The sequence below is a fragment of the Erinaceus europaeus genome, chromosome 19, assembly GCF_950295315.1.
Source record: "Erinaceus europaeus chromosome 19, mEriEur2.1, whole genome shotgun sequence".
Lineage (NCBI taxonomy): Eukaryota > Metazoa > Chordata > Mammalia > Eulipotyphla > Erinaceidae > Erinaceus > Erinaceus europaeus.
In genome coordinates, this window is record NC_080180.1 from 31,997,774 (window position 1) to 32,069,862 (window position 72,089).

At 41.1% G+C, this 72,089-nt stretch overlaps 1 protein-coding gene across 1 annotated transcript; it reads right to left on the reverse strand.

The window, feature by feature from the left end:
• Positions 1–2,580: 2,580 nt before the first annotated feature.
• On the reverse strand, positions 2,581–27,874 carry LOC132534774 (tripartite motif-containing protein 60-like). The gene is made up of 4 exons (XM_060179206.1): positions 26,845–27,874; positions 26,658–26,690; positions 8,559–8,564; positions 2,581–2,780 (listed from the first exon to the last, which is right to left on the reverse strand). The coding sequence occupies exons 1-4, from the start codon at positions 27,872–27,874 to the stop codon at positions 2,581–2,583; spliced, it is 1,269 nt and encodes a 422-aa protein (XP_060035189.1).
• Between the last annotated feature and the right edge of the window lie 44,215 nt (positions 27,875–72,089).

The following is a 72,089-nucleotide window of genomic DNA, read 5'->3' on the forward strand; positions in this document are numbered from 1 at the left end:
GGAGCTCCAGGCAAGCCCCACCCTGCCTTAGATGGAGACAGTCAAGAGTCACTCAAGGATGTGTCTCAAATCTCCACCCACTTAGTGGATATAAGCAGCCTGCTCACACCACAGCACACATTTTGGTTCCAGACTGGCTGCAAGCACTGTTTGTGGTACTAACAGAAGGACCAGCCCCTTGGAGCCACTGAAAGACCTGCCTTGAAAAGAGCAGACTTGCCAGCAGAGGTAAGAAAGCAATGGAGATTTTGTGGGACCATTCCTTCCAACAGGACCCATGGTTAGTGTGACCATGGGAGACATCATTCAGCTCTGGGGATCTTTTCCAAGTCTCATAAATTTTCCTTAGGTCTAGTAACATCTGTGATGTAGTTGTTGGTAGAACTGGCTTGTGAAGAAAATTGAGGTTTTTTACTAATTGGCTCAGGTAAGAGTGAGCAGCGTCTACGTAAAACCACTGAAATTTTTACCACTGTGTGAATTTATGCTATTCCTCAGGTGGAGTGGGCACTGTGGATTCCTGAGTGCCTTCAACCAGAATTCTGAGCTGATTGTCACACAATCCAGGCAATTTAAGGCAGCAGACTCATTTAAATTGAACTGTAGGTGTCCAGCAGAATCCTTGACAGCAACCTCTGCCACTTTCAGGGGCTGTCTTTGTTCCAGAGATACTCAGCACAAACAGAGTCCTTAGATTGTGTCTTCTCTCTGGAGAGAAAACTAGAGCCAAAGATCCCGAGGAAACCCAAGCAAGTTCCAGCCTTTTTTTCCCCAGCTCAAATGGAGGTATCAGGAGTCTTGGAGGCAATGCAGGCAGATACAAAATGTGCCCTATGCTTGGACTACATCAGAGAGCCTGCCACCATTGAGTGTGGGCATAACTTCTGCCATCCCTGCCTCCAACAGTACTGGCATGAAGATCTGGACAAATTCACTTGCCCTGTCTGCAGACACACTTGTCAACAGAGGCACTGGATTGCCAACAGCCAGCTAGCAAGGATCATTGAAATCACCCAGCTCCTCCCCAGCAGGAGTGAGGAAGTGCAGCAGCAGGAGACAAGGTTGTGTGAGAGGCACAAGCAGGTGCTGAGCCTCTTCTGTGAGGAGGACCTGGAGGTTCTGTGTCCTGGCTGTGTTCAGCCCCCGACCCCCAGCACCACCACGTGAGGTCCATGGAGGAGGCTGCTTCTCACTACAGACAGATGATCAATGTTCACACCAGCACCCTGATAAGCTGTTCAGAATTCCAGCAAGATACAGACAGACGAATCAAAAAACTCCAGAAAAAGAATGATTGGCTAAGCAAACAGAGGTTAAAGTTGATCAATGAACTAATAATAATTCAGGAGGTTACAGAGAGGGAGAAAGAAGCAGCTCTCTGTGGTAGAAAAAAGAAAAAAAAAAAAGAAGCAGCTTTCTGCAGGTTATCTGAGAAGGGGAGAATCTTTAAGCACAAAATCAACATCAACACCGAAACTTGTTTTCATCATTTCTTCACCATTAATAAAATGCACCAGCAGGTTGCAGACAGGCGTATGATGGCAGACCTGCATATGCTGACTGGGGTTGGAAAGGTCTATGGCAGAGGTGAGAGTCTGGAGATCCCAACTGTGTGCTCCGTTGAGCTAAACAGGGAGGAATGGAGTCTCCCTGCAGGTGATGAGACACATATTCAGAGCAGATGTGACTCTGGATCCACACACCGCACACCCTCATCTCCATGTGGCCAAGAGCAAGAGATCTGTGACCTACATGGAGGAAACTGATGAAGATCTCCAAAGACAGCAGGGAATTCTTGATCTTGAAGTCCTGGGATCTGAAGAATTCCATGGTGGCCGCCACTATTGGTAGGTACAGGTAGAGGACAAGCCTATCTGGGCCATAGAGGTGTGTAGCCACTCCCTTTCTGGCAGGTTGCAGCAGCTCCCCCTCTTTCAGAACAGGTGCTGGACCATTCAACTGCAGGATGGAGACTATTGTGGCAGGAAGGACATATCCTGTTCCTCTGGCTTTGAAGGCCAAACCCAGTGGGACTGGAGTTTACCTGGATTATAAACTGGGTCACATTTCCTTCTATAGTTTGAATGACTTGTCCCACATCCATTATTTCCGTGAGACATTTTCTCATTACTGAAGTCCTATTTCTGTTTGGGAAAAGATTCTAAACCTCTTAGAATCTCTGCTTTAGGGTGGGTGTGAAGGGTGAACTGGGACTTGGATTCATATCCTGCTTGTCCTGGAATGGCAATAATTAGAAGAACTTCTTCTTACTGTATTAGATCAACTTTATAAAGGAAGACATCTGGGCTGCGGAGACAAATGTTTTTCCTCCTGAAGCTCTAAGGTCCAAGGTTAAACTCCCATAACCTACTATCCAGACTTCAGATGTACTCTTATTAAAAAGACACCACTAAGCAGAATAAACAAATTTGTCATAAAAACTTGATGACTGCTTTTTCTCAGTTTTTGTTTGTTTGTTTGTTTTTAATATGCTTGAAATTTCTTTAAAACTTCTGGTTGTTTTTTGTGTACAAATAACCAATGGATTGGTCAGGGGAGGTATTTACTTGTAGAGCACAGTCAGGCCTGTGCAAATTGTCCAGTATGAAAGTAGCTCATATTGGAGTCTCCACAATCTGGTGCCCTTGGGAGGGATAGTGGGAACTGAGAATAAGCTGGCCTCAGAAGACATTGCAGCTTCTCTTCAGAACTATCCCAAGGCTGCTTGACTTTGGATTCATAATTGTTTGAGGCTTTAAGAGTGATATCTATTGTACTAACTATGGGATTTTGATGTGACATTCTCTTAGAAATTTTCCAGTTCTAGGGACAAGGATGGGCACAGCAACCTTTGTGATGGCCTGATGACTTTTCAAGAGAAAGATGCCACATGTGGCTCACTGAGGTTTATGACATCAGATAAGGACAGGCACATCAACTGGTTGGGACTCTTCTTGTGGTCTATCTCCTGTTTTTTTTTGTTTGTTTGTTTTTGTTTTTGCTTTTTGTTTTTTGCCTCCAGGATTATCTCTGGGGCTTGGTGACTGCTCTTTTATCCACTGCTCCTGACCCTTTTCTTCTATTATTTAGTCTTTTGTTTGATAGAAGAGAGAACAATTGAGAAAGAAAGGGGAAATAGGTAGAGAGAAACTCACAACACATCTTCACAGTCATTACACTAGCCACCTGCAGATGGGTACCTGTACTTATGGTAAACAATTAAACTTTCCAATAAAAAATAAATTAATAAAGTAGTTATACATCATGTGTGGAGACTCTCTTTTTCCACTGATAATGTGTTCATAGCAATATCTAAAATTTTCACTCATTTATATCTGTAAATGTAACACACATATATATATATATATATATATATACATATACATTTTAATATCCACTATAGATATCATTAAGATGTGGTGTTTGCATGGAAAAATCCAACACTTCTTATACAGCTATTAAGAACAATGATGTTGTTCAATGGGCTGGGGGGAGTCAAGATGGTGGCTTGGAGACAATTCGTGGTGTGAGTTCTGCAAGGAAGCTGATTTCAACCTGGGAATCCCAGGTGAGAGTAGGATCTTTCAGCCAGTGGTAGAGGGGGAGAACAGAGGGTGCTCAGGGTGACACCAAAGAAGACACCTATAACCTACTCTTGGGCTGGCAAACAGAGATCAAGAAGACAAATAGGGAGTCAGGCAGTCTCACAGCAGGTTAAGCACACGTGGTGCAATGTGCAAGGACCCTTAAAGATCCCTGGAGCCCTGACACCCTACCTGCAGGGGAGTCGCTGCAAAAGTGGTGAAGCAGGTCTACAGGTGTCTTTCTCTCCCCCTCTCTGTCTTCCCCTCCTCTCTCCATTTCTGTCTTATCCAACAATGACATCAATAACAATAATAGTGATAACCACAACAATGTTAAACAACAAGGGCAACAAAAGGGAAAATAAATAAGTAAATAAATAAAGGACAAAGAAAACAGGGATTTTTGGTCTGGCTATACCTTCACTCACACTCCATCCACCCCACCCCACCCCCCAAAAAAAAATCAGCTGGTTGGCCGCTCCTGACAGGCTTCCTGTAGACCTAATTTCTTCATCTAGATTCTTGGCTCAGCAGGGTTTTCATTCAAGGAAGAAAAATATCACCCAATACAAAGACTTTTTTTTTCTTTTTGAAGGGGGATGGAGCTCTATCTGAGTGACAGAATACCTGACCAATCAGGGCTCAGCCTTGCCTGAGAAGGATCAGCTATCTCCCTGGATTTACTTCTGGAGTTTGTTTTGTAGTTACTTGTTGTAAATGTTTGTCTTTGCTTGGTTTAGAAAGGGGACCAGACTGTGTGCAACCAATCTGGGGCAGGCTAAGCTGCAGACTGATAATGATTTTTTCCCCTTTATTGGAGTATTAATATTTTAAATTTGACAGTGAAAACAATAGTGTGTACATAGATAACATTTACCATTTTTCAGCATAACAATACAACCTCCACTAGGTTGTATTGTCATCCTTTTCCATAACCTATATTCCTCTGTCATCCTTTTCCATAACCTATATTCTCCTCCCAACTCACCACAGATTTTTTTACTTTGATGCAATATACCAGCTTCAGTTCAGGTTCTACTTGAGTTTTCTCTTCTGATCTTGTTTTTCAACTTCTGCCTGAGAGTGAGATCATCCCATTTTCATCCTTATATTTCTGACTTATTTCACTTAACATGATTTATTTGAGCTCTATTCAAGATGTGATGAAAACGGTGAAGTCACTATTTTTAATAGTTGAGTAGTATTCCATTGTGTATATTACCACAAGTTGCTCAGCCACTCATCTGTTGTTGAACACCTGGGTTGCTTACAGGTTTTGGCTATCAGAAATTGTGCTGCTATGAACATAGGTATACACAAATCTTGTTGGATGGGTGTGTTGGGTTCCTTAGGATATATTCCTAGGAGAGAAATTGCAGGATCATAGGGTAGGTCCATTTCTAGCCTTCTGAGAGTTCTCCAGAACTATTCAACAAAGAGGACCAATTTACATTCCCACCAGCAGTGCAGGAGGGCCCCATTGACCCCCAACCGATCCAGCATTTGTTTCTGATACCTTTTATGATGTATGGCATCCTCATAAGAGGTGAAGTGATATCCCATTGTTGTCTTTATTTGCATTTCTCTAACAATCAGATGCTGGGAAATTGTACAGATGCAGTCACATCTGCCATGTTGTCCCCTCAGGCTATTGTTAGTTCCCACAAGAGTTGGGACATTCTCGGAGTGCCTGTAGCTGGAGTGCTTTGGTTACTCCTCCCCCTTCCCATTCTCACAAGAGCTATTCCCATAAAAGCCCTTCTTCTTCTGCCCCTCACTCTCTTGCCAGCCTTTCCCTTCGGTGATTAGATGCAGGGAAGGTTGCTGCGTGAGGCGGCCATTTTTGCTACCTCCACGTGGCCTAAACTACTGCTCTCTCACCCAACACTGAGGTGTCAGTGCAAATAAAGGATTGTGTTCCCTTTCTGCTCCAAACCTCCTTTTTCTGCGTTCTGCCGCCGCCGCAAGCGACAATCAAAGACTTGGAGCATTTTTTCATGTGTTTCTCAGTCTCTTGGATTTCTTCTGTGGTGAATATTCTGTCCATGTCCTCTCCCCATTTTTGGATGGGGTCATTTGTTTTCTCGTTGTTGAGTTTGGGAATCTCTTTATGTATTTTGGTTATTATCCTCTTGTCTGATGTATGGCATGTAAAAGCCTCTTTTGTGCTTTTTCTTCCCTGCAGGCTATGGCTTTTAAACTATAAGTAGGCGGAATTATACCCCTCTTATTCTATGGTTTTGTTAATGTCTCCTTTCTTAAATTAAATAAATAAATAAATAAAAAAGACCAAAAAAAGTAGGCTTCTTAGCTTAATCACTGACTCCTGACCAAGAGATAAAGCAGGGTGTGGCAGAGATAATGCAGTGGTTATGCAAAGAGACTTTCACAGCCCCACTGCTAAACCACCGAGGTATAGGTCTTCTCCTGAGTTTCCTGGTTAGATCTCTGTCCCCTGGTGTCCCTTCCTGCCGCTGCACCAGCTTCTGAGGCAGTAGCGATGGAGACTCAGAGTTGCACTTGGTGAGTCTCCAGGGAGTCCTCTCCTCCTTTCAGCCGTCCCCTTGTTGGTGGAACAGACTGGGGGTGGTGTCTCTGATAAACTTCCAGACTGTTACCAGCCACTTAATCTCTCCCTAGGCTCCTTTCTGTCCACAAGCCACACATTTTTGCACTCACTGGTGATTTGGCGGGTTCCTGAAGTCATTCTAGTCCTGTCTTGCTTTGGTCCCAGGTGGTCTTCTTTGGTATTCCTAGTTGGTCCAGGAGAGAAGAGGAGAGGAGAGGAGAGGAAAGGAGAGGAGAGGAGAGGAGAGGAGAGGAGGAGGGGAGGGGAGGGGAGGGGAGGGGAGGAGAGGAGGAGAGGAGGGGAGGGGAGGGGAGGGGAGGAGAGGAGAGGAGAGGAGAGGAGAGGAGGGGAGGGGAGGGGAGGGGAGGAGAGGAGAGGAGAGGAGGGGAGGGGAGGGGAGGAGAGGAGAGGAGAGGAGAGGAGAGGAGGGGAGGGGAGGAGAGGAGAGGAGAGGAGAGGAGGAGAGGAGAGGAGAGGAGAGGAGAGGAGAGGAGAGGAGAGGAGAGGAGAGGAAAGAAACAGATCTGCTGCTGCTCATAGGCCCCGACTCATAATTTTCATTATACAAGTCTTTCACTTCTTTGGTTAGGTTTATCCCTAGATATTTTATTGTTTTTGTTGCTATAGTAAAAGGAATTGATTTCTGGATTTCATCTTCTCCTAACTTAGTGTTTGCACAAAGGAATGCCACTGACTTTTAATGTTAATTTTGTAACCTGACACCTTACTGTATTACCTGATGATTTAAAAAATCTTCTTGCTGAATTCTTTAGGTTTTTCTATGTATACTATCATGTCATCTGAAAATAGGGAGAGTTTGACTTCTTCTCTTCCAATCTGTATCCCTTGAATTCCTTCCTTCTGCCTGATTACTGTGGCAAGAACTTCCAACACTATGTTCTTCAAGTTTTATCCAAGATGTGCTGAAAACGGTAGTCATCATTTTTAATAGCTGAGTAGTATTCCATTGTGTATATTACCACAAATTGCTCAGCCACTCCTCTGTTGTTGGACATCTGCGTTGCTTCCAGGTTTTGGCTATCAGAAATTGTGCTGCTTTGAACATAGGTATAAACAAATCTTTTTGGATGGGTGTGTTGGGTTCCTTAAGATATATCCCCAGGAGAGGAATTGCATGATCATAGGTTAGGTCCATTTGTAGCCTTTTGAGAGTTCGACAGACTGTTCTCCACAGAGGTTGGACCACTTGACATTCCCACCAGCAGTGCAGGAGGGTTCCTCTGACCCCACAACCTCTCCAACATTTGCTACCTTTTCTGATGTATGACATTCTCACAAGAGTGAGGTGGTATATCATTGTTGTCTTGATTTGCATTTCTCTAACAATCAAAGACTTGGAACATTTTTTCCTGTGTTTCTCAGCCACTTGGATCTCTTCTGTGGTGAATATTGTGTCCATGTCTCTCCCAATTTTTGGATGGGGTCATTTGTTTGCTTGTTGTGGAGTTTGGCAATCTCTTTATATAAACTACTGCAAAATATATACCTGAAAGCAGAAGTACACTAGAGTTTGCATTGAGTATCCCCCTAACACTTCCTCTCCACTATTCCAAGCTTTGGGTCCATGATTGCTCAACAACTTGTTTGGCTTTGTATGTTAACTCTCTTTTCAGTCACCAGGTTACAGATGCCATCAGGATGCTGTCCAGGCTTCCCTGGACTGAAGACCCCACCAATGTGTCCTGGAGCTCTGCTTCCCCAGAGACCCACCCTACTAGGGAAAGAGAGAGGCAGACTGGGACTATGGACTGACCAGTCAACGCCCTTGTTCAGCAGGGAAGCAATTACAGAAGCCAGACCTTCCACCTTCTACAACCCACAACGATCCTGCTCCCAGAGGGATAGAGAGTGGGAAAGCTATCAGGGGAGGGGGTGGGATATGGAGACTGGGTGGTGGGAATTGTGTGGAGTTGTACCCCTCCTACTCTATGGTTTTGTTAATTTATCCTTTCTTAAATAAAAAATTAATTAATTAATTTAATTAAATTAAAAAAAGAGATACTGAAAACCACAAAAGAGACCTATGGGATGACTTCAAAAGAAATAATATGGGAGTTTGGCGGTAGCACAATGGGTTAAGCGTACTTGGCACAAAGCTCAAGGATAGGCATGAGGATCCCAGTTCGAGCCCCCAGCTCCCTACCTGAAGGAGAATCACTTCATAGGCAGTGAAGCACTACTGCCTTACCAAAGGAAGAAAGAGAGGTATGGGAAGAAATCATTCTTCAGGAAATAATAGTTGAAAATTTCTCTCATTCACACAATAACAAAAGACATAAAGATTCAAGAAGCCCAGAGGGCCCAAAACAAAATTAACCAAGACTTAAAGACACCAAGGCATATCACAATTAGAATGAAAAGGAATAAGAATAATGAAAGGATACCGAAGGCTGCAAGAGAAAAACAAAGGGTCACCTATAGAGGAAAATCCATAAGATTAATAGCAGACTTCTCCACACAAACACTACAGGACATAAGAAAATGGCATGATATCTATCAAGTGCTCAGTGAGAAAGGCTTTCAACCAAGATTACTGTATCCTGCTAGACTGTCATTCCAACTAGATGGAGGCATCAAAACCTTCTCACACAAGCAACAGTTGAAAGAATCAACTATCACCAAGCTTCCTTGAAACAAGTTCTAAAAGGTCTCCTATGAACAGTCAGACCACCATAAATATGCCATTTGTCAAAACACTCTAAAAATCTACAAGAATGGCAATAAAATATCTTCAATCTTTTATATCAATAAATGTCAATGGCCTGAACTGACCTATTAAATGCACAGAATTGGAAAGTGGATCAGAAAATACAGCCCAACAATTTGCTATCTACAGGAAACCAACCTAACTCACCAAGACAAAGACTCTAAGTAAAAGGATGGAAAATTATCATACAAGATAATGGCCCACAACAAAGGGCAGGAACAGCTATTTTCATATCTGACATGACAGACTTTAAAATAAATAAAATTTAAAAAGATAGGGAAGGACATTACTTAATGCTCAGAGGACTTAACAATTATTAACATCTATGTACCCAGTGAGAAGCCACCTAATTACATCAAACATCTACTGAAAGAACTACAGCAATATCTTAACAGCAACACAGTAATAGTAGGGGACAACACCCCACTCTCTTCGTGATCATGGTATCTCCCCTGCCAGGTAAGTATAACACACCCCACTCTCTTAACTTGACAGATCATCCAGGTCAATTTTTAAAATGTAAAGTCTTTTAAAATAAAGTTTGATGTAAACACCGAATATTTTCACTGTACTTATGGATCTAACATGCTTCCCCTTTTCATACATTTTCCTGATTTATAATTGCTTTGATCTTTCTTTTTAAGTAATTTATTTATTTTTGATAAAGACAGAGACACTAGGGAGGGAAGCTGCCAGGAAAGATACAGAGAGACACCAGCAACACTGCTTCACCACTTGTGAACCCTGCAGGTGGGGACTGAAGCTTGTACTCAGGTCCTTGATCATGGTAATATGTGCTGTCAACCAGACAGCCCACCACCTGCCCCAGTACTTTCAATCTTCCAGGTGGAAGCAGTTTCAAACACAGCTCTCATAGGGCCACTTCTGCACAAGTTAAGCAAGAGCCACACAACTCCACAAACTCGTAGTTCAAATGTGTATTGGGCACAACCTTGGATATGTGCAGTAGTGTCATGCAGGCTACCTGCATTTTTTGTTTGCTCATGGATATGTCAGCTAAGAACATTTCCAAAGACCTGCCTGTCAGGTTCCTTCCAGTGATGGAGGATTTGTGTGCAGACTACTTACACTTGGTCTCTCAATAGCCTTAACTTAACGTCATCATGTTAAATAACTGGGTTCAATAAATAAATAAATAAATCAGTTCCATTTAAGATAATTGGACACATATACCTGATATACAAGTTGATCAGTCTGTTATTTTCTTTCCTTTATTTATTACTTTTCAATAATTTTCATTTATCTTTGCCACCAGCTTTTTCTAGATAATTTTGCTTTTTACTAGGTAGTAAGAGAATCTTTAAATTGCCTTAATTTCATGCACCACTTACATATGCAAATTGTATTTTAATCCCTCAATATACTTTATAGCGTAAAATACAAGTGATTATTGTTTTGTGCAGTTAGTCTTCATTTCCATATACTCCTTTTCCAGTATTCTGTGTAGTTCCTTCCTTCCTTCCTTCCTTCCTTCCTTCCTTCCTTCCTTCCTTTCTTTCTTTCCTTCTTTCTTTTCTTATTTCCTTATTAAGGGGTTAGTGCTTTAAATTTGATAGTAAAATTCAATAATTTTTTAAAAATTTATTTTATTTATTCATTCCCTTTTGTTGCCCTTATTGTTTTATTGTTGTAGTTATTATTGATGTCGTTGTTGTTGGATAGGACAGAGAGAAATGGAGAGAGGAGGGGAAGACAGAGAGGGGGAGAGAAAGACAGACACCTGCAGACCTGCTTCACCGCCTGTGAAGGGACCTGCCTGCAGGTGGGGAGCCGGGGGCTCGAACCGGGATCCTGACGCCGGTCCTTGATCTTAGGGCCACCTGCGCTTAACCCGCTGTGCTACAGTCTGACTCCCCCAAAATTCAATAATTTGTACACTGTGCTGTTTCTTACACATCTGAGCTTCCATCTGCGGTCATTATCCTTCTGTGGCATCTTTCTGGGTTTGCTCTGTTTTTACCTTCTCTAAAAATACTTCTGTACACCTTGATCCTTGGAGGAAATTCTTGATGCTTACAGAGTCTGAGTGTTTCAGTGTTCTCTCGGTGCTTGTGAAGAATTCTTTTTTTAAAAAATTTTTATTTATAAAATGGAAGCACAGACAAGACCATAGAATAAGAGGGGTACAATTCCTACCACTGGAACTCCATATCCCCTCCTCTGATAGCTTTCCTATTCTATAACCCTCTGGGAGTTGGACCCAAGGTCATTATGGGGTGCAGAAGATGGAAGGTCTGGCTTCTGTAATTGCTTCCCCACTGAACTTGGGCTACAACCCTGAATTTTTATTGTAGTTAAAAATACTTATTAGCAGGAGAAAATATCAGTCTGGCATAGGTGATACTAGGGATTGAACTCAAACTTGTGTGCATGGAGACCATCTTTCTGACCTTTTATTTTTTTCCTTTCTTTCTCTTTTTTTTTCTTCCAGGTTTATTGTTGGGGTTCAGGGATTGTCCTGTGAAGCTACTGCTCCTGGAAGCCACTTTTTGTTGCCCTTGTTGAATAGGACAGAAAGAAATGGAGAGATGAGGTGAAGACAGAGAGGAGGAAAGATAGACACCTGTAAACCTCTTTCATCAGTTGTGAAGCAACCCTCCTGAAGGTGGAGAACTGGGGGCTCTGAGATCCACATGCAGGTGCTCGTCCTTCATGCTATGGGCGCTTAAACCGCTGCACCATCAACCAGGCCCCCCTTATTCTTACTCTTCTAGTAGCTGCAAATACATCTCTCTCTCTCCTTCTTCCTCTACCTCTCCCTCTCCTGCTCTCTCTCACTCTCTTTCTCTCTCTGTGTGTGTGTGAGTGTGTGTTAGTACTTATTCAACTATGTCCTTGTAAGTATCCATTGTACTATCAATGGTATGAGAAGCAATAAATAAACTAGATAAAACCAGAGTGGAGTAGTATATTTTATATGAATGAACTAGACACATTTGTAACATATTTAGGTCTAAAAGTATTACATGAAATAATTACCTGTCACATAAAATGTTAGATATAAAATAATCAGAAGGAAAAAAGTATCCTAATACATGTATCTGCATGTTCTTATACTTTTATCTACCCCCTCTGAAACATGCATACATTATGTTACCAAGGACAAAACCCAGCAAGAATCTATTGTGTTTTCACATAGCATGTGAAGGTGCTCAACACAGAGCTCCCCAAGTTCCAAAGTGCTCTCAACATGCTCCTCTTTGGAAACACTACACCTTAAGCTAGGGAACCTACAGACTAAATTCACCTAAGGAGCCATCATTCTCCCAGATTATCAAAGAAGCAGCATTTTGCAAACACATCACTTCTTTTCTCTCTTCAACTCTTGAGAGCAATGTTAAAAAAAAAAAAAAAAAGAACAAGAAAAGAAAGCAATAAAGAAACATGAATTATTTTTGTTGACACCAGGGTTATTCCTGGGGCTTGGTGCCTTCATGAAGATTCCACTATTCTTAGCAGCCATTTCACACCCTTTCTCCTTTATTGTACAGACAGAAATTGAGACAGGACAGAGAGATAGAACTTCAGAGAAAGATCTGTTTCACAGCTTCTGAAGCTGCACCCTCCTCAACTTCCACACTCAAGCAAGAAATTCAAATGTTCCTGTAAACAAATGAAAATGAAGACACAATTTATCAAAATATGTGGGACACAGCTAAAGCAGTATTGAGAGGGAATCTCATAGCCACACATTCTCTCCTATTCACTGATGCAGCAAAATCAATAAAATTCCTAGGAATAAACCTGGCCAAAGACTTGTATACTGAAAACTATGAGTCACTATTCAAGGAAATGGAAAACGATACCAAGAAATGGAAAGACATCCCATGTTCATATATTGAAAGAATAAATATCATCAAATGAATATTCTCCCCATAGACATATACAAACTTAATGCAATTTCCATCAAAGTTCCACCTGCAATCATTTATCTGGAACCAGAAAAAGGCTAGAATTGCCATAGAAATCTTGTGGAAAATAAACAGAAATGGAGGCATCACACTCTGAGATCTCAAATTATATTAAAAGGCCATCATCATCAAAACAGCAGAGTACTGGAACAAAAATAGGTACACAGATCAGTGGAACAGAATTGAAATCCCAGAACTAAACCCCCACACTTAAGGACATCTAAACTTTTATAAGGGATCCCAAAGAATTAAATGGAGGAAGGAGGTTCTCTTCAATAAATGGTACTGGGAAAACTGGGTCGAAACATGCAATGAAACTCTATTTCACCAAACACAAAAGTAAATTCCAAATGGATCAAAGACTTGGAGGTTAGACCAGGCACTATCAAACACTTAGAGGAAAATACTGGCTGAATTCTTTTCCACATAAATTTTAAAGACATGTTGGATGAAACGAATCCATTTACAAAAAAGACTAAGGCAAGGATAAACCTATGGGACTACATCAAATTAAAAAGCTTCTGCACAGCAAAAGAAATCACTACCCAAACCAAGAGACCCCTCACAGAATGGGAGAAGATCTTTACATGCCATACATCAGACAAGAGTTTAATAACCAACATATATAAAGAGATTGCCAAACACAAGAACAAGAAAACAAATAACCCCATCCAAAAATGGGGAGAGGACATGGGCAGAATATTCACCACAGAAGAGATCCAAAGGGCCGAGAAACACATGAAAAAATACTCCAAGTCTCTGATTGTCAGAGAAATGCAAATAAAGATAGCATTGTGATGCCACTTCACTTCTGTGAGAAAGTCATACATCAGAAATGGTAACAGCAGCAAATGCTGGAGAGGTTGTGAGGTCAAAGGAACTCTCCTGCACTGCTGTTGGGAATGTACATTGGTTCAACCTCTGTGGAGAAAAGTCTGGAGAACTCTCAGAAGGTTAGAAATGGACCTACCCTATGATCTTGCAGTTCCTCTCCTGGGGATATATCCTAAGGAACCCAACACACCCATCCAAAAAGATCTGTGTACACATATGTTCTTAGTAGCACAATTTGTAATAGCCAAAACCTGGAAGCAACCCAGGTGTCCAACAACAGATGAATGGCTGAGCACCTTATGGTATATATACACAATGGAATACTAATCAGCTATAAAAAAATGGTGACTTCACTATTTTCAGCCGATCTTGGATGGACCTTGAAAAATTCATGTTAAGTGAAGTAAGTCAGAAAAAGAAGGATGAATATGGGATAATCTCACTCTCAGACAGAAGTTGAAAAACAAGATCAGAAGAGAAAACACAAGTAGAACCTGAACTTGAATTAGCATATTGCACCAAAGTAAAAGACTCTGGGGCTTGTGGGGGTGGGGGAGAATACAGGTCCAAATAGGATGATAAAGGACCTAGTGGGGGTTGTATTGTTATATGGAAAACTGGCAAATGTTATGCATGTAAAAATATTGCATTTACCGTTGAATGTAAAACATTAGTTCCCCAATAAAGAAATTAAAAAAATAAACAAATATTTAACAAAATTCTTTGTTGGGGGAATTAATGATTTACATCAACAGTAAAAGACAATAGTTTGTACATACGTAACATTTCCACATAAAAATACAACCCCCCACCTACTTGCAGGGGAGTCACTTCACAGGTGGTGAATCAGGTCTGCAGGTGTCTATCTTTCCCCCTCTCTGTGCTCTCCTTCTCTCTCCACTTCTCTCTGTCTTATCCAACAATGACTACAACAATAAAAAAGGGCAACAAAAGGGAATAAATATATTGGGAGCCGGGTGGTAGCACAGAGGTTAAGCGCAGATGGCGCAAAGCCCAAGGACCTGCATAAGGATTCTGGTTCAAGCCCCCAGCTCCCCACCTGCAGGGGAGTTTCTTCACCAGAGGTAAAGCAGGTCTGCAGGTGTCTATCTTTCTCTCCTCCTCTTCGTCTCCCCCTCCTCTATCCATTTCTGTCTCATCTGACAACAATACCAACAACACTAATAACTACAACAATAAAACAACAAGGCAACAAAAAGGGAAAATGAATAAATATATATTTTAAAAAAATAAAATAAAAAATACAACCCCCAAGTAGGTCCTCCTCTGCCATCATGTTTCAGGACCTGAACCCTCACCCCCCAACCATGGATACCTTTACTTTGGTGCAATACACAAACTCCAGTCCAAGTTCTGATTAGAGTTTTCCTTTATGATTTTGTTTTTCAACTTCTGTCTATGAGTCAGATCATCCGTATTCATCCTTTTGTTTCTGACTTATCTCACTTATCACGATATCTTTGAGCTTCATCTAAAATGGGGTAAAGAAGGTGAATTTACCCTGAACCTGAGACTTTGGAGCCTCAGGAATAAGAGTCTCCCTGCAAAGCCACCATGCCATCCACCACTGTTCACATTTCTCAACTTTCCACATAACAATTCAGTGCCCTTCTTGGTCCTCCTCTGCCATCATGTTCTAGGAACTGAGTCTCCCCCCCCCCCCGCCCCCACCCAGTGTCTTTTACTTTGGTGCAGTACACCAACCCAGTCCAAGTTCTGCTCTGTGTTTATTGTTGAACTTTTTTTTTTTTTGTAATTGGATTCATTTCATTGATGATCCCTTTCAAATTTAGATGGAAAAGAGTTCTGCCAATAATTTCCTCTAAGTATTTGGAAGCTTCTGGTCTAACATCTGAGGAGTTTTGAAATCCCCTACTATTACTGTGTTGCTTTTAATATATTGCTGTAGCTCTTTCAGTAGATGTTTGATGTATATAGATGACCTCTCCTTGGGTGCATAGATGTCAATAATCAGTAAGACCTCTTGATTGACTTTTCCTCTGAGCATTAAGTAATGCCCATCACTATCTTTTTAAAATAGTGTTTATTTTAAGGTCTATCATATTAGACTGAGAATAGGTATGTTTTTTTTTTTTTTTCTGGTCCACTGGCTTGTATGGTAGTTTTCCATACTTTTACTTTGAGTCTGTGTTTGACTTGTTGAGTTAGGTGGGATTCCTGAAGACAACATATGGTTGGATTATTTTTTCTGATCCATCTTACTACTCTGTGCCTTTTAATAGATAAATTCAGGCCATTTTCATTTATTGATATTATAAAGATATTGATATTAAGGTATTTTAATGCCATCCTTGTAGATTCTTAGAGTGCTCTGATAAATGGCATGTTAATGGTGATCGATTATTCATAGGAGAGCTTTCAAAATTTCTTTCAAGGAAGGCTTGGTGGTAGTTGTTCTTTCAACTGTTGTTTGGCTGAGAAGGTTTTTATGCCTCCATCTAGTCTGAATGACAATATAGCAGGATACAGTAGTCTTGGCTGGAAGCTTTTCTCAATTGAGCACTCGACAGGTATCTTGCCATTCTCTTCTGCCCTGTAGTGTTTTTGTGGAGAAATCTGCTGCTAATCTTATGGGTTTTTCCTCTGTAAGTGACTCTTTGTTTTTCTCTTACAGCCTTTGGGATCCTTTATCCATATTCCTTTTCATTCTAAATATGATGTGTCTTGGTATTTTTAAGTCTAGGTTGATTCTGTTTGGGACCCTCTGGGCTTCTTCAACCTTTATGTCTCTTATCTTGTCTAGACTAGGGAAGTTCATTGTGTAGTGAGTTCGTTCTTCTTCAGAAAAGTCTGACTAGAACAAGTTACTTCTCACAGTTTGAACTCTGCAGAGTCAGCTAGAAGTCTTTCAACTACCATCTTGTTCCTGAAAAAATATCTCCAGGTTTGAGCCTGCCTCCTCACTTCCAGGTACATTTTGGTTTCTTTTTTCTCTTTTTGTAAATTTGAGGGGATAGTGAAAGTTGGTGGGGTAGGGTCAGTGAAGTAAAGAGGAAGTAAATTTCACTGTTTTATAGGTAGCTCAGTCTATCCTGACTGAGAGAGAGACTAAAGTTAGACAGTTCGCTCCTGAAAATAGGACAGTGCAGTGGTCACATGTGTTTTGCTTGTACTGAAGAACCACAGGTTCCTATTCAGAAAATGAGAAATAACTGTACATATAAACCTCATCAGATCTCATAGTTTGCATGTGTTCTAGAACTGGAGAGAGTGCACTCTCGGTTTATACAAGTGAACTTACATAGTTATTCAGATTTTTCCAGTGCAGATGGACTGTCACTATAGTGAGTTAGACATTACTCTAGTGTTTTCATCTTCATTATAAGTTCATCAAAATTCTTAAACAATAATTTTACTGAATGCCTAAGATAGATTTGTGGATCTCAAATGCATTAAATATTTAGTTAATAAGGGCCAGACAGAGGAACACCAGGTTAAGTACACATACTATATATAGTGTGTAAGGACTGGGGTTCAAGCCCCTAGTCCCCACATGCATGAAAAAAGCTTCACAAGTGGTGAAGTAGAGCTCTCTGTCTCTATCCTTTTCTATCTCTCCCTCTTCTTTTCATTTTTTCTCACTCTAGCCAATAAAAAATACATAAAATAAAATTATCATATAGAGAGAATCAGAGCTGTGCTTTTTACAGGAGTTACTCAGTATTGAAATGACAACTACACTCTCAGTAGCCTTGCAATCTACCACTGTGCCCCTCCCAGGCTACTATAATGATAATATTTTGTAATCATCAGTTACCCATATTTGTTAAGATGTAAACTATGTCAAAATTGATGTTAAGAAACAACTTTTAGGGTGTAGATAGTATAATGGTTATGCAAACAGACTCTTAAGCCTGAAGCTCTGTCAAGTCCCAGGTTCAGTCCCCCCTCTACCATAAGCTAGAGCTGAGCAGTGCTCTGGTAAAAAGAAAAAAAAAGTCAAGAAACAACTTTTTTTTTAAGTTTATTTTTTATTTAAGAAGGATACATTAACAAAACCATAGGGTAGGAGGGGTACAACTCCACACAATTCCCACCACCCAATCTCCATATCCCATCCCCTCCCCTGATAGCTTTCCCATTCTCTATCCCTCTGGGAGCATGGACCCAGGGTCATTGTGGGTTGCAGAAGGTGGAAGGTCTGGCTTCTGTAATTGCTTCCCCGCTAAACATGGACGTTGACTGTTCGGTCCATAATCCCAGTCTGCCTCTCTCTTTCCCTAGTAGGGTGGGTCTCTGGGGAAGCAGAGCTCCAGGACACATTGGTGGGGTCTTCAGTCCAGAGAAGCCTGGCTGGCATCCTGATGGCATCTGGAACCTGGTGGCTGAAAAGAGAGTTAACATACAAAGCCAAACAAATTGTTGAGCAATCATGGACTCAAAGGTTGGAACAGTGAAGAGGAAGTGTTAGGGGGGTACTCACTGCAAACTCTAGTGTACTTCTGCTTTCAGGTATATATTTTGCAGTAGTTTATGGATACGTGTGAACATACGCTCTCTCTCACAGAACCTGGTCTATATCTAGGGTTTGGGACTTTGTTAGAAAGTGAAACACCTGGGATGGAATTAGAGACTACTATGAAAGGAAAGGTCTCACCCGAGTAATGAAGCTGAAGGGTTGTCATTCCACACGTGAAGTCTCTGGACACAGTCTGAAATGAAGCATGTTGAGGTGGCAATCGTTGTGTTGGTTAGGTTGTGATCGGCAGATGCAATATTATTTTATATGGATTGGGAGAGGCATGCGGGAAAGTGGGCCCTATCCTAAGGTTCCGGGACTGGGGGAAGTAGAGCCTCTATAGTGGAGATGTGAGGTTCCTGCTGTCTTAGGGTTCAAAAAGACAATGGATAGTTAATGTTATCATCACATTATTTGGTAATTGGGTCAACTCTGAAAAGTCCTTTTGTTAGGGTTTTTGTACCCTAACAAAATAAAAATATTTGTACCCTACAAATATTTGTAGGGTATTTGTATTGTACAAATATTTGTACCCTACAAATATTGTAAAATATTGAGAAGATATTTAAAGATTGTAGCTTGTACTCTCTGAATAGCCATCTTGTTTATCCACTACTCAGAGTTAGGTCTAGCTCCAGGGCCATCACACCAGAGACTCACCTGTCCCTACACACTTCCTCTCACCATTCACTCCATTAACCCCCAGAGTGTTTACAAAGCCTTTGCTTTTTCACTGTATATGTTTTGGCTTAAGGTTCTTTCTAATTCTGATGAACCCACAGAAACTTTATTTCAAATAATTATAAACTGAAATAATTGATACAGATTGGTTTCTGACTAAATGATTTTATTTTTAGAGACTTTTAGACAGACTTATTTTAGAAAGAGTTCCCCTCCCCCAAAGGAATTCTGATATACTGTTAACATGCTGGTGGTCAAGACGTCACTTTAGAATCTAGAGATGCCATCTGCTGGAACCCCTGGTAGACTGGAGACCTAGGAGCACCCAGAAGCTGTGAGGTACTCCCCCACTTCCATTTAAGTGCAGCAGCTTGGTTTAGTCTTCTCTTGCGCAAACAGAAAACTCAGCACTGTCCATTCAGTGAAATCTTTTTTTTTTGAGCTTTTTAGTATTAAGGAATCAGTACTAAATCTAGAACAGCTGAACTCTACATCAAATCAATCCTGTGATTCAACCAAGAGTCACAACCTTTGGTCTGACTTAGAAAGGGAAAGCAGATCCCAGCATTTAGAAAAATCACAAGATTTGTTCATCTTAACCGAACAGACACCAAGCCAGCATGCTTCCCCCACACTCTTCTATATAGCCCCATAACCCAGATCTGGGTCATCTGGAAGGAAGATATTACTTGCTTCAGGGCATCTGGTTCTTGGAATTCTGCAGAGAACTCCAGAATTTTGAGGAAAGAGGAAAACAATTAGGCAAGGTTAAATAAAATGCAACAATGAAGCGAAGCCTTTTACTCTCTTGAGTCTCTCTGTTCTGTTGCCTTTAGATCTCTGAGACAACAGAAGCCTGTGGCCCTTTCCATGTCACCACTAATTGGGCTCTGTGTCTGTGTTTAGGCACCATTAGGAACTCGAGGATTCTGTTTCTGGAGATGACTTAAATTCTGTGGATGACTGGTATTTACCTTGGAACTTCTGGTTTTTAATGTAAAAGCTTTGCTACATTTGATGGATTACATAAGTTCTGTCAGGTAGTTTCCTTGCTGTGTGAAGCTATTGGTTCAAACCACAGCACCACATGCTAGTACCATGGATAGTGATGCTTCTCTCCCCTCTCTGAGCATCTTCATCTTTGATTTCTTCCCCTCCCTAAAATAGAAAGAATATAGGGGGCCAGGTGGTGGTGCATCTGGTTGAGTGCATATGTTACAGAGTGCAAGGACCCTGGTTCAAGCTCCCACTCCCCAACTGAAGGAGGAAAGTTTTGCGAGTAGGAAGCAGGGCTGCAGGTGTCTGTCTTTCTCGCTACCTCCCCCCACACTCTTGGTTTTTCTCTGTCTCTTTCAAATAAATAAAATATTTTTAAAAGACATTAAGGGAGTCAGGCAGTAACACAGTGAGTTAAGTGCATGTGGCGCAGAACTCAGGGACTAGCATAAGGATCCCGGTTTGAGCCCCCGGCTCCCCACCTACAGGGGAGTCACATCACAGGTAGTAAAGCAGGTCTGCAAGTGTCTGTTTTTCTTTCCCCTTTTTTGTCTTCCCCCTCCTCTCTCCATTTCTCTCTGTATGAAATGACAACTATACTCTCAGTAGCCTTGCAATCGACCACTGTGCCCCTCCCAGGCTACTATAATGATATTTTGTAATCCTTTGGATTAAAAGGCTAGAGAAAAACACAATCCCTAAAAACACTCAAAAGTAAGACACAGAACCAGACTTGTTATCAACAATTTATTAACATTTCAGGGAGAAAGTAAGAAATCACTGCCACAAGCATCACCATCTTTTTTTTTTTTAAATAATTTATTTCTTTATTGGGGAATTAATGCTTTACACTCAACAGTAAATACAATAGTTTGTACATGCATAACATTCCCCAGATTCCCATTTAACAATACAACCCCCACTATGTCATTCATCATCTTTCATGGACCTGTATTCTCCCCAGCCACCCACCCACCCCAGAGTCTTTTACTTTGGTGTAATACTCCAATTCCATTTCAGGTTCGACTTGTGTTTTCTTTTCTAATCTTGTTTTTAACCTTGGCCTGAGAGTGAGATCATCCCATATTCATCCTTCAGTTTCTGACTTATTTCACTCAACATGAGTTTTTCAAGGTCCATCCAAGATCGGCTGAAAACGGTGAAGTCACCATTTTTTACTGCTGAGTAGTATTCCTTTGTGTATATATACCACAACTTGCTCAGACACTCATCTGTTGTTGGACACCTGGGTTGCTTCCAGGTTTTGGCTATTACAAATTGTGCTGCCAAGAACATATGTGTACACTGATCTTTTTGGATGGATGTGTTGGGTTCCTTAGGATATATCCCCAGGAGGGGAATTGCAGGGTCATAGGGTAGGTCCATTTCTAGCCTTCTGAGAGTTCTCCAGATTGTTCTCCACAGAGGTTGGACCAATTGACATTCCCACCAGCAGTGTAGGAGGGTTCCTTTGACCCCACACCCTCTCCAGCATTTGCTGCTGTTACCTTTTCTGATGTATGACATTCTCACAGGAGTGAAGTGATATCTCATTGTTGTCTTGATTTGCATTTCTCTGACAATCAGAGACTTGGAGCATTTTTTCAAGTGTTTCTCTGCCTTTTGGATCTCTTCTGTGGTTAATATTCTGTCCAAGTCCTCCCCCCATTTTTGGATGGGGTTATTTGTTGTCTTGTTGTTGAGTCTGGCAAGCTCTTTATATATGTTGGTTATTAAACTCTTATCTGATGTATGGCATGTAAAGATCTTCTCCCATTCTGTGAGGGGTCTCTTGGTTTGGGTAGTGGTTTATTTTGCTGTGAAGAAGCTTTTTAATTTGATGTAGTCCCATAGGTTTATACTTGCCTTAGTCTTCCTTGTAATTGGATTCGTTTCATTGAAAATGTCTTTAAAATTTATGCGGAAAAAAGTTCTGCCAATATTTTCCTCTAAGTATCTGATAGTTTCTGGTCTAACATCCAAGTCCTTGATCCACTTGGAATTTACTTTTGTATTTGGTGAAATACAGTGATTCAGTTTCATTCTTCTGCATGTTTCAACCCATTGTTTCCAACACCATTTGTTGTAGAGACTCTGCTTTCCCCATGTAATAATCTGGGCCCCTTTGTCAAAGATTAGATGTCCATACGTGTGGGGCCTCATTTCTGGGCTCTCAATTCTATTCCACTGGTCAGTGTGTCTGTTCATGTTCCAGTACCAAGCAGTTTTGATGACAATGGCCCTATAATACAGTTTGAGATCTGGCAGTGTGATGCCTCCGGTTCTGTTCTTTTTTCTCAAGATTGTTTTGGCAATTCTAGGTCTTTTCTGGTTCCAGATAAACATTTGTAGCATTTGTTCTATTCTCCTAAAAAATGTGCTTGGGATCTTGATGGGGATAGCATTAAATTTGTAGATGGCTCTGGGTAATATATTCATTTTGATGATGTTAATTCTTCCAACCCATGAACATGGAATATCTTTCCACTTCTTTGTGTCTTTTTCAATTTCTTTGAGTAGGGACTCATAATTTTCAGTATACAAGTCTTTCACTTCTTTGGTTAGGTTTACTCCTAGATATTTTATTGTTTTTGTTGCTATAGAAAAAGGAACTGATTTCTGGATTTCAATTTCTTCTAACTTAGTGTTTGCATAGAGGAATGCCACTGACTTTTGAATGTTAATTTTATAGCCTGACACATTACTGTATTGCCTGATGATTTCCAAAGGCTTCTTGCTGGATTCCTTAGGTTTTTCCATGTATACTATCATGTCATCTGCAAATAAGGAGAATTTGACTTCTTCTCTTCCAATCTGTATCCCTTTAATTCCTTGCTCCTGCCTGATTGCTATGGCAAGAACTTCCAACACTATGTTGAATAGTAATGGTGATAGTGGGCAGCCCTGTCTAGTACCTGATCTGAGGGGAAATGCTTCCAGTTTTTCACCATTGAGTATGATGTTGGCTGTAGGTTTGCTATATATAGACTCCACTATCTTGAGGAATTTTCCATCTATTCCCATTTTTTGTAGTGTTTTGATCATAAAGGGATGTTGTATTTTGTCAAAGGCTTTCTCTGCATCTATTGATATGACCATGTGGTTTTTGGTCTTGCTTTTGTTGATGTGGTGGATCACATTGATTGATTTACGTATATTAAACCAACCTTGCATGCCTGGGATAAACCCCACTTGGTCATGATGAACAATCTTTTTGATATACTGCTGTATCCGGTTGGCTAGAATTTTGTTCAATATTTTCGCATCTATGTTCATCAGAGATATTGGTCTGTAGTTTTCTTTTTTGGTTGTGTCCCTGTCTGCTTTTGGTATCAGGGTGATGTTGGCTTCATAGAAGCTGGCAGGGAGTATTCCAGTGTCTTCAATCTTCTGGAAGACTTTTAAAAGTAGAGGTATTAGTTCTTCTTTGAAAGTTTTGTAGAATTCATTTGTAAAACCATCTGGTCCAGGACTTTTATTTTTGGGAAGATTTTTGATAACTGTTTCAATTTCATTAGCTGTGATGGGCCTGTTCATGTTATCCACTTCCTCTTTACTTAGTTTTGGAAGTTGGTAGGTATCTAGGAAATCATTCATTTCTTCCAGGTTCTCTAACTTGGTGGCATATAGTTGTTCATAGAAGCCTCGCATGATATGTTGAATTTCTGCAGTGTCTGTTGTGATATCACCTCTTTCATTTACTATCCGATTTATTTGGGTCTTCTCCCTTTTTTGTTTTGTGAGTCTGGCTAAAGGTTTGTCGATTTTGTTTACTCTTTCGAAGAACCAACATTTACTTTCATTGATCTTTTGTATGGTTTTCCTATTCTCAATGTTATTTATTTCTGCCCTAACTTTAGTGATTTCTGTCCTTCTGGTTTCTTTAGGATTCCTTTGTTGTTCTTCTTCTAGGTCTTTAAGAAGTGCAATCAGGCTGTTTATTTGTGCCTTTTCTTGTTTCCTAATGTGTGCTTGTATAGCTATGAACTTCTCTCTTAGGACTGCTTTAGCTATGTCCCAAATATTTTGATAGCTTGTGTCTTCATTTTCATTGAACTCTCGAAACATTTTGATTTCTTCCTTGATTTCCTCTTTGACCCAGAAGTTGTTAAGAAGTGTACTGTTGAGCTTCCACATTTTGGGACTGTTACTAATCTTTTGTTGATTGTTAAGTGTTAGTTTAATTCCACTGTGGTCTGAGAAAATGCTTGGGATGATTTCAAGGCTCTTGAATTGGCTGCTGCTGTCTTTGTGGCCTAACATATGGTCTATCCTTGAGAATGACCCATGTGGATTTGATTAAAATGTGTATTCCAGTTTCTTGGGATGAATGACTCTGAAAATGTCCAATAGTTCTAGTTTATCTATCTCTTCATTTAGCTCCCTTATGTCTTTACTGATTTTCTTCCTGGATGATCTGTCAAGTTGAGAGAGTGGGGTGTTGAAGTTCCCTACTATGATTGTGTTACTGTTAATATATTGCTGTAGCTCTTTCAGTAGAAGTTTGATGTATTTAGATGGCTTCTCATTGGGTACATAGATATTAATAATTGTTAAGTCCTCTTGATTGACTGATCCTCTGAGCATTAAGTAGTGTCCATTCCTATCTTTTTTAATCTTATCTATTTTAAAGTCTATCATGTCAGATATGAGAATAGCTGTTCCTGCCCTTTTTTGTGGCCCATTGGCTTGTATGATAGTTTTCCATCCTTTCACTTTAAGTCTGTGTTTGTCTTGTTGAGTTAGGTGGGTTTCCTGTAGACAGCATATTGTTTGTTGGGTTGTGTTTTCTGATCCATCTTCCTACTCTGTGTCTTTTAATAGGTGAATTCAGGCCATTGATATTTATTGATATCAAAGATTGAAGATATTTTAATGCCATTCTTGTAGAGTTTTAGAGTGTTTTGCTATATGTCCTATTTGTGGTGGTCTGGTTGTTTATAGGAGACCTTTCAGAACTTCTTTCAGGGCAGGCTTGGTGATGGTTGCTTCCTTCAACTGTTGCTTGTCTGAGAAGGTTTTGATGCTTCCATCTAGTCTGAATGACAGTCTAGCAGGATATAGTATTCTTGGCTGAAAGCCTTTCTCATTGAGCACTCGATAGATATCTTGCCATTCTCTTCTGGCCTGTAGTGTTTGTATGAAGTCTGCTGCTAATCTTATGGGTTTTCCTTTGTAGGTGACTCTTTGTTTTTCTCTTGCAGCCTTGAGGATCCTTTCTTTATCCTTATTCCTTTCCAATCTAAGTATGATATGTCTTGGTGTCTTTAGGTCTGGGTTAATTCTGTTTGGGACCCTCTGGGCTTCTTGAATCTTTATGTCTTTGGTGTTGTCTAGACTAGAGAAATTTTCAGCTATTATGGCCTGGAGAATGCTTTCTTCCTCTCTTTCTCTTTCTTCCTCTGGTAAGCCAATAATGCGTATATTGTTTCTTCTGAAGTCATCCCATAGGACTGTGTTGTTGCTTTCAGCATCTCTTAATCTCTTTTTGAGATCTCTTACTTCTTTTTTAGTTGTCTCTAATTCATCCTCAATCTTGCTAATTCTGTTTTCAGCCTCATAGATTCTATTCTCTCTGCCCTCTACTGCTTTCTGGAGTTCATCTATTTTGTTGCCCTGCTCTGATACTGTTTTAGCTTGTTCAGCTAGTTGCCTTCTTAGCTCAGCGATTTCAGCTTTCAGCTCTCTAATAACCATGAGATAATTAGAATTTTCTTCCATATTCTCATTTGTTGTTCCTGCATTTCTGATTATAATTTTTTCAAATTCTTTACTCACTCCTGTTATTATTTCCTTAGCTAATGTTTGGATGTTGAACTCGTTGTTTTGTGCTTCACCCTCTGGAGGACTTTTAGCTGGACTCTTGTCCTGGTTCGAGTCTCCAATATTTTTTCTTGTTGTTTTAACCATTTAATATATTATGTTATGAGTTACCTTTATCAGAACTTTTCAAATTATTGATTACTATTGCCTGGATTTACTTGTGTCTAAGTAATTTAATTAAAGGGTTTACTGTGGTGGAAGTTAACAGTTTTTTTCAATCTCTGAGTTGGAGCTCAGTGGTGTAAAAGCCTCTTTGTTTTTCTTCCCTGTAGGCTATGGGAGCCTGAGGGCTTTTAAACTATCAATAGGCTTCTTAGCTAAATCACTGACTCCTGACCAAGAGATAAAGCAGGGTGTGGCAGAGATAATCCAGTGGTTATGCAAAGAGACTTCCACAGCCCCTCAGCTATGCCACCGAGGTATAGGTCTTCTCCTGAGTTTCCCAGTTAGATCTCTGTCCCCTGGTGTCCCTCCCTGTTGCTGCTCCAGATTCTGAGGGTAGTATCAATGGAGACTCAGAGTTGCACTTGGTGAGTCTCTGGGGAGTCCTTTCCTCCCTTCAGCTGTCTCCTTGTTGTGGAGCAGACTGGAGGTGGTGTCTCCACTGATAAACTGTTGAACTGTTAGCAGTCACTTAATCTCTCCTTAGGCCCCTCTCTCCTCTCTGTCACCAGCCACGTGTGTTTGTACTCACAGGTGATTTACTGGATTCCTGTGGTCATTCTAGTCCTGTCTTGTTTCGGTCCGGGTGGTCTCCTTTGGTATTCCTAGTTGATCCGGGAGAGGAGAGGAGAGGAGAGGAGAGAAAGCGATATGCTGCTCGTAGCTCCACCTCGCATCACCATCTTCTAAGACACACAGCAGTCACCAGTGAAGATACTTAATGTCAATGGACATGACAAACATGTAGTAGAGAAATATGGCACCAGCTTTTCTGGGAGCAGATTTGTGAATCTATACAAACATGACTTGCTGTCTAAATTGAAAAACGACAACTGTCTTAACTCACAGTCCAGAAAAACACCAATGTGCAGAAAAATATCTGGGGAACAAAACAGCAAGTTGTGATGGGCTGAAAAAATCGCCAGCAGCTATTACCTGTAAAGAGGTCAGAACATTTCTGGAGAAGGACTCCTTACACACACCTAGGGCCCATCTGTCTTTGCCTCTGATTTCTACCCTCCAGAAATGCTTGCCTGAATCAAAGCCCTCACAACTGAGCACAGCTGGGTGAGAAGTAAATGTCAAGGGGCCTGCTAGGCAGAAGGGAGGAATTCTCCCAAAAGCCACGCTCTTTCTGTCTGAGGAGATGATGAGAGTTGGATAGGCAGTTTCAAGATCTAGATTCAAATCCACCTGAAATGTATTGAATATTTTGCTCAGGCCAAAGTAATTTGGAGGAATAGAGCAACTCACTTTCCCTGCTGCCTGTGAAGAGACTGCTGGGGGTCGCAGGTGTTCATTGTTGGTGTGAGTGCCCCCAAAGTTTTTTAGAAAATCCTGCTCTGACTGCGAACTCTGCTCTGTTGCTTGATGGAGCAGATTTCGCAGTGTGGACAAATGCTCTGAAAGTTGACTTTTGTTTTCCCTCAGTTTTCTTTCCAAAGCCTTCTGTTGCATGGACAGAGTGGGAGAAATTGTCAGTGTTTTCCTTTCTGCTGATGCTTCAACTTCCAGCTGTAAGGCTCTCCTCCAGTTCTCCAGGTCTGTCCTCACATCAACGGATTTTGCAAGTAGTGCTTGGTGCCCCATCTTTGCATCATCAACCTGTTTCTTCAGAAGGTCTGTGGAGCTTTGGAGCTTCTTCCTCTCAGGAGCAGCAGCATGTCCAGCAGGCTTCAGGGTGTGATGCTGGTGCTCAGAGATGCTACACTGGTCACACAGCAGATTCAGGTCCTCCTCACAGAACAGGACCAGCTCTTGGTTGTGTTTCTCACACAGGACCATCTCTTCCTCCCTTTTCCTCTTATACTTCCTAGGGGGAAGGCGCCTGACAATATCAATGATTTGACATAACATATTGTTCCTCTTTAAATGCCTGTCAGGGCAGGTATGGAGGCACAGTGGACAGGTAGAGACATCCTGGAGCCCTTCCCAGTGCTGCTGAATGCAGGCTTCACAAAAGTTGTGCCCACAGTCCAGGGTGACAGGGTCTGTCAGGTATCCCAGACAGACAGGGCAGCTGATCTCTGCTTGGATTTTTGCCTGGAAAGCTGCTAAGTCCATTGTGCAGGGAGAAGTCTCTCAGAGGCACAGCTGTCAGACTATCCTGTTTGTTTCCTCCAGATGCTGGGAGAACTGGAAGCTACCCTTTATACTGACTCTTTACTTAGAGCTTGAGTCGTCCTAGTGTTCCAGAATTTTTGGATGCTACTCACAAAATGTCTAAGAGCCACTGGTCAATGATTCTGGGTTCCTTCCAGTCAGGAAATGACTATAATCTGAAAACAGAATGGAAATTAATGTCAGGCAGTGATTCCTTGGGGATCAACCTTCCAGATATCTGTTTCAACATAAAATTACAGGGGAAACATAGTTCCTGTCAGAGTAATGAAGGACATTTATTTATCTCACAAAGAATTATATATATTTTTTTACTAATGTATTTATTAAGTCAAACACGATCGAGCAAATAGGATAGGAAGAACCTCCTATCAAAGATGGGCCTAAAAGTGATTATGATCTGTCTGTATTAAAGTAACCTCTAGCCATAAGTCATCACTGTGCAGTTCTTACATATCCACTCATATGTGATCAGAAGCTATTACAAAAATCTACATGTGGAGGAAGTGAGAATATCATGTAATGGATTTACTTTCTCTACTAGCCTTTGGACTTAAAATATTTTCTAATTGGCATTTTCAGAGTAAATTTTTAACTTGACAAATAATATTATAATCTGGGTCCATGAGCATTTTTAGTTCCTGCACCAAATATTCTTATTGCTTTTTATAAAAAAGCAGTTAGGAGACAGAGCAAAGGAAATGCAGAGGAAGAGAGAATGGAAAGTGAAGACAGTGTAATTGAAGGGCCCCCCGGCATCCACACTAACTATATTCACTTTCCTCCCACTTGGGCTGTGCTCAGGCCCTTGACTCGGCCCCTTTAATGCTGGTCTCTTCTGTCTTGGATGATTATCACCCAGCTGACTGCCAGCCTTTCTCTGAATCTATACAGGATGCTGCAGGCATCAGAGAGACCAGGCACCTACAAGCTAATCCTTTCATCCAGTCATTTCTACGTGTACAACACTGCCCCTCACTGAGACCCTTTGAAGGTTCACACATGATAACTTCAGATCTACAACTCTAGGAAATTGATCACATTGCAAATCTTAGTCACCACCTTCACTAACCCTCTACAACAGTCTACGGTGGGGACCTACAGTTTGGAAGAATGAGTGTAAATTAGGACAAACTTCAGTCAATCATCAGTGGACTTAAGGTCCTACCTCTAAAACTTCTTTTTCACCTTTTGCCCCCCCTACTGAAGTCGCAAAGCTCAGATTTATGGTGGTTCAGAGGACTGAAGTAGGTCACTATGAGGCTCAGGCCTGAACATTTGCTTCTCAATTGCTGTGCTAGCTCGTGCCTCCCCTACCCTTATCTCATCACCATCTCTTCTCCCTCTCTCTCCCTATCTCTCTCTGTGTATATATCTGCAAGGCATTTTTTTTTGCTTATTCCCACTAAATTTAAGGATTTCTGTTACATTATTTTCTGTTTAGCTAGAATAACAGAAAAGAGTGATACCACAATACCATTCTACCACAAGTGAAACTGCCCCTGATCAGTGCTCCTCCCTAGAGTTTCAGACACAGTGAGACAAACACAGCCCAGCTTGAGCTGAATCTGTGCTCTAGTATTTATTCATTTATATGTATTTTTCTCAGCAAATCCAAGAAAAATTAGACTCCCTTAGGATACTATATTCCCTCTCCCCAGGAGGGGGCAGCAGCAATCTCAAGAAGCCAAGGTTCACCCAAGCTCACACCCTGCCACCCTGCCACCCTGCCACCCTGGACTTGGTGTCCCTCCACAAAGCACATGTCTGTGATTACCTGGGGCTGGCAGGTCAGAACAGCTCTCAGCTTCACTTCAGGCCCTTCTGAGGTAGAAATCCTGCAGCAGTGTCTCAATTGAGTCAAGTGGTAAGTCTCCAATGTAAGCAGGCCTTTAAAAACCACAAGGTGTGTGTTAAAGTAATCCACTCAGCAGGGTGTGACCTGCCCCAGGGTAGGGTGGGAAGTGTGAGCAGTATTCCATAGGATTTTCAGAGATGCTGAGAGATCTCTAAGTAGATGATGCCATTAATACCATCCCATTATCCCTTCATGTCATTCAGCCCTATTTTGCTAAGAATATATCAGACTACTTAGACTTAGATACCCTCCTCACCTATTTCCAATTATACTTCCCTCACTCACTCCAAAGATATCCTTATCAAAGCAAGAACGGCAAAAGCTGAATAACGGCAAGCGACTGGCATACTTTAATGATGACTCTTTACTATCAGGCCACCCCATCAGCTGGGGCCCTATTCGGGGACTCCTGAGATTCCCAAACAGACATGATGGGCCTAGACCTCAAATAAATCTCTCTCCATTATTACTGGTCATCTCTATCAGGAACAACACAACAGACCCACCCCTCTGTGGGTCCCCATAGGACCTTGCCCTCAACTTGTATCAGCAATGGTAGAAAATGTTCCATCCTCAGAAGGGAGGCTGGAAAATATACTTTATGCTACACCTGAGGTAGATGGGTCTGAAATTGGGGAAGCTTGGAATGTTCTTACTCATGACCATAGAATGTGAGCTCAGAGCTACAGGGAAACAGAGGTCACATAGGCTCCTAAGCTGAATATGGGCCCAAATTGATGGGGTTTACAGTCAACAATATTTGTATATTTGTAACTAGGCCCACCTGCATATCAAATTTCAGGCTCAGGGGAAAAAAAAAAAACTAGTATAGCCACAGGCCCTTTGAAATATAACTAAAATATGCCTACTAGCTATCTACAAAATGGAGACCCCCTCCCCCAACTCTTCAGCTGCACTACTCCAGCCTCTAGGCTCATGATTATTCAATAAGTTGTTTAGCTTTGTATGTTAACTCTCTTTTCAGCCACAAAGTTTCAGATACTACCATGATGCCAACCAGACTTCCCTGGACAAACAACCCCATCAATGTGTCCTGGAGCTCCACTTCCCCAGAACCCCACCCCATTACAGAAAGAGAGAGGCAGGCTGGGAGTATGGATTGACATGTCAATGCCCATGTTCAGTGGGGAAGCAATTACAGAAGTAGACCTTCCACCTTGTGTATCCCACAATGACCTTGGTTCTATACTCCCAGAGGCTTAAAGAATAGGAAAGCTATTAAGGTAGGGGATGGGATATGGAGTTCTGGACTTCAACTTTAAATGAGCCATTGAAAAGAGAAACAACTTACCTTAATAATGTATTTTCAAGATGTTATATTTATTTACAATGTCTGATTTTTATTTTCATTAACTATCTCCATAGCAAAAGACTTAATTTTAATTAGTGTGTGACAGACCTACTATTCTCAAAATTAAATGCTAAATACATATAGACACAATAAAAAACAAAACAATTCGCATATTTCTGAGGACCTGCAAGAGAAGATGTAGAATGGTGAAATGGTTGTGTGCAGAGCACGTTAGTTTGATAGAGTACTTACCAAAATACTACTGACCTCTGATATGATCAAAATTTAGCCCTCAGGTATTCTAAGTCCTCTTACAATTTGTTCTTTTTCATATCCAGATTGTCTATGTGTGTCTTCCTAGTGATAAACACTGATTTACTGCACTAATCTCTAAGGAAATTATTTTTGCCAACTGGGTTTATTACTGCAGCTTTTTACGATGTCCTGAGGTAAAGTAGAAATAAACCATTCCATCTCTTTCTTCGTTGTGAAATTTATTTTGCTTGTTATTCTAGTCAAATGAGTGTGTATGTGTCAGTGTGTGTGTGTGTGTGTTTGTGAGTGTGTGTGTGACTGTGTCTGTCAGCTGTCAGTGTGTGTGTGTATGTGTGTGTGTCTGTGTGGGCATGTGTGTGTGTCAGTATGTGTGTGTGTGTATGTATGTCAGTGTGAGTGTGTGTATATGTGTGTCAGTGTGAGTGTGTGTGTGTATGTGTGTCAGTGTGAGTGTGTGTATATGTGTGTCAGTGTGAGTGTGTGTGTGTATGTGTGTCAGTGTGAGTGTGTGTGTGTGTGTGTGTTTCCAAAGCACTGTTCATCTTTGGTTTATGGAGGTGTTGGGAGATTGAACCTGGGACTTTTGGTGCCTAAGGTTTGAAAGTTCTTTTGCACTGAATAAGGGCAGAAGACTGGCAAACTTTAATGATGACTCTTTAGTCACTATCAGGCCACCCCATCAGCTGGGGCCCTAATCGGGGAGTCCTGAGATTCCCGAACAGACATGATGGGCCTAGACCTCAAATAAACCCCTCTCACCTTGTTACCGGTCATCTCTATCAGGAACAACAAAATAGACCCCTTATGGACACCATAGGACCTTGCCCTCAGCTTGGATCAACAATGATAGAGATTGTTCCATCCTCTGAAGGGAGGATGGACAACATACTCTATGTTACACCTGAGGAAGATGGGTCCTGATATTGGGGCAGCTTGGACTGTTCCTACTCATGACTACAGAATGTGAGCTCAGATCTACAGGGATGCAGTGATCACATAGGCTCCTAAACTGAATATGGGCCCCAGACCAAATCAAATAGATGGGGTTTATAGTCAACAATATTTATACCCCTTCCCCATATTAGGGAGCTAGTATCTTCACTGATCCAGCTTTCTATTCCTTCTCAGCTGTGACATCATCTCCCCAGACAATAACTTAGATCCACCTGCATATCAGATTTCAGGCTCGGGGGGGGAAAAAAAAAAACAACTAGTATAGCCACAGTCCCTCTGGAATATAACTAAAATATGCCCACTAGCTATCTACAAAATAGAGACCCACTTGCACTATTCCAGCCTTTAGGTCCATGATTGGTCAACAATTTATTTGGCTTTGTATGTTTACTCTCTTTTTAGCCACCAGGTTCCAGATGCTAGCATGATGCCAACCAGACTTCCCTGGACAGACGACCCAACAATGTGTCCTGGAGCTCTGCTTCCCCAGAGTCCTTCTTCACTAGGATAAGAGAGAGGCAGGCTGGGAGTATGGATTGACCAGTCAACGTCCATGTTCAGCAGAGAAGCAATTACAGAAACCAGATCTTCCACCTTTTGCATCCCACAATGACCTTAGGTCCATACTCCCAGCTGGATAGAGAACTGGAAAACTATCAGGGGAGGGGATGGGATACAGAGATCTGGTGGTGGGAATTGTGTGGAGTTGTACCCCTCTTATCGTATGGTTTTGTCAATGTTTCCTTTTTATATATAAATTTTTAAAAAAGAAATAAGAAAAAAAAGTCCTTTTGCATAGCCATTATGCTATCTGCCAGCCCTTTATGCATATATTTAAAACACCAGTTTGTCAGAGCTGGGAGCTAGCTCACCAGTAGAATATACACTTTACTATGTGCAAAGACCCAGGTTTGGGCCCCTAGCCACCGCCACCTGGGAGCAGCATGGAAATGGAAAGCTTTGACGGTGAGGGTGAGGGTGGTGGAGTAGTGCAGTGTGTATTTCTCTTCTTCTCTCACCTCAATCTTAAAAAAAAATAAAAAAGGAATCTACTGGGAACAGTGGAATTAAAGTCCCAATGAAAACCCTGGTGATAACAATGAATAAACAAAAATAATTTTTGAAAATCAGAACAGTTAGTTGATTTTTACAAAAGAGAAAACAGGGGAGTCAGGCAGTAGTGCAGTGGGTTAAGTGCATGTGGCGCAAAGCACAAGGACCAGCTCAAGGATCCCGGTTTGAGCCCCCGGTTCTCCACCTATAGGGATGTTACTTCACAAGCAGTGAAGCAGGTCTGTAGGTGTCTTTCTCTCCCCATCTCTGTCTTCCCCCTCTCTCTCCATTTCTCTCTGCCCTAACAACAACGACATCAAGAACAACAACCATAATAACTACAACAACAATGAAAAACAACAAGGGCAACAAAAGGGAAAATAAATAGAAAAAAAAATTTTTTAAAAGAGAGAAAATAGGGCTGTTTTCTGGATTGCACTGAATCTATAAATTAACGTGAGGCAATAGATAGTTCCAAAACACTAAGTCCTCTAATCAATACAGATTGTGGTAGGGAGATTTCTAGAATGCTCCCTAAGATACACACACACCACGATTACCACACTATGGTGAACACATCCTTTGGGTGTGAGCAGAAAATTGTAAATAGAATTAACCTCACTCCGGTATTACTACACTGCCTAGAAGCAGGGCTTTTACAACTGTTAGGATTGCCCCAAACCAGTTGATTTTGAGTTAATGTGAAAACTATGGCCTGATTTAACTGGATGAGAAACCTTAAAAAGAAAGAGATTCAAAGAATCAATGAGACTTCTCCTGGAGGCCTTGAAAGAGATTCCATGTTGCCTGGAACAGCGGGTGGCTTCTTGGGGCTCTGAAGAGCTCCTGAATGACAGGCTGGTTAGGAAGTAGGGCCTGCTTTCCTACAATGGCAGGAAACTAATTTCTGCCAGCAAGCTCTAGATGAGAAGTTATCACAGCTATTGACAAAATGTGAAGCAATGTCTTATGACTAATTTGGAAACCCCTAAGATTCGCATACTTGTTTATAAGGTATTTCCCCCAAAAAAGTGTAATCCTGTCTCTGGATTTTGTTGTTGTTGTTTATAAAAAGGAAACACTGACAAAAACCATAGGATAAGAGGGGCACAACTTCACACAATTCCCACCACCAGAACTCCATATTCCATCTCCTCCCTTGATAGTTTTCCTATTCTTTAACCCTCTGGGACTATGGACCCAGGGTCATTGTGGGATGCAGAAGGTGGAAGGTCTGGCTTCTGTGATTGCTTCCCTGCTGATCATGGAGTTGACAGGTGGATTCATACTTCAGCATGCCTGCCTCTCTCTCTCTCTCTCTCTCTCTCTCTCTGTGTTTTAACCAGAGCACTGTTCAATTCTGGTTTATGGTGGTACTGGAGATTGAACCTGAGACTTTGGAGACCCAGGAATGGGTCTATGTATAACCATTATGCTATCTCTCCCACCCATATTCCTGATTGCCAGATCATTTCCTAACCCAAGTGTCTTCTATCGCAGGGGTAGATAGCATAATGGTTATGCAAAGAGATTCTCATGCCTGAGGCTCCAAGATTCAATCCCCTTCACCACCATAAGTCAGAGCTGAGCAGTGCTCTGGTTAAAAAATAAATAAATAAAAAGTAAAAATAAATAAATTCCCCTCCTCTCCATTTCTCTCTATCCTATCTAACAATGATGACATCAATAACAACAACAATGATAACTACTAGAACAATAAAAAACAAGGGCAACAAAGGGGAAAAGAAAATCAAACTCAAAAAAAGAAAAAAGAAAAAAGAAAAAGAACAACCAAGAGTCTTCTATCGTTGTTCTTAGTTATTTGCTTTTGTAATTTGTGTTTTTGGTTCTGACAGCTCCTCTGAGCATCACTTAACAATTCAGTTGCTTGCTAAATATCCTAACATTGATTTCCCACTAGTGAGCTAACATCTTGAAAACCTACTAACAGCAGTCTTTGCAACTTAGCCCATTGTGTACTTATACCAACAACTATCTCTTCTTCCATTACCAGCGTCAACTGTTAGCACAAATACATTTACTTCCCCTTTCGTTTGTCTCAAAACTAGTTACCAAGTTTTGCCAATTTCATCTGCTCAGTATTTTTCAAATCTATTTATTTCCTTCTTTTTAATTTTGTGTATTATTTTTTAAAGATTTTATTAACACAAAAAGATGAGAGAGAAAGAGAGAGAGAGAGAGAGAGAACACACCAGGGCATCACTTGGGTATATAGAATGCCAGGGATTGAACACTGGACCTCAGGCTTCCAAGTTCCGTGCCCTACTTAACTGTGCCACCTCCTGGACCCCATGAAAGCTATTTATTTTCAACCCCTCAAAGTCTCTCATCTGCACTGTGTAGTCCCTTCGAGCCAGTCTCCAATCCTTCAGCTTTGTATCTCACATTCTTTTAATTTCCTCCAGGGTTATCACTGGGGCTGGGTGCCTGCCTGCACTATGAATCCACTGCTCTTTGAAATTATCCCCTTTTATTATTGGATAGTACAGAGAGAAACTGAGAGGGGAGGGGAGATAGAGAGGGGGACACCATCTCCCCAGACAATAACTTGGATCCACCTGCATATCAGATTTCAGGCTCAGGGGGAAAAAAAAAGATCAGTGTTCTAAAAATCTTGATTCTTCCAGTCCATTTGTGTCTCCTGTTTCTTTTAATGTCTTATATTTTTTATATTTATTTTCCCTTTTTGTTGCCCTTATTTTTTATTGTTGTTGTAGTTATTACTGTTGTTATTGATGTCATCTTTGTTACATAGGACAGAGAGAAATGGAGAAAGGAGGGGAAGACAGAGAGGAGGAGAGAAGGATAAACACCTGCAGACCTGCTTCACCGCTTGTGAAGCGACTCCCCTGTAGGCGGGGAGCCGGGGGCTGGACCCAGGGCTTATATCAGTCCGTATGCTTTACTCCACATGTGCTTAACCCACTGTGCTACCCCCCACTCATCTTCCTTTTTTTTTTGTATGTACACATCTTTGTTCTTCAATCTTTTTGTTGACTTTATTCCTGAGTATTTCTTTTTGATGCACTTTTTATTTCACTTTTAAAGATCTATTTACATGAGACATAGAGATCTGAGCATTGCTCAGCTCTGGCATATGATGGTGTTAGGGATTGAACTTAAGACCTCTGCAAGTCAGTTGTGCTATAGCTGTTATACCTACCTTAACTATGATGTCCAATGTTTTTTCTGTGTTTGCTAGAATCATCATACACTGATTGTTTTTTCTTTTGTCTTTCATTTTATTGTGGTGTATTTCATTGATTTGTGAATGCTGAATCCTTGCAGCCACGGAATAATTCTAACTTTGTTGTGATATGTGATCCTTTTGAAGTACTACTGAATTCAGCTTAAGATTTTGTTGCAGATTTTTACATTTATATTCATCAGACATATTCTTTTTTCTTGATATCTTTGTTGACATTTAATATGATAATTTGTCATCATAAAATGTATTTGGGGCGGCCAGGAGGTAGCGCAGTGGGTTAAGCGCACATGGCTTGAAGCACAAGGACCAGAATAAGAATCCGGGTTCGAGTCCCCAGCTCCCCAACTGCAGGGGAGTTGCTTCACAGGCTGTGAAGCAGGTCTGCAGGTGTTTATCTTTCTCTCCCCCTCTCTGTCTTCCCTTCTCTCTCCATTTTTCTCTGTCCTATCCAACAACGATGGCAATAACAATAATAACAACCATGATAAAAAACAAGGGCAACAAAAGGGGGAAAAACAGCCTCCAGGAGCTGTGGATTCCTAGTGCAGGCACTGAGCCCCAGCAATAACCCCGGAGGCAAAAAAAATGTATTTGGAAGATTTTTCCACTTTAGTTTAGAGGAAGAATTTGAGGAGGATAGGTATGAAATCTTTGATAGTTCGGTAGCTTTCACTAGTGAAATAATCTGGTTCTGAACTTTTGTGTTGGAGGACACTTTTGATTACTATTTCAACTTTTTTACTCTTAATCAGTTTGTTCAGAGTTTCTGTTTCTTAGATCTTCTCATGAGTCTTGGATCCTGTCCATTTCTCTCAGATTGTCCAGTTTATTAACACAGAGATGTTTATACTAGGGTCTTATGATAAAGAGTTTGAGCCCCCAGAATCAAATCATGTACCAGTGCGTTAGTCTGGTTCACACTTTTCTCTCATTAGTAAATAAATGCTTTTTTTTTTTTCCTTTTTGGCCTCCAGGGTTATCACTGGGGCTCAGTGCTAACATTACAAATCCACTGATCCTGGCGGCCATTGTTACCATTTTATTGGGTAGGACAGAGAGAAATTGAAAGGGGAGGGAGAGGTAGAGAATGAGAGAGAGAGAGACATCTGCAGACCTACTCTACCACTCGTGAAGCTTCTCCCTCACCCCCATCCCTGCAGACAGGGAATGAGGGCTGGAATCCAGGTTCTTGAGCATAGTACTATGTGCACTTAACTGGGTGTGCACCACCTGATCTCCAAAAAATATATTTAAAAAAAATTATAGTGCAAAACGCTAGGAGTGACACAAGGATCCTGGTTCTAGACTGGGGCTCTCCATTGCCAGGGTGGGAAAAGGGAGGGAGTCACTTCACAAGTGGTGAAGCAGGTCTGCAGGTGTCTTTCTCTCCCCTTCTCTGTCTTCCCCTCCTCTCTCGATTGCTCTCTGTCCTATCCAACAACGACAACAGCAATGGGGGGGGAGGCATCAGCAGCAGTGAATTCATAGTACTGGCATTGAGTCCCAGCAATTACCCTCAAGACCAAAAACAAACAAATAAATATCTTTCTTTGATTCCAAGTTGCTTTAAATTTATTTTTTTTATGATTTCATTGAAGGCTCCATGGTTTGCACTGCAGTTGTTGATACATAAATAAAATTTCTCATCTGTCCCTGACAGGTGTCTGCACAACACTCTCACCCCCAACTGAGGTCCTATTCTACCATCATGCACCAGGACTCTGAAGCCCCCCATCCCTTCAGCCCCTCCCTGCTCTCCTTCCCCAGAGCCCTTTGCTGTATGTAGTGCAATACACCAAACCCAGTTCAAGTTTTATGTTTCCTTTTTTTTTTGTTCTTGTTTTCTTAAAAGCAATCCTGTTTGAAGCAAAACTCTTCTGTCTAGGCATTGGGTTTAGTTAACTAGTAGACTAGATGACTAGAGGGTGCCGCTTTGTCCAGTAGGTAGCAGTGTTGTTGTAAAGTTAGGTCTTTTCTTGTTGTTTAGTTTTTTAAAATATTTATTTTCCTTTTTGTTGCCCTTGTTGTTTTATTGTTATAGGCATTATTGTTGTTATTGATGTCGTCGTTATTAGATAGGTCAGAGAGAAATGGAGAGAGATGGGGAAGGCAGAGGGGAGGAGAAAGATAGACAGCTGCAGACCTGCTTCACTGCCTGTGAAGGGACTCCCTTACAGGTGGGGATCCGGGGCCCCAACCAGGATCCTTACTCCAGCCCTTGTGCTTCGCAACACGTGTGCTATCACCGGACTCCCTCTTGTTCTTTTTCTTTTTTGATCAAGGGAGTAGGGTGAAGAGGACAAAGCTCCTTTTCATGCCACAATTCTGGGAGCAAGAGGCAAACCTTGGCTTGCATTACACACTCACAACTTTGTCCTTCCTTGCTCCTCACCCACAGACCGCAGGTGTATGTTGTGGGTCACAGATAATTTTGGAGCACAGACTTCCTCGCCATAGTGGGAGGAAGAAGAGGGTTCTGTGTTGCTGCAGCCAACTTTGCCAAGTCTCAGCATACACTGAGACTTTTCTCCTCTGCCATGAGATTCACTTGCACTTACTTTATGGTCATCTGCACTGAGTTTGCCCCGCCCCTACCCAATCTTCAGATAGGTCTGCCAGCCCTACTGTCCCACACCCCGAACCTCCATAGTCTGGCCCTATTTATTTATTTTTTTAAACTTTATTTATTTATTGGATAGAGACAGCCAGAAATTGAGAGGGAAGGTGGTGATAGGGAGAGAGAGTGGTCCTGGAGGTGGTACAGTGGATAAAGCACTGGACTCTCAAACATGAGGTCCTGAGTTCAATCCCCAGCAACACATGTACCAAGGTGATGTCTGGCTCTTTCTCTTTCTCTCTCTCCTCCTTTCTCATTATTAAATAAATAATATCTTTAAAAGAGAGAGAGATAAAAAGAGAGACATGCAATGCAGCTTCACCACTCATAAAGCTCCCCCCCCCCCCCCGCAGGTGGGGACTGCGGCCCTGAACCTAGGTCTTTGTGCATTATAGCATGTGCACTCAACCAGGTATGCCACCATCCGGTCCCTTCTGGCCCTATTTATTACATAATCACCCCCACCCCCAGAAACATAGATACATAGGTCATTCCATCAAACTAGCACAATGATAGGTAGAGCTGTGTTTATTTAAATACTTTGTAATTGCAAGTTAAAAGAGGGAAAGATGTTAGCTGTTCATTTGACCATGTCATTAACATAAATCCCCTGCTACAACTCTAAGTTTAAGAATCCCCAATTTCCTGAAATAAAATGCTTTGCCTTGGCTTCTGTAAGTTGCTGGGAGTACCATCAGCTTGAAACCATTTCAACTTAATTTCTTACATTGAGCTTTCTTATTTCTTTATTTTTGTAATTAATAATAGGTTAAAGACTATAGGGTTCCAGGGTATAGTTCCACACCACCACACAGACACAACACCAAAATTCAGTGCCCTTACCCTGCCAATGGTAACTACCATAGTTCACACAAAATCCTAAAGAGAATCTGTTTCTATTTGGGGGTGGGGAGAGGATTTGCTTGCTTGTTTTGTTTTGTTTTTTCTTTTTTTTTTTCTGTCATTTTTTTAAATTTATTTTTTATTTAAGAAAGGATAAATTAACAAAACCATAGGGTAGGAGGGGTACAACTCCACACAATTCCCACCACCCAATCTCCATATCCCACCCCCTCCCGATAGCTTTCCCATTCTCTGGGAGCATGGACCCAGGGTCCTTGTGGGTTGCAGAAGGTAGAAGGTCTGGCTTCTGTAATTGCTTCCCCGCTGAACATGGGCGTTGACTGGTTGGTCCATACTCCCAGTCTGCCTCTCTCTTTCCCTAGTAGGGTGGGTCTCTGGGGAAGCAGAGCTCCAGGACACATTGGTGGGGTCTTCAGTCCAGGGAATCCTAGCCGGCATCCTGATGGCATCTGAAACCTGGTGGCTGAAAAGAGAGTTAACATACAAAGCCAAACAAATTGTTGAGCAATCATGGACCCAAAACTTGGAATAGTGGAGAGGAAGTGTTAAGGGGGGTACTCGCTGCAAACTCTAGTGTACTTCTGCTTTCAGGTATATATTTTGCACTAGTTTATGGATACGTGTGAACATATACTCTCTCTCACAGAACCTGGTCTATATCTAGGTTTTGGGACTTTGTTAGAAAGTGAACCACGTGGGATGGACGTAGCTATAGTACCCAACTTATCCAGAGATTCAGATAATCAAGTAAGATGGCCCAGAAGGGTTTAGCAAGTTTCCTGGCATGGAGGAAGCATTTCATAAATAGACCCAATGTGTACTAGATGCTGTCAGTCCCAACATCGTCTGCACAGAGATATATAGGGAGATAGAGTGTTGTGGGACCCGCCTCTCAAATCAGAAATTCTTGACATAGAGACCTGAAAGAAGGTTCTTTCCCACTGAAATCTGGTTATGTTTCGGTAGCTTTTATCTTGACTTACTGTCTTACCTCAGTGTAACCCCATGTCCTACCCACTCTGATGAGCCAGTCAGTACTCCTAGAAATGCTTTCACTTCATAGCATTAAGCAACTTCTGTGGATCGGAGCCTTGCAGAGTTCTCTGTATGTTGAATTCCTGACTCCAGAAGGCACAATCCTCTGCTTCTCAAGGACAATCCTGGAAATCCACCCATAGGCATAGGAACCAGCCCACCACCCAGACTTATTGGAGATTTATTGTAGTCAAGGCATTTTGTCCTTTGAGCACTAGAGGGCGCTCAGTGCTTGTATATAGGAGCAACATATTCACTTGTGTTCACAGTGGTGTTGCCATACACAGAAGATACTCATTTAAAATGACGTAAGAAACACCAGGAAAGATGTACTCATGTACATCTGTGGATCCAGATACACCAAAAAAACTCCCTACCCATCATTACTGCATAGCATGAATCTCCACAACACACACACACACACACACACACACACACACACACACATTCATAAACCTACACAGAGTCACAAGTGAAAATATCTAAAGACATGAAAAGTACATATTGAGGGGGTCAGGCGGTGGCACACTGGGTTAAGTGCACAGAACACTAAGCACAAGGCCCTGGGCAAGGATCCTGGTTTGAGCCCCTGGCTCCCCACCTGCAGGGGAGGTTGCTTCCCAAACAGTGAAGCAGGTCTGTAAGTGTCTTTCCCTCCCCCCTCTCTATCTTCCCTTCATCTCTCAATTTCTCTCTGTCCTATCTAATAATTTTTTTAAGTACATATCAATCCATTTAGAGCCATACTGTGATCCATTTATACACAGAAATATATGCGTAAGCATACACATGGACACATTCACATCCACGGCCTGAGATCCTCAGACTGAGTTGAGATCATATTTACATGCAACTGACAATGAGAAATTTCATGTGTTTTATTTTACGCTAGGTCAGTTCGTGATGGAATAGAAGTGTTAAGATTAGACCCTAAGTAAGTCTTCCTGTAGAAAACATTTATTTAAGTTAATTATTTCTCATATGTTGATTTTGCAAGTACTGCAGTCTTAGGATCAATTCAGCTGTTGTTCTGAAAGCTTCACCTGGATTTCTGGGTGGCTCAGCAGTAGGGCACTGGACTTGAAAACTCAACCTTAGATACACTGTTTATCTAACTGATGGTCCTTCCCCAGTTGCAAAGAACTCTCCCGGTCCATTTTATTCTGACCCGAGAGAACAAATTGCTGCCAATTGTAACTGTCTCTCAACACCAAGGCTAATCAAATGCGATCATGGGAAAATTGCTGCAACTTTGCTCTCCAACAGAAGCTGAGAAGGAAGTGGTAGAGGTCTCTAACCGAGTTCTGCCTTTCCAGTCTTACACAGCACATCTAATATAAATCCAGAATGTCAGTTGCATCACAGAGAGAGAAAATAATTTTAGTTTTCCTATATCCAACAAGCAAGGTAAATAAGGTTGAATTAAGCTGTTCCATTTTGTCTACCACAGCAACTTACTCAGTTTCACAGCCACAAAGCACTCAAACTGGTTACAGAACTAGGACTCAAACCCTGTTCACTTGCATAATCTTATAGGATCTTGTGGGGCTCTGTGTAAGCTTGATAGAGCTTAGGGAGAACTCCCCCCATCCTTGGATGGAGGTCTGAGAAGATACCCTCTTGTCAATCTCTCTCAACCAAGGTGAGCAAAGGGGGAAAAAATCTCTCAGACTAAGTTCTTCCCTTCTTGACTCTCAAGCCCACAGAAACCCCTTTCCATTAACTGCAGGCCACATGGCTGCCTACTTTAAGATTCATTCACTCAAAGTCCACACATTACACCTCACCTTTTGATCACAAAGGAAGAACACATCCTGTCACACACTCCTAACACTAGACAAGTGAAAAGCCCTCAAGACCTTATTTCCTGTAGCCCTTTTGATGTCTCTAAAGCCTTGTTCTTCCTTCTCTATCTCACCCCTATTCTTCTCTCAAATGCCTTCGGATAATTAAATGCCTGCATCAGGAGACTAATAGTATTGATCTTTATGTATCAATTCTTGTCATAGCAACCCCTGCCATAGGGGCATGCTGACCTTTAAGAAACCTGTGAATTCTGACATATGTAAAAACTGTTCTTTGTCTAGCCTTCTATATCAACCCTAACCCTGTCCCCAATATAGGAGTGTGTTCATACCAGAATCCTCTCCGAGTTTCTTTCTTTTCATGCAGTCTCTTGAACTGGTGATGGGAAATTCCTAGTTTACCTTTCTAGCTGAGAGACCACCCACAGGAGCTCCAACATTTGGCACCCAGACAGTGGGGCAGAGGACACCCACCCTACAAGTTATCTGTCCATGAGATGCTGTGTTCCCAACCTGGATTTCTCATACAGACAGGCTGAACAAAGGGACAAGGTGACCCATGGATTCCAGCAAATTAAAGGAGAAGAGTCTGGAGCACATTGGAAGGTAAATGAGCTCCAGTTTTGAGCCCCCTGTGATCTTTCTCTCTCTCTCTTTCTATCTTTTCATGCTCCAGGAAAGCTCCTGGAGAGGAAGCAGAGAGGGAAAATGGTAGATCAGAACCCTGGCCAGGTTCTGAGAAACTGAGTGTCCTTTCCCTGTTGAATCTTGAGGAGTCTGACCTAATTTTTTCCTCTTCTCCCACTTTTGTGGTGCTTGCTCTCAGACTGTTACCAAATTCCTGAGTTAAAGGGACATGGGAAACTTTCCTTCGACCCAACCCAGGAGGAACCTCAAATAAAGTGCTTTGAGCCTTGTTAGCTGCCAGAGCTTTAAAGCTATCAAAGAAACAGGCTCTAGGATTTTGGAATGTTGTGCTTAGAGTAGCACCATGATTTAATAAAGAACATATTTATGACCCAGAGTCATGGGCTACTGTGGCATATTTAGCCCGCAAGGAGGAAGCCTAAGGGTTAATAACACTAGACATTCAGTTCCTGGCTATCATTGCTGCATTAAAAAAGTGCTCAGCATCAGCCAAAGAACCAGAGAAAAAAGATAGCACTCCCTCAGCCAAGCCACTGGAGGGAGGGGCCACTTCACGCTGGCCCCCCCTCCCCCCACATTTCAAAGGAAGACAAAGGATCAAATACTAAAGAGGCTGGTCTTGAAACTGCTATTCAGGAATTAAAAAATCAGGTTGCTCTTTTGGCTAAGTCTCAGCTTTATAGCTTTATTCTCCACTGGAAAAGGCAGAATCTGAAAAATCCATTCCGCAGTTTCCTTCTCTCCCTTAGCCATTCCCTGCACCTTCTGCTGAGCCTCAGCCTCTTCCTCCGAGCCCCACATCTTTCCTCCTGCCTGCTGTTCCTCCTCCTCCTCTCCCTCCCTGCTCGCTGCCTAATCAGCCCATATCAATGCAAAATTTTGTATAGCTTGGAGAGTTTGAAGTGACTAAGTAAGAATGGTCCTTCTTCTTCCTAGGTGGCTAACAGGGAAGCTATGCAGAGACTAGTCATGTTGTTGTCATGCTTTAAAGGGAAAGTATGTAATAGGGGAAGACAGTGAAGAAATGGGGTCATTTTCCAAACTGACCTTCTCAAATTGTAGGATCCCCCAGAGTCAGAGGGGCTGCCAAGAAGGAGAAGACAGCTAGAAAGGAGGTGATGGTCTGTCCTTTCCCTCAATTCACCCCTCACCACCATTCCACCCAGTCTGTCTGCTATCACCAGTCTTATCTGTCAGACAGGGGATCCTAGGTTAAAAGCTGCTCATGAGAGGACTACCCCAGGATGACAACTTTAAAGTCACCAAGACTAGAAGGGGCAACAGGGTCAGTACTGGTTCAGGCTTATTCAGTTGCTGACTGGGAAGCCCGACATAGCTGCTGTGCATACTGGGTCATCAGAAGTCTTTGTTAACTCACACTGAGCAGGGATGTTGAAAGCAGAACAAAAGAATCCATGAAGGTGAGTGTGGTGGTGGTGGTGGTGTGTATGTGCATGTGTGTATGCGTGTCCCTCTAGCCATGTGAATCCCAGGCTAACAAGATGCATAGTAAACAGTATGAGTGTAAGCAGGAGTGAGTTCTTCCTTCTGGAATAGAGAGGTTTCCTTTTTGAATCAGGGAGGGTCTGTTGTTCTTCCATTGACCACCCAAGCATCCTATTGGGTCATGTTGCCAGATGCAGCACTGCTATTACTCAGGACAGTGAGCTATTCTCTACTTCATGATTATTTGTCCCTTCAGTATTATTTGCATCCTCAAGCAAGGGACTGGATGGATCAACTCCCTTTCCTCCAGCTGAAGTCTTTTAAGTCCACTCCACTAATAAAGCTAATTACCTGCCTGGTTAACAAGACTGATCAAGAACAGGCAAGGGTTAGAGAAGGGGCAGGAGATAAGGAACAAGGGCAATGTGTAAGACATTCTCAAAAACACCTAAAATACCTTCAACAACAGACGTTGCTTGCTCTCAGAAATTCTCTGGATAAAAACGATAAGGCTCCAGGCTGAAGGCTGGATTAGGTCTAACCCTCTACAAGAGTTGCACTCCAGAATGTGCTATGTCCTTCAAGGAAGTTACAGCAGTGATAACCACAGGATGAAAGGGCTCTTGGCTCAAGGGGACTGGCTCTGGCACTTGCTATAACAAGCCTATGTCACTCACTCAGCCCTGGCTGTGCAGCTGTCAGTTTCAGCTTGCCTGTCACTTGGAGATTCGAACTCACCATTAATTTTTCATTGTTTCTCAGGTAATTTCAATACCTGCATAGTTTCTTATTTTCTTGTTTGTTAGTTGAAGTTTAAGAGGAGAAGTACTACTATTCCGATTTGCACAAATAATAGTTTCTACAGTCAACACTGAAGTTGTGGTCTTGCTTTAAAATATATTCAAGTACGTCTTGTTAGCCATGTCCTTAAGTATCCTTGTGGACATCTTTCCTTCATCTCCTGGGGTCTGGCACACAGTATGGATGAACAACCACACAGATCAAGGACCACACAGACCAGGCTGCAATGTAAGCTACCAGCAGCCTACCCATCCCACGGCCTTCTCCCACTCCCAATTATTTAATTGTTCCAAATGACAATTATAATTTTAAAAGTTTGCTATATTTAAAAAATTTGTCTAATGAGACACTTTTTCTAGATTATTCATATTTGTTTTTCTTTTTAAAGTCTTTGTTTTAAATGCCACACATTCACTTTAATACATATTCGGTTTATAGGAAATCCATGAAGACATCTTTAAAAGCAAATTGGCATGACTATTATCTAACTTACACTGAAGTAACTTGCCATATTTGTATGGAAAAATATGAAATAAAAAGTACTTCACTTTGATTAACATTTCATAAAACATAGAACTCAAGTACCAATGCAGCTTTTAAAGTTGAAGACTGTTTTGCCATAATCCATTTTTTAATAATACACATCGATAATTCTTATAATTGTAGGCTGAAGTAAAGTCAACCAAATTTTGATTCAAGAACTGTATAGCCAAAGGGAATATCCATTTGAGAACTTTCTTCCTTTACTTTTAAAGATCAATTATTAAAATCAAAATAACAAATTCACCAAAGGCTGAAAATGAAAATTTATTTTACAGAATAGAATTCACATATTGGATTCACTTTCTAATTTTAATAAACATTTAAACTGAATTTTCACCCTTGGAAAAATATGAAACATGGGCCAGGCAGAGCATAGTAATTATGCAAAATAATTCATGTCTGAGACTCTGAGGCACCAGGTTCAGTTCTTGGCAACACCATGGGTCAAAGTTGAGCAGTGATCTGGTCTCTATCTTTGTATCTCTCTCATAATAATAAAGTAAATAAACATATGGAAATGAACTATCTTTTCAGCAAGAAAAGTGCACAAAATACTGGCCATCAACTTTTATATATAAAGAATTACTATTGGGCAGGGGATATAGCATAATTATGAAAAGATATCCTCATATCTTAGGCTCCAAAGTCCCAGGTTCTATCCCTGTACCACCATAACCCAGAGCTGATCAGTGCTCTGGTAAATAAAGAAAGGAAGAAAGAAACAGTATCCTGCCATATCAGTATTTGTAATGAATTTTCACCCCATAGACTTTCAGCATTTTTGCTACTTCCATTATCTCAAGTATTTTAAATTAATACTGAGAGGTACAATGAATGAAACTCTGATACTGCTGCTAAAATTTAAAGAGCAGAATTATTTTGGATAACTGCAACAACGTGATGAGAAAGATTACTCCATACTTATATGACCAGAACCCTAATATAACACTTTGAGACTGTAAAAAGACATCTTAGTTAGCAAGCTGACATTTAATTCCTTGAAACCAGTGTTAGTATTTGTGTTTTCTTCAACTAGACTCACCTGGTTTCTCATCCAACTATAGCTAGAAGAAATTGAAGTCATTCTTCTAAAAATCATCTCATTCCTTCTGAGCAGAGTGTATGTCTGTGAAAGTACTCTAAAAAAATCTGTAAACTATCTGATCATTATTTTAAAAAATTCAATATATGGGAACAGAATGGATGTACATCCTAACATACATTAATTCTTCATAAAGAATATGTATTGTGCTGTTGGAGAACATAAAGACAACACATGATATAACAGTATATTAAGCTGGGGTCATTTTATATTGCAGGACAAAATTTTTTTTCTTTTATTTATACCTATATTTATAATTTCTCCTAGTTAGAAATTTCAACATAGCTTATCAGAATATTGTTAATGAGATGAAGTGACTTTAGAAACATATTTTAACACAATGAACAAAATCCAAATTATTCCCTATTTGAGTTATCTACCTCTTAAATCAAATTTTTTCTCATGAAAAAATTAACATCACAGATTCTCTTGAGAAATGAATTCCAGATGAATTTATATGTAAAGACAAAATCTGTTTCTAAGTTGATTTAGAGTGAAGTAAGTGAAGTCCAAAAGATAACTATTTAATGCATTAATAAATTATTTATCTTTGAGAGATTTTTTTTCAGTGCCTAAGTAGATTTCTTTTATGGACTAAGTTGCTGCCTTTCTCTACCTGAGATAGAGTTTCAGGAGTAGTAGTAGTGTCTGACGGTAAAACCTTCATATGCCTACTATTATAGACTACATAGTGACAGAAAGAAACACAGTTATCATAGGACACTACTTACAGTGGATTTAGAAAGCAGGTCAATCTCAAGTGTCTACAATAGTTTGTTTCTAGGATTGTATTATCTTATATAATATTGTATTATCTTATCTAACATTACCAGGATTCAACATTTATCAATTTTAACTTTGTTAATATGTTGTCAGTAATGCTACTTGACTAGAATCCATATATATGACATATATGTGTATGTATGATGTACATATGCACATGTGTTTGTGTAGATGTGAGTGTGCGTGTTTGTTTACAACTGCAGAAGTCAGCACAACACTCAAAGTGTACATATGCCTTCCACTAAAGATTAGAAATTTAACATAGAGGCAGCTCCAGTCACTGGACTGAGCTATATTTTCATTTCAGGATATTCAAAATCATTTACAAGCATTTACTATTGGGCCCTATATTTTTGACACTCAGAAAGTTGTGTAATCTCAACTTTTGTTTTGATTTAAGAATTACCTTTAGTATTAAACATCCATACATAATTGGCTTTGTATGTTAACTCTCTTTTCAACTACCAGGTTCCAGATGCTAACAGGATTCAGACCAGACTTCCCTGGACAGACAGCCCCACCAGTATGTCCTGGAACTCTGCTTCCCCAGAGCCCTTCTCCAATAGGGAAAGAAAAAAACAGGCTGGGAGTATGGATCAACCTGTCAATGCTCATGTTGAACGAGGAAGCAATTACAGAAGTCAGACTTTCAACCTTCTGCATCCCACAAGGACCTTGGGTCCATACTCCCAGAGGGTTAAAGAATAGGAAAACTATCAGGGGAGGGGATGGGATACAAGTTTGTGGGAATTGTGTGAAGTTGTACCCCTCTTATCCTATCGTTTAATCAATGTTTCCTTTTTACAAATAAAAAAATTAGGGCCATTGTCATCAAAACTGCTTGGTACTGGAACATGAATAGACACACTGAACAGTGGAATAGAATTGAGAGCCTAGAAGTGAGCCCCCACACCTATGGAAATCTAATCTTTGACAAAGGGGCCCAGACTATTACATGGGGAAAGCAGAGTCTCTTCAACAAATGGTGTTGGAAACAATGGGTTGAAACATGGAGAAGAATGAAACTGAATCACCTTATTTCACCAAATACAAAAGTAAATTAGAGGAAAATATTGGCAGAACTCTTTTCTGCATACATTTTAAAGACATCTTCAATGAAACGAATCCAATTACAAAGAAGACTAAGGCAAGTATAAACTTATGGGACTACATCAAATTAAAAAGCTTCTTCACAGCAAAAGAAACCACTACCCAAACCAAGAGACCCCTCACAGAATGGGAGAAGATTTTTACATGCCATACATCAGACAAGAGTTTAATAACCAACATATATAAAGAGCTTGCCAAACTCAACAACAAGACAACAAATAACCCCATCCAAAAATGGGGGGAGGACATGGACAGAATATTCACCACAGAAGAGATCCAAAAGGCTGAGAAACACATGAAAAAATGCTCCAAGTCTCTGATTGTCAGAGAAATGCAAATCAAGACAACAATGAGATATCACTTCACTCCTGTGAGAATGTCATACATCAGAAAAGGTAACAGCAGCAAATGCTGGAGAGGGTGTGGGGTCAAAGGAACCCTCCTGCACTGCTGGTGGGTATGTCAATTGGTCCAACCTCTGTGGAGAACAGTCTGGAGAACTCTCAGAAGGCTAGAAATGGACCTACCCTATGATCCTGCAATTCCTCTCCTGGGGATATATCCTAAGGAACCCAACACACCCATCCAAAAAGATCTGTGTACACATATGTTCTTAGCAGCACAATTTGTCATAGCCAAAACCTGGAACCCAGGTGTCCAACAACAGATGAGTGTCTGAGCAAGTTGTGGCATATATACACAATGGAGTTCTACTCAGCTGTAAAAAATGGTGACTTCACTGTTTTCAGCCGATCTTGGATGGACCTTGAAAAATTCATGTTAAGTGAAATAAGTCAGAAACAGAAGGATGAATATGAGATTATCTCACTCTCAGGCAGAATCTGAAAAATAGTATCAGAAAAAAAAAAAAAACACAAGTAGAACCTGAACTGGAACTGGCATATCACACCAAAGTAAACGACTCTGGGGTGGGGGTGGGTGGCTGGGGAAAATACAGGTACAAGAAGGATGACAGAGGACCTAGTGGGGGTTGTATTATTATATGGGAAACTGGGGAATGTTATGCATGTACAAACTATTGTATTTACTGTGGAATGTAAAGCACTAATTCCCCAATAAAGAAATAAAAAAATTAAAAAAGAATACTTTAAAATAATAAAATAAAATAAAATTTAAAAATTATATGAAAAAAAGAATAGGACAGCTATGGGGGGGAGATGGGATATGGAGTTCTAGTGGTAGGAATTGTGTGGAGTTGCACCCCTCTTATCCTATGGTTTTTGTCAGTGTTTCCTTTTTATAAATAAAAAAAGAAAGAAAGAAAGACAGAAGCAAATAAACTGTTTCTAAGACTTGTGAGAACTATTGTGGTCTTTTTTTTGGAGGTAGGAAGGTGTGGATACAGAACTTTGGTGTTGGATGTAGTGCAGAACTATATGCTGTAATCTTACAATATTGTAACTTATTAATCACAAATAAAAAATGAAGAAAAGGTAATTATCTTTAGAGGCTTTCTGGATTTAATCTTCACTCCATGCTTCTGAATATTGCTTCCCAGTCATAAGGAGGAGCAGCATGCCTTGCCCTGATCTCTTCACCACCACCTCTTTATTTTGGGTCCTTAAATTCCAAAGATGTGGTCATAGATTTACCAATGCAATACTCAATAATTGAAGGACATTTCATATAATAGATAAATCTTGGGGGCTGGGCAGTGGCTCACTGGGTTAAGTTCACATAGTACAAAGCACAAGGACCCATAGAAGTATGCAGGTTTGAGCCCCCAGCTCAGCACCAGCAAGGGGGTCACTTCACAAGTAGTGAAACAGGTCTGCAGGTCTCTCTCTTTCCCCTCCCTCCTCTCTCAATTTCTCTTGTTCCTATCCTATTAAAAAAAAAAGGCCTCTAGGAGCAGTAGATTCATAGTGCCAGCACTGAGCCCCAGCAATAACCTTAGAGGCAAAAAAAAAAAAAAAAAAAAAAAGATAGATAAATCCTGAAGTCACAGAAACCCAAGGTCATTTTGCATTGTATTTATTCACTTGGTTCCCCAAATGGTAAAGCTACATGTCACAGCCATCTAAGCAATTTGAATCTAGAAACTCTCCAATTAGAATCCAGAAGTACAGTGCAAGGAGGAGTTAGATGGTTTATATTAGATTATTCAGCCTATAGCTAAAACTAATTATAGAGGAAATGAGCAGGTTGTTTTTGTTTTTGCAAGTGTATCTCAAAACATTTACATTCTAGATCCAACCCCATAAAATCATCCATGCTACAGATGAATGGTTAAGAAAGTTGTGGTATATATACACAATAAAAGACTACACAGCTGTTAAAATGATAAGTTCATATCCTTTACCCCATCTTGGTTGAAGCTTTAAAGAATGATGTGAAGTGAGACAAGCCAAACAAAGAGGAAGGGAAATGCTAGATCATCTCCTTTACAGTGAGAACCCAAGAAACCTAAAGGCCTAAGAAAGGAGGACAGAAAGCGAAAACAAAGTGAATCTTGGACAGGGTGTTATGTAAGGCAGCAAAGCATTCTAGGGGAGAAGGGAGGAAGGGGCGGAATAGTTTGAGGATCCTGGTGTGTGGTGGTGGAAAAGCACCTAACCTGGTACTGAAAGACAGAAACAGGCTGGGAGTATGGATCCACCTGCCAATGCCCACATCCAGTGGAGAAGCAATTACAGAAGCCGGACTGTCCACCTTCTGTACTCCATAAGGATCCTGGGTCCATACTCCCAGAAAGGCAAAGAATAGGAAAGCTTCCAAGGGAGGAGATGGGATACTGAACTCTGGTGGTGGGAACTGCATGGAACTGTACTCCTCTTATCCTATGGTCTTATCGATCATTAGTAAATCAATTAAAAAAAATTGTTGGGAGTCGGGTGGTAGCGCAGCGGGTTAAGCACACAGTGGCGCAAAGCACAAGGACTTAAGCAGAAGGCTTAAGGATCCTGGTTGAGCCCCCGGCTCCCCACCTGCAGGGAGGTTGTTTCACAGGCAGTGAAGCAGGTCTGCAGGTGTCTATCTTTCTCTCCCCCTCTCTGTCTTCCCCTCCTCTCTCCATTTCTCTCTGTCCTATCCAACAACGACAACATCAATAACAGCAATAACTACAACAATAAAACAACAAGGGCAACAAAAGGGAATAAATAAATAATTTTTTTTAAATTGTTCATCAAGCAAAGTAAATGCACTTGTGAGTAAGGGTTCTTTCTGTTGTCTTCTGCCCCCTTGAGGCCACTAAAGAAAAGTCCCAGTGCTGGTTCATATCCTAGGATGCATACACACTTTGGTCATTAATCCCAATAGCCAGCCTTGTATAAAAATGCATTTGAACATCTAGGTAGCTTTTACACATAATCTGCATGTTCTTTCAAAATCACATAAGTTGAATATTGGTGTGTATTGATGGGCAGTATTTCTGAGCCATTTAGTTCTCTTCTCATGACGAAAAAGTGTCATCAGTGAGTGCCTCAACTTGGTACCAGAGTTCCACCATTTACATTTCTCTCCAATCAGGTCCTAGAAATAAAAGTCTCCTTTTCTTTGACACGGGCCCTGTGCCTATTCACTTAAAGGCTAGCCTTAGGCTAGAAGAGAACTTTTATTTCAAATAGTTATGTCTTTGGGATTATATTCAGAGGAGTTCCTAAAAATGCTTTGTAGCCAGAGATCAGTGTTCAAAGAGGAGCAGCAAAGGCCCAGTGAGCCTACAGACCTCTCATTCCTAAGGCCATGGGGTGTGATAACTTACAGAGCAGGTCTGGAAAGCCTTGCACTGTGTGTTACATGTAACCTTTACCATTTACAATGGGACAGAAAATGAGTGGCGGAGAAGTTTAGCAGAGCCAATTTCTTCCTATAATATTTTAGTCTGCCTTTAGAAAAACTGAAAACTCATTTACATTTCTGGTAGGGGAGATAGCACTAAAAATAAGTTTCCTTTCTGCATAGCCTGTTATTCGTTGTATTAGAAAGAAGTCCAGCTTGCCTTAGAAAACACTGTGATCGAGGAGTCGGTCGGTAGCGCAGTGGGTTAATAAGCGCATGTGGTGCAAAGTCCAAGGACTGGCAGAAGGATCCCAGTTTGAGCCCCTGGCTCCCCACCTGCAGGGGAGTCCCTTCACTGGCTGTGAAGCAGGTCTGCAGGTGTCTTTTTCTCCCCCTCTCTGTCATCTCTTCCTCTCTCCATTTCACTCTGTCCTACCCAACAACGACATCAATAATAACTACAACAATAAAACAAGGGCAGCAAAAGGGAAAAAATATATATATATGAAGTACCCGCCAGAAAACACTGTGATCACATCAAAGTGTATTTTTAAAATATTTATTTATTCCCTTTTTGTTGTCCTTGTTTTGTTGTAGCTCTTGAGGTTGTTGTTGTTGGATAGGACAGAGAGATATGGAGAGAGGAGGGGAAGACAGAGAGGGGGAGAGAAAGATAAGACACCTGAGACCTGCTTCACCACCTGTGAAGTGACTCCCCTGCAGGTGGGGAGTCAGGGTCTTGAACCAGGATCCTTCTGCCAGTCCTTGTGTTTTGTGCCACATGTGCTTAACCTGCTACACTACTGCCTGACCCCCCAAAGTGTATTTTAAGTCCAGTGTTGTTATTATAAATGTTTATTATCCGTAAAGTCTATTGATAATAAGTATATCCAATAATCCATCTAGTAAGGTCAAATAGAAGTTAATATGTCTCTCCTTCCCATTACATAGGCCTGCCAGAATGCTCTGTTTCCCTGTGCATCCAGCACACAATATCTGGAAACAGTAATCTGTGTGATTTACACTTGCTATCCCTCCCTGCAGATTCATGGCCCTACTCTGCATTACAGTGGACTAAGAATTCTATTCTTATTTTCTCAGAAGAAGGTTGTAAGGAACAAGAAAAATACTGCTATCATTCTGAGTGTTGTGTCTGAAAATCATAACTCCTTACAGAAATACCAAAGATGAAATATTTAACAGAGTACTATATGTATTTTTAAAGAGTCCATAGGCAAAGTAGGGAAGGGTGAGATGGAGGGAAAGAGAGATAGAGGAGGGATGAATGACATATTGATAAATATGAGTGCCCGATAAAGAGTTCCCAAACTTGCTTCAGAAGACAGCACGCTGAAGATGTGAGATCCAAGGCAAAAGATGAGCAGAATATCATCCCTGGAAATATCCCTCATAAGAGAGCATGGCTAGACAATGCATCAAGATAGACTAAGCCTGTGCCACTACCAAGACAGGAAAGTAATAGAATGAATCTTTTGTTCCCAAGAAAAGTTCAGAAGAAGCAAAGATGCCATACAGATTTAAAGGGACCAAGTAAACAAACCAACCTGGTGATCAATATTTCAAGATCTTTTTTAAAAAAAATATCTTTATTTATTTATTATTGGACAGAAACAGAAATTGAGGTGGGAGGGGGAGATAGAGAAAGAGACAAGAGACACCTGCAACCCTGCTTCATCATTTGTGAAGCCCCACCCCACCCCCCACAGGTGGGGACCAGGGGCTTGAACCTGGGTCCTTGTGCACTGTAATATGTGTGCCACCTCCTAGCCCCCATTTCAAGATCTTTAGTAATCAAAGATCAAGGTTTAGGTGGCGTGTTCAATTTCGTGTGGTGGCACAGGAATTTTGGTGGTTGCGGAAACCAGCTGTATATGTATAAATATCTAGGAGGGAAGCAATACTTCTATTATTGTAAATCCATGTTGAATCAATCAAAAATGCTGTCAGGAAAAAAAATGCCAATAAAATTAAATGAAACAAAGATGAAGGACCAAAAGCAACAAATGACATCTCTAGATGTTCACAGGAGCAGGCAGCATCTGATTCTCACCTCCTAAATCTCATAGAGTTTAAACTACTATCATCTTCATTCCCACAAGTTAGATTTCTAGCCTAGGTGAAAGACTGAAACTAATATTGAGTTTTTCTCATTACAGTAATAGGGGTTGTCGAAGTAAAAATTAAGCTAAACTTTTGCAATTCATTCGAATCTGTTTGACCTTCCCACTCTGTGTGAGTTGTCTTCACCATTATGTCTCCATGCATTATTTATTGTTATGACTCACATATTTATTGACCATAAGTACTTTGCATAAGACACTAAAGTTATGTTGGATTTGATGATGTGATTGGTAGGTTTTACGCGGTGAGAGGTGTTTCTAATTTATAGGAGATTTGGGAAGAGGGTGAGACTGCTAACAACATTCTTGAAAAAAAAAGTCTATCCATCTACAATAGTACATTTTAGACTGAGAATCAGAAAAGAGAGCATTTGGCCAGCCTGAATTCCTTTGAATGATTGAAGCAACCAACGTGTCTGCAAAAAGAATCCTCTAAGCACCATTCCAACAGTTCATGATCCTCAGGAGATAGGGCTCACATAGTCCAACTAATTGACACAATTTTCATATGCATATGTAGTTTGGGATTATTTTAAAATGCTGCAAGTATTTCAAAGTTGAAAGCACTTATTAAGCTATAAAAAGTACGAAAGTTCCACGTCAGAACTGATAATTAGGATGATACTCTGAGATCACAGTGCTGCTCTCTCTCAATATTCTGAGATATTTCAAGATGTTCAATGTGTTAAGAATGAACAAAAGCTTATGTAGGCTGGCACAGTTTGCAAGTAAAACTCACAAAGGCGGCATTCTCTCTTTAGCTTCCTACTCTTGTCTCCCATAAAGGGGAAAGAAATCTATTTGACACATTTCTCAAAGATTTTTATTCTGTCACTTTTCAAGCAGAAAGAAAGAAAGAAAAAAAAAAAACTTTCCTTTTTCCCTACTAACATATTTTGTGATTTTTTTTTTCACATGAGCCAAGCAAATCTGCAGAATGGTGCAGTCATGTACCCACATTGGAAACTACATTTTCCACCTAAGGGTGGGGGAAGTCAAATTTACCATGAAATGTGCATTCCACTAAACACAGATACAGAGATACATAATATAATTTAGGAGAGAAAGACTCAAGACAAAGATTTTAACATGTAAAGGAGACTAATTAAAGAGACCGAGATGTGAGGACACAAAACAAAATCCTATATCCCAAAGTATATGAGTTTTTTTTTTGTTTTTTTTTTCTTTAATGAGAAAGAGAACTTAAACCACTATTCTGTCATTTATATCTTACTTGTTTTTATCTTTTCTGTCTCTTTATGTGGTGATTCCAGAATTGAAACCACAGAAGCAAGACTATGTTACATGTAGTTATCAGAGTCCCAGTACCTAGGTGGTCTGTTTTAGTACTTCCTTGGCAGTCAGCTGAGGTAAAGAACAAACACCTCATCACAGACCCCTGCAAGCGTCAACCCGGCTTTGACCTAGCACGTTATGATTGGGCCCTCCTCAATCGCTATCGAACAGGCCATGGCCAGTGCGCCACTATGTTCCATCGCTGGGGAGCCAGAGACGACCCGAACTGCCCCTGCGGCTCCAGACAGACTATGACCCACATAGTCAACGACTGCCACCTCTCCAGATTCAAAGGAGGTCTCGAAACTTTACATCAGGCTCAACCCGACGCTGTTGACTGGCTATGGAAGAACGGTAAACTCTAGAAGAAGAAGTACTTCCTTATGCAAATAGGATGGCAATGCAAACTTTAAAGCTTCCTACTCACCAAATGAAATATCTGAACCGTGAAAATATGTGACCACATAACAGTTTATTTAGCATCCTAATAAAAATGGTTTTTAAAATTACACTAACTAGGGGGTCGGGCGGTAGCACAATGGGTTAAGCGCACATGGAGCAAAGCACAAGGACCTGCGGAAGGATTCCAGTTTGAGCCCCAGGCTCCCCACCTACAGGGGAATCGCTTCACAGTCAGTGAAGCAGGTCTGCAGGTGTCTGTCTTTCTCTTCCTCTTATCTTCCCCATCTCTCTCCATTTCTCTCTGTCGTATCCAACAACGAACGACGTCAACAACAATAACCACAACAAGGCTACAAAAACAAGGGTAGCAAAAGGGGGAAAAATGACCACCAGGAGCAGTGGATTTATGGTGCAGGCACTGAACCCCAGCAAGAACCCTGGAGGAAAAAAATTTAAACTAACACATAAAAATACAAGGTGACTTGCTGCTGAAAGAGTATTAAGAACATATCAAGAGTCATGTAACACATGGATCTTTCTGCTACAGAGCAGTTGGCAAAGCCTGAAGAAGAAAAGTATAAAAGTAAAGTATAAAAGTAATAGAAATTTGGAAGTTTTTTGAAGACGTTTTAAAATTCAGTGATAAGTAAAATTTACACTGTAGATTTTTTTATTTTGTATTTATTTTTATTTTATTTAAGAAAGTATTAATTAACAAAACCATAGGGTAGGAGGGGTACAATTCCACACAATTCCCACCACCCATTCTCCAGGGCCCACTTTCCCGTATGCCTCTCCCAATCCATATCAAATAATATTGTATCTGCCGATCACAACCTAACCAACACAACGATTGCCACCTCAACATGCTTCACTTCAGACTGTGTCCAGAGACTTCACGTGTAGAATGACAACCTTTCAGCTTCATTACTCGGGTGAGACCTTTCCTTTCATAGTATACTCTAATTTCATCTCAGGTGGTTCACTTTCTTTTTTTTTTTTAAATTTTTTATTTAAGAAAGGATTAATGAACAAAAACATAAGGTAGGAGGGGTACAACTCCACACAATTCCCACCACCCAATCTCCATAACCCACCCCCTCCCATGATCGCTTTCCCATTCTCTAGCCCTCTGGGAGCATGGACCCAGGGTCGTTGAGGGTTGCAGAAGGTAGAAGGTCTGGCTTCTGTAATTGCTTCCCCGCTGAACATGGGCGTTGACTGGTCAGTCCATACTCCCAGTCTGCCTCTCTCTTTCCCTAGTAAGGTGTGTCTCTGGGGAAGCTGAGCTCCAGGACACATTGGTGGGGTCTTCAATCCAGGGAAGCCTGGCCAGCATCCTGGTGGCATCTGGAACCTGGTGATTGAAAAGAGAGTTAACATACGAAGCCAAACAATTTGTTGAGCAATCATGGATCCCAAGCTTGGAATAGTGGAGAGGAAGTGTTAGGGAGGCACTCACTGCAAACTCTAGTGTACTTCTGCTTTCAGGTATATATTTTGCAGTAGTTTATGGATACGTGTGAACATAAGCTCTCTCTCACAGAAACTGGTGTATATCTAGGTTATGGGACTTTGTTAGAAAGTGAACTACCTGAGATGGAATTAGAGTGTACTATAAAAGGAAAGGTCTCACCTGAGTAATGAAGCTGAAGGGTTGTCATTCCACACGTGAAATCTCTGGACACAGTCTGAGGTGAAGCATGTTGAGGTGGCAATCGTTGCGTTGGTTAGGTTGTGATCGGCGGATGCAATATTATTTGTTTGGATTGGGAGATGCATATGGGAAAGTGGGCCCTATCCAAGGGTTCCAGGACTGGGGGAAGTAGAGGCTCTATAGTGGAGATGTGAGGTTCCTGCTGTCTTAGGGTTCAAAAAGACAATCGATAGTTAATGTTATCATCACATTATTTGTTAATTGGGTTAACTTTGAAAAGTCCTTTTGTTATGGTTTGCTGTACAGTATCCAGTATCTTGTATATAGCTGTGCTATTGGATGTTTCTAATCTACTTGGTCTAGGCTTTTGAGAGAGTCTGCATATCAAATACACAGCCTATATATTAAAAGGATTCAGTTTGTGTTTTGAGAAACTTTGAGACATACAATTGACTTTCCCCCTCTCATATTAATTAACTACTGATTTATATGTCTACATTTTGCTAGGAGTGTACATAAACACCATTCCCACCACCAAAGGACTGTGACCAATCCCTCCTGCCCACTCCCACCCCCCACTGGCCCAGGAAGCTGCATGTCTACCCCTCACCACTGGGTTTTTACTTTGGTGCCCTACTTACAATTTGATCAGGTCCTGCTTTTAGTTTCCCTTTCGGATCTTCTTAGTCAACTTCTGTTGATGAGTGGGATCATCCCATACTCATCTTTATCTTTCTGACTTAGTTCACTTAACATAATTCCTTCTAGCTCTGTCCAAGATGGGTCACAGAAGGTAGGTTCATTGTTTTTGATAGCTGCATAGTATTCCATTGTGTATATATACCACAGCTTTCTCAGCCACTCATCTGTTGTTGGGCACCTGGGTTGCTTCCAGGTTTTAGCTATTATGAATTGTGCTGCTATGAACATAGGAGTACACACCTTTTTGGTTGGGTGTTATGGAGTCCTTGGGGTATAACCCCAGGAGAGGAATTACTGGATCATATGGAAGGTCCATGTCTAGCCTTCTGAGAGTTTTCCAGACTGCTCTCCACAGGGTGGTTCACTTTCTAACAAAGACACATTGTAGATTTTTAAAACATGAAAGATTCACTATGTCCTTATAGGTGTATCTTTAAAAGCCCAAATCTTGAAGCAGCACTGCATTCCTCTATATCTACATTCCTTTATTTCCATTGCTTTCTATCAAAAGATAAAATATATGAAAATGCAAATATTTGTTAACTGTATCCTTTATTTTTAAAATTTTTTTATTAATTTATTATCGGATAGACAGAGAAAAATTGAGAGTGGAGGGGGAGATAGAGAAAGGGAGAGAGACAGAAAGACATCTGCAACCCTGTTTCACCAATCATGAAGTTTTCCACCTGCAGATGGGGACCAGCGGCTTGAACCCGGGTCCTTGTGCACTATAATGTGTGCACTTAACCAAGTATGCCACTGCCTGGTCCCTTATTCTTTGTTATTTTTTTCCAGATTGGCTTTTTTTTACTTTGTCGAGTATACTTATGATTTATGACTGCTGGGGCTCGGTGCCAGCACAGGAATCCACCACTTCTGATGGCCATTTTTTCCTTTTTTTTTAATTTGATAAAACAGCGAAAAGTGGATGGGGGTGTAGAGAAGGAGACAGAAAAACCCCTCAGACCTGCTTCCTTGCAGGTAGGGAGCAGAAGTTCACACCCGGATCTTTAAGCTTGGTAATGAGAACCAGTGCACCACTTCCAGGCCCCCAACCTTATTCTTCTTAACTAGAAGATAATAACACATTGTTCTAATAATAAATGAAATAAAAAGAAGTTTCTAAATAACATATTTTGTAAAAAAAATGTGCCTGTTGTAAAACAGAGATAATTTACAATGGATCAGTAATCTTAGCCATTTTTCTCACCCCCACAGTCACTTTCTTTTCTTTTGGAATTTATTTATTATTAATGAGAAAGGAGGAGAGAGAAAGAACCAGACATCTCTCTGGTGCATGTGCTGCCTGGGATTGAATTCGGGACCTCATGCTTGAGAGTCCAATGCTTTATCCATTGTGCCACCTCCCAGACTACTACAGACACTTTCTGTTATAAAATTCTGTAAGTATTATTTATAACTCATACTCTATGTTAATATTTGGGGTAAAAACCTAAAATCCATTATAACTGCTAAGTAATTTTTTCTTCAATATGTTCAATTACTAAACTTGCAAACTGTGTTTTAATAAAAAACAGAACATGTTTAAATAAAAACTGAGAAACAATAGAAATACTGCAGTGAGTAAATGAGTTAAATAACACTGGCACCATTATAATTCATTCCATCAAAATAAACTTTTTAAGTCACTATTTTTGGGGGGCGGTAATGTAGCAGTTATGCACGCCTGGCACAAAATACAAGGACCAATTAGTATCTGGGTTTGAGCCTCCGGCTCCCCACCTGCAGGGAGCTACTTCACAGGCAGTGTAGCAGGTCTGCAGGCATCTCTCTGTCTCTCTTCCTCTCTATCTCCCCCTTCTCTCTCAATTTCTCTGTCTCTATATAATAACAAATAAAAAAAATTTAGGTCACTATTTTTTATCAGCTTCCTCAAAAACTATGCAAATTAAATACTAGAAAAAAATAAGAAATTGGGAGTCGAGGCCTTGTTCAAAAGGAAATCTGACAGATTACAAAAGACACCTCAATACAACACAACACACTATATCTCGATACAAGATCTACATCCATCTTATATTTTACTTGGTGAGTAACAGAACTTATCCAGATCACATAAAAGCAGATATGCCTAGGTGGATGAACACTCACATTGTATGACCAGAGCTATGTTGTTAAAATTTCTGAGGCTCTTGCCGGGCCGGCTAGCTTCACGGTGGTGAACAGAGACGCGGAGACAACGGCTGGGCAGGGAAGCTGTATTTCTTTATTCAGGAACAACGATTCACAAACTAAGACAAACTAATCACCAAACAGAACTCTGCTGTCTCTTTGCGGCGGCGCAAGCACTCTTTCTTTTTCTCTCGAACTCAGGAACCCTCTCCCTTACTCTCGAACTCAGAAACTCTCGCACCCTCGCACTCTCGAACTCCGGAACTCAGGAACTCTGTCTAACTCAGGAACTCAGGAACTCTGGCTAACTCTGGCACTCTCGAACTCAGGAACCCTCTCCCTTACTCTCGAACTCAGACACTCTCCAACTCATGAACTCAGGAACCCTCCCTCAGGGTTCCTTGGGGCGGGGCCAAGCAGGCCCGCGAAATTAATTGGACTGATCCAATTCTCTTGGTTTGGGGAGGGCTAGAACAAACCAATGTAACGCATACGACAATTCCCCCTTTTCTTTTTAACTAAATGACTATAGTATCAAGGGTGTGGGGTGAACAGAAACATATATAACAAAAACCAGCATGTTGCCAAGGGAAGGCCTGAGGGGGCCATATCTGAAAAAAAAACATTTCTTGCCTCTGGGGGGCTACTTGCCTCGACCGGGCAATTGCATGGGGGCGGGGAACGGCCTAGGGTCCCACAGGCAGCTGGCTGCAACTTACTTACTATGAAACAAAACTTGTTATTAGCATATCTACTGCAGGATCCAACGTTTCTAATAGAGAAGGAATTTGAGACTTTTACATATCAACAATGTCTTTTAACCTTTTGTTACACCCATTCAAGATGGAGACACACCCTAGGTGTGGGCCGGAGAGGAAACCTCAGGCATGAATAATTAGCATAGCCATTGTGCGATCTACCATTTCTAATAGAGAAGGTAGTGTTTTACATATCAACAAGTCTATTTAACCTTTTGTTTAGACCAACTTAGTTGAAATATATTGATTGTTAACTAATTTTTACCTTAGACTTTAAATGTAAGTTAATTTTATCTTTATGAGAATTATATTGAAAACCTTTTTCATTTATCTTTGACTAGTAAGAATTTAGCCTTAAAGCTACTGTTTATCAAACTTTAAACATACACATAAACATGGTCATTAATACACAAGGAGAGAAACCTTTGTTACGAAGACATGTCATTTTAAACACGAATTTAAATCTATATTGTCTTAGTTGTTGGGGGGGGGTTCACCATCCGGAGGTGGCTTCCCGCGTAGCTCCACTTCTAGGAATTGCAGGTTGCGATCTCTGCACGAATCTCTGCGTACTCCAGCTTGTCTGCCTTCAGACCGGACCGGCGGCTGGAGATCTCGTGTGCCCAGTTTCGGCAGGGACCCCGGGGGTTAGTTGTTAAAATTCGGGAAGGCTCTGGCTGGCCGGGCTAGCTTCACGGTGGTGAACAGAGACGCGGAGACAGTGGCTGGGCAGGGAAGCTGTATTTCTTTATTCAGGAACAACGATTCATAAACTAAGACAAACTAATCACCAAACAGAACTCTGCTGTCTCTTTGCGGCGGTGCAAGCACTCTCTCTTTTACTCTGGAACTCAGGAACTCTCCAACTCTGGAACTCTGGAACTCTGATACTGGGGAACCCTCTGAAACTCTTCCACTGTGGAACTCTCTCTTACTCTGTAACCCTGAAACTCTCGAACTCAGGAACTCTGTCACTCTCGAACTCTGGCTAACTCTGGCACTCTCGAACTCAGGAACCCTCTCCCTTACTCTCGAACTCAGACACTCTCCAACTCATGAACTCAGGAACCCTCCCTCAGGGTTCCTTGGGGCGGGGCCAAGCAGGCCCGCGAAATTAATTGGACTGATCCAATTCTCTTGGTTTGGGGAGGGCTAGAACAAACCAATGTAACGCATACGACAATTCCCCCTTTTCTTTTTAACTAAATGACTATAGTATCAAGGGTGTGGGGTGAACAGAAACATATATAACAAAAACCAGCATGTTGCCAAGGGAAGGCCTGAGGGGGCCATATCTGAAAAAAAACATTTCTTGCCTCTGGGGGGCTACTTGCCTCGACCGGGCAATTGCATGGGGGCGGGGAACGGCCTAGGGTCCCACAGGCAGCTGGCTGCAACTTACTTACTATGAAACAAAACTTGTTATTAGCATATCTACTGCAGGATCCAACGTTTCTAATAGAGAAGGAATTTGAGACTTTTACATATCAACAATGTCTTTTAACCTTTTGTTACACCCATTCAAGATGGAGACACACCCTAGGTGTGGGCCGGAGAGGAAACCTCAGGCATGAGAATAATTAGCATAGCCATTGTGCGATCTACCATTTCTAATAGAGAAGGTAGTGTTTTACATATCAACAAGTCTATTTAACCTTTTGTTTAGACCAACTTAGTTGAAATATATTGATTGTTAACTAATTTTTACCTCAGACTTTAAATGTAAGTTAATTTTTATCTTTATGAGAATTACGTTGAAAACCTTTTTCATTTATCTTTGACTAGTAAGAATTTAGCCTTAAAGCTACTGTTTACCAAACTTTAAACATACACATAAACATAGTCATTAATACACGAGAGAAACCTTTGTTACGAAGACATGTCATTTTAAACACGAATTTAAATCTATATTGTCTTAGTTGTTGGGGGGGGGTTCACCATCCGGAGGTGGCTTCCCGCGCAGCTCCACTTCTAGGAATTGCAGGTTGCGATCTCTGCACAAATCTCTGCGTACTCCAGCTTGTCTGTCTTCAGACCGGACCGGCGGCTGGAGATCTCGTGTGCCCAGTTTTGGCAGGGAGCCCGGGGGTCCGGGAGGCCCGGGATGGTTCCAGAATTCATAGAAAGAGGGCAGGCAGGCCATCTTTGTAGAAGGTGTGAGCCTAGGTGCCCAGGGGTGGCGGCCATGATAGAACGCCGCGGCCCTGCCCCATGGCCCTGCCATGTCTGCTGCCCTGTTCGCAGTGGCCGAGCAGCGTGGAGGGATCACGCGTCCAGTGCCCTGCACCACGTGGTGGAGAGCCGGCTCCTGTGGGCTGGCCTCAGGCTCCAGCATGTTGGCATCGGGCTCCAGCATGTTGGCCTCAGGCTCCAGCATGTTGGCATCGGGCTCCAGCATGTTGGCATCGGGCTCTAGCGTGCTGGCATCGGGCTCTTGCATGGTGGCGTAGGCCTCCTGCGGGCTGCGGGGCTGCGGGGTTGCTGGCGCGGTGCGCGGGGTTGTCTGGGCGCAGCCGGCTGGCTGGCTGTTTGACCAGGTGGAAACAGCAGCTCCGCGCCTCGCCTCCCGCCCGCTGGCTCTTCCCGCTGGCTGTTCTGAGTTCGCCCGAGCGAGTGGAAACCACAGAGTGGTCCAGAGATAAATGTTCCAGAAACAGCAAAACAGTCTCGTGAAGAAAGAGCAGAGGCCTTTGGAGATCTCTTCACAAGCAGAAGAGAAGGCCATCGTGCATAGGTAGCCAAATTGTCTTTACTTATCTGAGAGATGCGCAGGTCAGGTCCACGTGGGCGCCATTTGTTGTTAAAATTTCTGAGGCTCTTGCCGGGCCGGCTAGCTTCACGGTGGTGAACAGAGACGCGGAGACAACGGCTGGGCAGGGCAGCTGTATTTCTTTATTCAGGAACAACGATTCATAAACTAAGACAAACTAATCACCAAACAGAACTCTGCTGTCTCTTTGCGGCGGCGCAAGCACTCTTTCTTTTTCTCTCGAACTCAGGAACCCTCTCCCTTACTCTCGAACTCAGAAACTCTCGCACCCTCGCACTCTCGAACTCCGGAACTCAGGAACTCTGTCTAACTCAGGAACTCAGGAACTCTGGCTAACTCTGGCACTCTCGAACTCAGGAACCCTCTCCCTTACTCTCGAACTCAGACACTCTCCAACTCATGAACTCAGGAACCCTCCCTCAGGGTTCCTTGGGGCGGGGCCAAGCAGGCCCGCGAAATTAATTGGACTGATCCAATTCTCTTGGTTTGGGGAGGGCTAGAACAAACCAATGTAACGCATACGACAGAGCTACAATAGTGACAACTCACCCAGGTAGGCATTTTCTCAGACCCCGAGCTATCTCTCAGCCCCTGCAAAGTCCTACTGATTCCCCCATATGAATGAAACTCCAACTCAGTCACTTTTCTCTATTTCTGCCACTACAGCTGTATTCTGATCCTCTGCTGCTGTGTACTTGTAGCACCGCAATTGTCTGGTCTCATGCCATTTCTGAGGCTGTTGTCCTAGTGCTAGTCAAGAGTGAGCTTTCTTTCTCTGACACGACTTCTCTCATACTTTTTCCTTACCATCTGAGTAATCACATTCCTAGAACAGAATGCAAAAGCATTCATGATCTGAGTGGCCTTTATAGCTTTACTCCATCCATACTTATAGAAGTATTCTTACAACCTCAAATGTCATGCCGATATGTCATGCTTTTAAAACTACTATTACTTGAATATACCAGAACATATTATATCTGAGTTTATGTCACACCCTCTGTGTGTAGAATTCCTTCCTTTCAATTCCAATTTCAGAGTACCCTTATCTAATAAATAAATTTATCTGAAATGGCTCAAGTATTCCAGAGTAGACAAGATAAACCTATCCTGGTGAGGCCTGCTGTACACCATATACAATATGCAAGCCTGCTACTATAGTTCCAATAATTCTTCACTGCCTACTTACTCTCAGGACAACAACAAATAGTACTTATTAGCACTTATTCTTATTAAAATGAGATATAAGTTTGATGACTGTCTCATTGTGTTGACAGTAAAGTCATGATGCATTTTTACATATAAAACTTATTAGAATATATAGAGCACTGTATTTTATTTTTTACTTTATTAATTATTTTGATTTCTTTATTATGGGATTAATAGATTACAGCTGACGGTAAAATACAGTAGTTTGTACATGGACATTTCTCAGTTTTCCACATAACAATTCAACCCCCACGAGGCCCTCCTCTCCTCTGCCATCATGTTCCAGGACCTGAACTGTTCCCCCAACCCCAGAGTCTTTTATTTTGGTGCAATACACCAACTCCAGTCCAAGTTCTGCTTCATGTTTTGCTCTTTGCTCTTGTTTTTTAACTTCTGCCTATGAGTGGGATCATCCCATATTCATCCTTCTCTTTCTGACTTACCTCAGTTAACATGATTTCTTCAAACTCCATCCAAGATGAGGCATTTTTAATAGCTGAGTAGTATCCCATTGTGAATATAGGCCACAACTTATTCAGCCATTCATCTGCTGTTGGACACCTGGGTTGCTTTTGGCTATTATAAAATGTGCTGCTATGAACATAGGTATACAAAAATCTTGCATGTGTATTTTAAAGGGAAGTCATTCAATCTTAGTCACCCTTTTATAGTATTTTAAAGTATATATAAAGTACATATAAAGTATATAAGGTATGAAAGGTATATACCTTATGATACAGGTATCTAATGTCAAAGTACATACATTTTCTTTTTTTTTTTTTTTTTTTTATTTAAGAAAGGATTAATTAACAAAACCATAGGGTAGAAGGGGTACAACTCCACACAATTCCCACCGCCCAATCTCCATATCCCACCCCCTCCCCCGATAGCTTTCCCATTCTCTATCCCTCTGGGAGCATGGACCCAGGGTCATTGAGGGTTGCAGAAGGTAGAAGGTCTGGCTTCTGTAATTGCTTCCTCGCTGAACATGGGCGTTGACTGGTTGGTCCATACTCCCAGTCTGCCTCTCTCTTTCCCTAGTAGGATGGGTCTCTGGGGAAGCTGAGCTCCAGGACACATTGGTGGTGTCTTCAATCCAGGGAAGTCTGGCCGGCATCCTGATGACACCTGGAACCTGGTGACTGAAAAGAGAGTTAACATACAAAGCCAAACAAATTGTTGAGCAATCATGGACCCAAAGCTTGGAAAAGTGGAGAGGAAGTATTAGGGAGGTACTCACTGCAAACTCTAGTATACTTCTGCTTTCTTACTTTGGTGCCATACTCCAAACTCAGTCAATTTCTGCTTTGCGTTTCTACTTCTTCTTTTTTTTTTTTTTTTTACATGCATAACGTTCCCCAGATTCCCATTTAGCAATACAACCCCCACTATTTCATTCATCATTTTTCATGGACCTGTATTCTCCCCACCCACCCACCCACCCCAGAGTCTTTTACTTTGGTGTAATACTCCAATTCCATTTCAGGTTCGACTTGTGTTTTCTTTTCTAATCTTGTTTTTCAACTTCGGCCTGAGAGTGAGATCATCCCATATTCATCCTTCTGTTTCTGACTTATTTCACTCAACATGATTTTTTCAAGGTCCATCCAAGATCGGCTGAAAACGGTGAAGTCACCATTTTTTACAGCTGAGTAGTATTCCATTGTGTATATATACCACAACTTGCTCAGCCACTCATCTGTTCTTGGACACCTGGGTTGCTTCCAGGTTTTGGCTATTACAAATTGTGCTGCCAAGAACATATGTGTACACAGATCTTTTTGGATGGATGTGTTGGGTTCCTTAGGATATATCCCCAGGAGGGGAATTGCAGGGTCATAGGGTAGGTCCATTTCTAGCCTTCTGAGAGTTCTCCAGACTGTTCTCCACAGAGGTTGGACCAATTGACATTCCCACCAGCAGTGCAGGAGGGTTCCTTTGACCCCACACCCTCTCCAGCATTTGCTGCTGTTACCTTTTCTGATGTGTGACATTCTCACAGGAGTGAAGTGATATCTCATTGTTGTCTTGATTTGCATTTCTCTGACAATCAGAGACTTGGAGCATTTTTTCATGTGTTTCTCGGCCTTTTGGATCTCTTCTGTGGTGAATATTCTGTCCAATTCCTCCCCCCATTTTTGGATGGGGTTATTTGTTGTCTTGTTGTTGAGTCTGGTAAGCTCTTTATATATGTTGGTTATTAAACTCTTATCTGATGTATGGCATGTAAAGATCTTCTCCCATTCTGTGAGGGGTCTCTTGATTTGGGTAGTGGTTTCTTTTGCTGTGAAGAAGCTTTTTAATTTGATGTAGTCCCATAGGTTTATACTTGCCTTAGTCTTCCTTGTAATTGGTTTCGTTTCATTGAAAATGTCTTTAAAATTTATGCGGAAAAAAGTTCTTCCAATATTTTCCTCTAAGTATCTGATAGTTTCTGGTCTAACATCCAAGTCCTTGATCCACTTGGAATTTACTTTTGTATTTGGTGAAATACAGTGATTCAGCTTCATTCTTCTGCATGTTTCAACCCATTGTTTCCAACACCATTTGTTGAAGAGACTCTGCTTTCCCCATGTAATAGTCTGGGCCCCTTTGTCAAAGATTAGATGTCCATAGGTGTGGGGCCTCATTTCTGGGCTCTCAATTCTATTCCACTGGTCAGTGTGTCTGTTCATGTTCCAGTACCAAGCAGTTTTGATGACAATGGCCCTATAATATAGTTTGAGATCTGGCAGTGTGATGCCTCCAGTTCTGTTCTTTTTTCTCAAGATTGTTTTGGCAATTCTAGGTCTTTTCTGGTTCCAGATAAACATTTGTAGCATTTGTTCTATTCTCCTAAAAAATGTGCTTGGGATCTTGATGGGGATAGCATTAAATTTGTAGATGGCTCTGGGTAATATATTCATTTTGATGATGTTAATTCTTCCAACCCATGAGCATGGAATATCTTTCCACTTCTTTGTGTCTTTTTCAATTTCTTTGAGTAGTGACTCATAATTTTCAGTATACAAGTCTTTCACTTCTTTGGTTAGGTTTATTCCTAGATATTTTATTGTTTTTGTTGCTATAGAAAAAGGAACTGATTTCTGGATTTCAATTTCTTCTAACTTAGTGTTTGCATAGAGGAATGCCACTGACTTTTGAATGTTAATTTTATAGCCTGACACATTACTGTATTGCCTGATGATTTCCAAAAGCTTAGGTTTTTCCATGTATACTATCATGTCATCTGCAAATAAGGAGAGTTTGACTTCTTCTCTTCCAATCTGTATGCCTTTAATTCCTTGCTCCTGCCTGATTGCTATGGCAAGAACTTCCAACACTATGTTGAATAGTAATGGTGATAGTGGGCAGCCCTGTCTAGTACCTGATCTGAGGGGAAATGCTTCCAGTTTTTCACGATTGAGTATGATGTTGGCTGTAGGTTTGCTATATATAGACTCCACTATCTTCAGGAATTTTCCATCTATTCCTATTTTTTGTAGTGTTTTGATCATAAAGGGATGTTGTATTTTGTCAAAGGCTTTCTCTGCATCTATTGATATGACCATGTGGTTTTTGGTCTTGCTTTTGTTGATGTGGTGGATCACATTGATTGATTTACGTATATTAAACCAACCTTGCATGCCTGGGATAAACCCCACTTGGTCATGATGAACAATCTTTTTGATATACTGCTGTATCCGGTTGGCTAGAATTTTGTTCAATATTTTCGCATCTATGTTCATCAGAGATATTGGTCTGTAGTTTTCTTTTTTGGTTGTGTCCCTGTCTGCTTTTGGTATCAGGGTGATGTTGGCTTCATAGAAGCTGGCAGGGAGTATTCCAGTGTCTTCAATCTTCTGGAAGACTTTTAAAAGTAGATGTATTAGTTCTTCTTTGAAAGTTTTGTAGAATTCATTTGTAAAACCATCTGGTCCAGGACTTTTATTTTTGGGGAGATTTTTGATAACTGTTTCAATTTCATTAGCTGTGATGGGCCTGTTCATATTATCCACTTCCTCTTTACTTAGTTTTGGAAGTTGGTAGGTATCTAGGAAATCATTCATTTCTTCCAGGTTCTCTAACTTGGTGGCATATAGTTGTTCATAGAAGCCTCGCATGATATGTTGAATTTCTGCAGTGTCTGTTGTGATATCACCTCTTTCATTTACTATCCGATTTATTTGGGTCTTCTCCCTTTTTTGTTTTGTGAGTCTGGCTAAAGGTTTGTCGATTTTGTTTACTCTTTCGAAGAACCAACATTTACTTTCATTGATCTTTTGTATGGTTTTCCTATTCTCAATGTTATTTATTTCTGCCCTAACTTTAGTAATTTCTGTCCTTCTGGTTGCTTTAGGGTTCCTTTGTTGTTCTTCTTCTAGGTCTTTAAGATGTGCAATCAGGCTGTTTATTTGTGCCTTTTCTTGTTTCCTCATGTGTGCTTGTATAGCTATGAACTTCCCTCTTAGGACTGCTTTAGCTGTGTCCCAAATATTTTGATAGCTTGTGTCTTCATTTTCATTGAACTCTCGAAACATTTTGATTTCTTCTTTGATTTCCTCTTTGACCCAGAAGTTGTTAAGAAGTGTACTGTTGAGCTTCCACATTTTGGCACTGTTACTAATCTTTTGTTGATTGTTAAGTGTTAGTTTAATTCCACTGTGGTCTGAGAAGATGCTTGGGATGATTTCAGTGCTCTTGAATAGGCTGATGCTGTCTTTGTGTCCTAACATATGGTCTATCCTTGAGAATGATCCATGTGTATTTGAGTAAAATGTGTATTCCAGTTTCTTGGGATGAATGACTCTGAAAATGTCCAATAGTTCTAGTTTATCTATCTCTTCATTTAGCTCCCTTATGTCTTTACTGATTTTCTTCCTGGATGATCTGTCAAGTTGAGAGAGTGGGGTGTTGAAGTTCCCTACTATGATTGTGTTACTGTTAATATATTGCTGTAGCTCTTTCAGTAGAAGTTTGATGTATTTAGATGGCTTCTCATTGGGTGCATAGATATTAATAATTGTTAAGTCCTCTTGATTGACTGATCCTCTGAGCATTAAGTAGTGTCCATTCCTATCTTTTTTAATCTTATGTATTTTAAAGTCTATCATGTCAGATATGAGAATAGCTGTTCCTGCCCTTTTTTGTGGGCCATTGGCTTGAATGATAGTTTTCCATCCTTTCACTTTAAGTCTGTGTTTGTCTTGTTGCGTTAGGTGAGTTTCCTGTAGACAACATATTGTTGGGTTGTGTTTTCTGATCCATCTTCCTACTCTGTGTCTTTTAATAGGTGAATTCAGGCCATTCACATTTACTGATATCAAAGATTGAAGATATTTTAACGCCATTCTTGTAGAGTTTTAGAGTGTTTTGATATATGTTCTATTTGTGGTGGTCTGGTTGTTTATAGGAAACCTTTCAGAACTTCTTTCAAGGCAGGCTTGGTGATGGTTGCTTCCTTCAACTGTTGCTTGTCTGAGAAGGTTTTGATGCTTCCATCTAGTCTGAATGACAGTCTAGCAGGATATAGTATTCTTGGCTGAAAGCCTTTCTCATTGAGCACTCGATAGATATCTTGCCATTCTCTTCTGGCCTGTAGTGTTTGTATGGAGAAGTCTGCTGCTAATCTTATGGGTTTTCCTTTGTAGGTGACTCTTTGTTTTTCTCTTGCAGCCTTGAGGATCCTTTCTTTATCCTTATTCCTTTCCAATCTAAGTATGACATGTCTTGGTGTCTTTAGGTCTGGGTTAATTCTGTTTGGGACCCTCTGGGCTTCTTGAATCTTTATGTCTTTGGTGTTGTCTAGACTAGAGAAATTTTCAGCTATTATGGCCTGGAGAACGCTTTCTTCCTCCCCTTCTCTTTCTTCCTCTGGTAAGCCAATAATGCGTATATTGTTTCTTTTGAAGTCATCCCATAGGACTCTGT

Coding starts and splice junctions, on each gene's coding strand:
- LOC132534774 (XM_060179206.1), bottom strand. CDS start 27,874: ATGGACTTAGCAGCTTTCCAGGCAAAAATCCAAGCAGAGATCAGCTGC. Junction 26,691..26,844: donor TTGTGAGGGCTTTGATTCAG/GCAAGCATTTCT, acceptor TTTGTTCCCCAG/ATATTTTTCTGCACATTGGT.